General features: G+C 35.0%; 3 protein-coding genes and 2 pseudogenes across 4 annotated transcripts; all 5 read right to left on the bottom strand.

Moving 5' to 3' along the window:
* Positions 1-7,295: 7,295 nt before the first annotated feature.
* Positions 7,296-31,315, bottom strand: LOC143574741 (serine/threonine-protein kinase TOR-like). The gene is made up of 57 exons (XM_077059283.1): positions 31,205-31,315; positions 29,560-29,898; positions 29,406-29,480; positions 29,032-29,204; positions 28,188-28,286; positions 27,821-27,980; positions 27,566-27,709; positions 27,288-27,457; positions 27,000-27,204; positions 26,740-26,925; positions 26,465-26,617; positions 25,466-25,587; positions 25,269-25,368; positions 25,102-25,200; positions 24,214-24,344; positions 23,858-23,960; positions 23,600-23,782; positions 23,427-23,519; positions 23,295-23,330; positions 22,115-22,213; positions 21,929-22,027; positions 21,663-21,825; positions 21,460-21,584; positions 21,306-21,358; positions 20,909-21,032; positions 20,636-20,812; positions 20,282-20,434; positions 20,060-20,212; positions 19,601-19,672; positions 19,370-19,504; positions 19,193-19,254; positions 18,972-19,069; positions 18,487-18,596; positions 18,234-18,407; positions 18,090-18,155; positions 17,865-17,933; positions 17,657-17,767; positions 17,393-17,533; positions 17,161-17,289; positions 16,921-17,077; positions 16,609-16,823; positions 16,293-16,499; positions 16,109-16,222; positions 15,822-16,025; positions 15,602-15,682; positions 15,448-15,522; positions 15,199-15,265; positions 9,722-9,882; positions 9,194-9,367; positions 8,975-9,103; positions 8,782-8,865; positions 8,628-8,689; positions 8,464-8,536; positions 8,268-8,402; positions 8,003-8,170; positions 7,673-7,929; positions 7,296-7,510 (listed from the first exon to the last, which is right to left on the bottom strand). Exons 1-57 carry the CDS (start codon positions 31,313-31,315, stop codon positions 7,492-7,494), a joined length of 7,377 nt encoding a protein of 2,458 aa, XP_076915398.1. The 3' UTR covers positions 7,296-7,491.
* A 6,714-nt stretch (positions 31,316-38,029) lies between these two features.
* On the bottom strand, positions 38,030-40,059 carry LOC143574760 (uncharacterized; annotated as a pseudogene). The gene is made up of 4 exons (XR_013142653.1): positions 39,920-40,059; positions 39,701-39,810; positions 38,943-39,084; positions 38,030-38,200 (listed from the first exon to the last, which is right to left on the bottom strand). The product of XR_013142653.1 is annotated as an uncharacterized LOC143574760 (transcript).
* Positions 40,060-42,490: 2,431 nt separating this feature from the next.
* On the bottom strand, positions 42,491-44,311 carry LOC143574759 (protein EMBRYO DEFECTIVE 514-like). Its single transcript, XM_077059301.1, has 2 exons — positions 43,934-44,311; positions 42,491-42,945 (listed from the first exon to the last, which is right to left on the bottom strand). Exons 1-2 carry the CDS (start codon positions 44,267-44,269, stop codon positions 42,628-42,630), a joined length of 654 nt encoding a protein of 217 aa, XP_076915416.1. The 5' UTR covers positions 44,270-44,311; the 3' UTR covers positions 42,491-42,627.
* Positions 44,312-56,244: 11,933 nt separating this feature from the next.
* LOC143574748 (uncharacterized) lies at positions 56,245-57,465 on the bottom strand. The gene has a single exon (XM_077059289.1). The coding sequence runs from the start codon at positions 57,325-57,327 to the stop codon at positions 56,245-56,247; it is 1,083 nt and encodes a 360-aa protein (XP_076915404.1). The 5' UTR covers positions 57,328-57,465.
* A 5,720-nt stretch (positions 57,466-63,185) lies between these two features.
* The window catches only part of LOC143574758 (calmodulin-like protein 3 pseudogene), a 996-nt pseudogene continuing 299 nt past the window's right edge, over positions 63,186-63,882 (bottom strand).

The raw sequence follows: 63,882 nt of genomic DNA, 5'->3' as shown, positions 1-63,882 counted from the left end.
TCTATTATAATTTTAAATATAAAATAATATATATTATTAAGTCATTTTTATTTAATTTTTCATAAGATTATATATACTAATTAATAATTATTAAATATATATTTTAAAATATTATATAAATGACAGGCTCGTTTAGGCTCGGAAGCCGGCTCAAGCTCAATAAGTGAAGCTTGGGCTCGGGCTCGTTTATTAAACGAGCTTACTTTTAAGGACAAGCTCGGGCTCGGGCTCGTTTATTAAACGAGCTTACTTTTAGGCTCAAGCTCGGGCTCGATCGAGCTTTTTAACGAGCCGATCTCGAGTAGCTCGGCTCATTTGCACCCCTAACCACCACCATAGAGAACAGCCTTAGGAACAACCGTTGTAGTTAGAGTCGGGCATAGTCAAAGTTGGGTCTAAAAGGATTCAGCACGTAGGTGGTGATATTCATTTCCTTTGTTTCTCTTTAGTTGTTCGCTTGGTTGTCTAATTTAGTTAATTGATTTCAGACATTTCGGATTCTTTAGTCAGTAGTGTTATTCCAATTAATTGCTAGGCTAAACATTAATATAAATTCGGTATTAGGAGTTGCGTAATGTGTCAACGGATCGATGGTGCATATGATATGTGTGTAGAGGCAACTTGGATGAGGAAATTCATTGTTGATCTCGAGGTTATACCGAGCATCGAGAGATCGATCATGCTATTCTATGACAACATTGGTACTATTTGGTAAAAGAACTAAGGTCACTCGACAACATCAAGCATGTCCTCATGAAGTGCAAGTACAGGCCAGAGATAATGGAACGAGGAAATTTCTCCATTAGCAAAGGCCATATAGATTTTAATTTAGCATGCCCGTTTACCAAGCTCATGCCTTAATTGAAACATGAGCAGCAATGTGGCATGCTAGATCAACGCGGCTTAGCATAGATACAAACAATACTTGATATGTAATAATGTTTATATATAGTTAACATGTAACGGGATATTAAGACTAAAGGTTTTTATCTTTTACATTATTTGTTGTTGCATTTAATACTATCATGTTTAGATCTGATAATACTGTGAACAAGTTAGTTAATTTTGTACAGATGAAATAAATAAAGACTTGTAGCTAACTTAACATGTATTTCTAAGAGAAGATTTACCAGATGTAACCCACTTTAAAAAAGTACCTACATATTACCCAGCTCAAGCAGTGGGATAAAATTTCCTTTGGTACACACAATTAATGTTGTCGTTCATTCATGGGAATCTACATTCTACCCAACATGGAGTAGTTTTGTTAAATATTCGTCGTTGGGCTTTACAGGTACTCTTGACTAAAGCATAAAATAACACCTTCCATGAACTTTATAAGAGTAACCCTTGTTACAGCTTCACTCATTCTCAAATATTCATCATGTGCATCTAATGATGTCCATACGCTAACACCTACGTAGCTCCAATATAGTCCTACAATGGCGAAAGTCCTTGTCTATATGTGGTTTCACTTTCACAACCATGATACATATGAATAATGATTTCGCATATGAAATTCAAGGCAAAAAGTAGCTTGATCATACGTATGTTTTCAGCGAAGTAGTTTTCCATCAAAAGTGCCTCATTTGCCTCATGTTCCTGATTATAATGCCTCCCTCTTGTTGCGTGATAATCTCTTATGATCATACATAGCCTGTTATGAGTAATTTAATAGTGATGTCGTCAAGTTGTTGATTTTATAGAAAAACTTGTGCTTCCCGTTCATCACACTCACTCAAATTCCATCAATCAAAACCCACTGATACGTTTTCACTAATTGCATTTTTCAAAGAGATTGGAATTGAAGAATTCTAGTTGAGTGCGAAAGTAGGTCAACGTTATACTCCATTTTTATACAAGAAAATAATGTTTTTTTTTTGTTTGTTTTTTTTTTTTTTGCATTTTATAATATCAAGTAAAGATGATATTATATTATTGTTTCTATACATAATCCAAGCATCCAATGAAAAGTTGACAAATGAAAAATAAACACAATGAAAAAAGTACAAGATAATGTTAGATTGTTTTATCTAAATAATATTCAACCAAAATGAAAATAATGTTAAAACTTAAACCTATTAGGCAACCTTACATATAAACGAAACACATAACTTGATAATCAATTATCATATAAGTGCATTAAAACAAATTGAAAATACAATAAACCTGAACTAGATTCAATTTTCATAAAACTTTGACATTAAAAAGCTTTTCATGTGTTCTTCGTACGACAGTTGTTCCTACTATAACGATATGTTAAGATGCATTTAACTCTCTTTCTTCTTTTGTTCTCAATCCTTTTTGTTGCTCTAACTCGAGTTTTCTTTTCATGACTTCAACTTCAATGTCTCTAATAAGTCTAATGCATGATTTATTTTTTCCGGCGATTGAATTAGAAGCCTTACCATTTTCTTTTGTTTTAGTCGTGCCTCTACCTACTGGACGTTGAATTGTTGAACCACTGCTATTTGTCGTTTTTTGTTTCAAATAATCACATTCTTTGGTATTCTTTGATTCTTTCTTTCGTACACTTTCTACTTCATCCACTTCACGTTCCGGATGAGAATGTGCCGTGTCAGGATATATTTGTAAATATCACTTCGCGTGTTTACACGTCACTTCATTAAAAATAGGAGTCATTAAACTTGTTTTCAACTTGCCGCTCATAAATTTTATAAGCTTCACACCCAAAATGTGTTTAGCTTGTTCCACTTCTTAAGCGACGCTATGCTTCCCATTACGTAGCAAGTTATAAATGAAATTAATTGTTATGAGACAAAAAAGAAAACGAAGATATTATTTGGTGATGAAGTTTCAATAATGCAACGGATCCTAGGGTTGCGGAACTTAGCTTATCTCCTATGGACATATATCCAATAATTCAGAAACAAGTTTTAGAATGCGTGTATAATACAAGTTTACCAGTGAAGAATTTTCTTACGAAAGACTAATTGGATTAATTAGTGGGCATTCATAGTGCCTCGCTTCGCACACGCACCCCATAACTTATATGGTTAAGCCCTCATTTGCTTGTTTTCGGCCTTTAGCCTTCATTGAATAAGCAACCAACTTTAGATTTAGATATCCTAACCCGTATAATTCCTCAAAACGTCTCACAAATCATCATTGCATTTATGTTTTACACTCTAGAACCTAACTCTAACCTAATTTTTACACCTATTTCTACCTAGCTAATATGGATATATTGAAGTACTATGTTAGATCCCGTGTTACACACGGACGGAAAATATATAAAACTTCATGTGTGTGTGTGCGCGCGCGCGCACGCGCGCGTGTTATATACATTTTAACAAATTGTAAACGTCAGATAATCTAGCATTATTATTATTATTATAGGGTATCACATTGTTAATTTAATTAAAAGAACCTAACATACAAAGACAAATAGAGAAAAATAACAATTTAAAACACAATTTTAAGTTATGCCACTTATTTATAACTTATAATATGAAACAAAAAGACATATTAGTTAAAACTTTATAATCTACTAAAGTCATATGTTATAAATTATGAAGCGTAAACATGTAAATGTTGTAACATAAGTTGTGTGTTATAAAAATGATTTTTTATTAAAATTATAAAATATTTAAGTACGCAACATAAAAAATGCTAAAAATATGAATATAACGATAAGATATAATTATAATTTTTATTAAACCACACGTTAATATAATCCAAACCTCGTAACTTAAACCATCATTTCAATCCAAACATCCAGTCCAAACGTTCATAAATAATTTCTCAAAATCCAAAAAAAATAAAATAACAAAGTATCAAAATTTTAAAAAATAACAATGAAAACAATTAATTATCTTTGTTACTTAATAAATGATGATTATAACAATTTATTTTAAAACTTTTCTTCAACTTAGGAGTTAATGTTTAAAACTAATGTTCAAATCAACATGCGAAAATTTTATATAAATGGAAAATTGATGAGTTGGAAGCCTATATGGACATGCTAGTTGAATGTTATATGGAAACCATGTATTGCTTTAATAGTATAGTAAGATAAGATAAGATGTCAATATTAGACAGAATTACAGAAATTGTCATTTATCTTTGGGAAAATCTCATAGAATGGTAACCAACTTTCAAAAGTATTCCAATTAGGTTACTGATGCATATTTTCCCTATATTGGGTCACTAAATCTTCAAATCAAGTCTCACCGATTTTTGTGTACGTCAAGAAAGAAATGGATGATAAGATGTGGGTGTCGGAATTTGCAATCATGTAGTTAAATTTAAAAATTTTGAAAAAACGTTAATTATATTAAAATTTAAAAATAAAAAATAAAATTCACGTCGCCACTCAACGTCAACTTTAAAAAAAAGATAAAAAGATTTCCTGTGTGAAACAGAAAAGAAATTGGCTAAAAAAACATGTTAAAACTTTTAATTTAATCAAACATGAAAGTTGAGTGACCTAATTGGAACACTTTTTAAAGTTAAGTGACCTAATTGGAACACTTTTGAAAGTTTGTTACTATTCTATGAAGTTGCCCCTTTATCTTTCACCCAAATTTCACTCTTGGTCTCTTATCTTTAAAATTGATCTTTTTTGTCCTTTACGTTTCAAAATCCAACAGCGTTTGCCCTTTTCGCCTAACCCAGTTAGTTTTTCTCGTTAAGTCAGGTCATGTGATTTGCACATTAGAGCAAATTGGTCATTTTACCTATTAAATTAAAAAAAAAGTGTTTTAATAAATAAAGAAAAACAATAAAAAAACAATATATATATATATATATATATTTAAATTCTTTCTATGTTTCTTCCTCCTCCGGCCACCACCAAGCTCTCCGGCAGCCAACACCGCCGCCGTCTTCTCCGACAAAGAAAAGCACCTCCACCTCCACTCCCCCTTCTTTCTCCCAGCTAACATCACAACACACCCAAATTCAAACGTTTTGTGCCAAGTTTCTAAATGGGTTTTTCTAATTTAACGATCCAATTCCAAAACTCCAACACAAAAAGCCAAATTAGATGTATACAAATGGCAGATCTTCGTTTTTTAGAGATTGAGATGGTTGAGATTTGTGTTTCCGGCCAGATGAGAGAGAATAGAAACGGGGATGAAGGATGGCAGCGGCGATGTTGTGGGCTTGACCGGCGGTGATAACGATTTTGACTTCGATCTGAACCTTCCGGTCGATTTGTGGTTATTTTGGACCTGCATATGAACCTTACGTCAATCCAACACCAAAAGTCCCAAATTTAGGTGGCAGGTGGCGGTGATGAAGCATCCAGATCTAGGACCGTATTGTGTTTGATTTTGAGATTCTATCCACCATTCCTCCATATCATTATTCTTCCAAGAATCTTTGCCAGATTCTTTTCAACCCTTGTTTAGGAGAATAGGGTTTGTTACAAATCTGTTTTTGTTTGAAATAGTTCATACATGGCCGGACACGTTGGAACCACCGGAGAGTTAACATCGTTATGATACTTTGATCTTTCAATCTGTTGTTGACAAAAGTAGCAGAACTAAGAGAGAAAAAAAAAATGAAAAAGACAAGTTGGGAAATTTTCCGGTGACTGAAGAACAATGTTTTAAAAACCGGTACGTACCGGCCGGTTATACCGTGAAAAGGATAAGGTATATTGGGCCCAAACCTTTTTTATCCTTAAATTAATCGTCATTAAAAAAATTAGCTTATATATTTCGTTATTTCTTATAGGGCATATGGACCTTTTTATTTCGGCTCGGCCGAGGCATTTAAATTCTCAAAGCCGGCCCTGAGTTCATACTAGCAGGTGATGAACAAGACAGATTCCAGCCAGCTCATTTCAAAGCAATCATCTTCTGTCAAACCCAATTCTGGGAAACTTTCTTGCTTTTTAATTTAGTTTTTCTTTGTCGGAGAAGACGGCGACGGTGGGGACTGCCGTAGAGTTTGGTGGTGGCTAGAGGAGGAAGTATAAGAAGGGGGAGAGAGAAAGAATTTAAATATATATATATATATATATATATATTGTTTTTCTTTATTTATTAAAACACTTTTTTAATTTAATAGATAAAATGACCAATTTGCCCTCATGTGCGACCTGACTTAACGAGTAAAACTAACTGGGTTAGAAGAAAAGGACAAACGCTGTTGAATTTTGAAACGTAAATGACAAAAAAGATCAATTTTAAAGATAAGGGACCACAAGTGAAATTTGTGTAAAAGATAAAGAACAATTTCTTTAATTATGTCTCAATATTATACAATACTTATAGAGGAAAAGTTGATTTGATTAATTGTTAAATTATTCATCAATTTTATGTTTAATTTTTATTTTGGTGTTTGGATGGATAGGAGGGAAACACACGTGTGTGGATTTAACAGGGATTTCTCCTTTGGTGAGCTTAGGGAGTAGTGGTTTCGCGGCCGGTCAAGCCGCATTAAAAGCTGCTTCAGGTAAGGTGGCAAAACATGAAAAGACGTGTCTTGACAACCAACATGTATTTATTCCTTTTGCTTTTGATACTTTTGGTTTCCTCGCGCCTGAAGCTGTGGAGCTACTTACCCGTGTTCAGCTGGTCATGCATAGTAATGTTATGACTCAAAGATCAGCAAATATAGTTTTTAAAAGATTTAGTTTTGCGATTCAAAAAGTAGTAGCGGCGCAGCTTGTTGCCCGCTTGCCTTCTGTTTCGATGTAATCCAATAAACAATCATATATTATAGAAGCAATAATTTTTATTCTATCAAATCAATTGTGCAAAGATCGTTATTCAACATTAGTTTTTTGGTTTTAAGAATTTTCTGGATTTTTTTTTTGGCATTTTATGTATTTTTCCTTCCTAAATTTTAAAATTACATATTTTCCCAAATCATGTTTAAACAGCATTGTACATTTTGCATTAAAAACTTGTATTTTAAAAAAATATGTAATTTCAAAAGTTTAAGAAAGAAAAATATGTAAAAAATCACTTTTTTTGTTGTTCTAGGGAGAAAAACAAATCTCTCTCCAAAAAGATTATTTTAGGAATTTTCCTAGGTTACGGTTCTTTTGGATGACTTAAACGACAGAGAAAAACACAACTTTTTAAGAAATCAAATTTCATTCTTATATTTGCCAATGGAAATTTAGCTTTGAGATTTCTGGTATGATTTCCCCTGAGAAAAAGAAGAATAATGTTTTTATTTAAGGTGTGAATAGAACATGAGATGAGAGAGATTGAAAAGGACATAGAAAACTTAAAACTAAAATTGAACAATCTTTTTTAATAAAGTTGTAAAATATACCTAATTTCCATAACTAACATTATGCTATAATGTTACATGTAAAATAGGACCGGACCGGACCAGTTGCAGTACAAAGTATAAAACTAGCAAACCTAAAAAACAGATGAACTAGACACAAGCTGACATTCAGATAAACTTTATATACAGACAATCAACACCCCATATTACATAAATTACAGGAGAGAAACCCTAAATATATACACAGGTATATAGATATGTACATGAGTTTTGATTTTACCAGAACGGGCACCACCTGCATGCACAAACCAAAATATCAGTCCCAAAGTGTACTTTAACCTGCTAAATCACTTTACTCAAAATTAGATTATTATTATTATTATTATTATTATTATTAAAATAATATAAATTTTGTGATTTTAATATAAGATGCACTGCTTTAATATTGAAGACGTACCCAACATAGCTCCGGCACAAATTTTCATGAGAAGTGGCCTGCAAAATTAACTTTTGCACTTGTAGCTTAACGGATAAACCGTGATCCACTTCACGAGTATCTCCAGAAATTAAGTTGGTGGTTTCGGTTGGGACGGTGGTTGGTAATGTAGAAGATGTTGAAAAATCCCGACCAGTAAGTTTATTATTCATTCGTGCCATAACTACCACCGCCAGTTCGTTCAAAACCTCGTTAGCATCACCAAGTTGATGGACAGCCTACACAAAACAATTATTATTTTTTATTCTTATTCTTATAATTAAAAGCATTATGATGCACAAGTATTCAGACCTGTAAAAGCTCGCGTTCACGAGCACCCCTTTGTGGTTGAGCATGATTTGTAGTAGCTTCTTCACCGGCAACAACAGGCTGGACATTAGTGGTTGCAAGGGTTGACATTTGTGTCACTTCATTGAAGTTGAACAGACGCCAATTTATAAGCGGATCATGAACAAACGCCTGAAACCAAATGAAACAGCATTTGTTTATATTTAAGTTGTTATAAATTATATATATATATATATAAAATACATAAAAGCCGAGAGCTAATACTCACCTCCATCATAGCCATTACACTATCTTTATTTGTTCTAAGAACTTGCATCACATTCTCACAAGTTGAACGGAAATTCCCTTCAATCCCGCTAACTTCCATAGCCTTTACAAGCATTCTAGTTAAACGGAAAGGAACCTGCAAAAAGAAACAGAATAAAGTGACAAACAGTTTTAAATAGTATATTATAGAATTACACCTTTTCAGGGAACTTCTCACGCGTCATTGACGCTTCAAAGCAATCTCCAAAATCAATATGCAAGATCTTCCCACTATGTATCAACACTCAAGACACTCAACAATATGACAATATTTACATATTATATTATAAATAGAGACACCAAATGCATGATAATCAGGTACCTGAAGCGGTGCAGCATAAGATTGCTGGGGTGTCTATCACCTAAACCAAGAAGGTAACCAACCTGTAACATGGGTCATTAGATTCTATAAACACTTAACTGAATATTACACACATTAAAAGAAAAAAATGTAGGATGCTGAGGAGATATCATACCATACTCATGACAGCCAAACTTCTTGTATAATTAGTCCTTCTGTCCAGCCAGACTTCTGAAGTTCGGCTTTTTAACCAAAGTACCTACATAACAAAAACAATTAAAAAACAATTAATCTATTATGCATATAAATTTTTCTGGCAGCCAAAACAAAGGTTACATACAATATGTTTCAAGTACAAAAACACATACCCTAGCCAAATCGTTTCCTTCAGTACTATCAAGGGCATACTCAAATACCTCTACTTTAGCTATAAGTGGCAAGTGATCGTAATCTGGAGCAAAACTAAGCATATGTTTATGCTCTTGATTCAGGGTGATCTACACAAGAATCAGGAATCAATAGGAAGATATAAATATTAATACACACACATAATATATATTATCAGAGAAGAGGGAAGAAATAAAAACCTTGCGGGCATCCCTGTACTCTCGAATGAGTTGGTGCAAGGTGTCACAATTCGGGACCCACCCTATCAACCCACTGTTTGAAGATAATGGAATAACCTCGTATCGTTGAATAGAAAGATCTTTTTCTGAAGTCTTTCTGGAATTCTCGAGCAGAGTATTGACTAAACCAAACAGCTGGCAAAAATAATAAAAATAACAAAAGCCATAAGCAAATGTAATTAGTAAATTAGTAAATACTAAGGAACGGATCTCCATATCAAGATTGCTAATTACTAGCTATTATTAAGGTTTGTTGGACTTAATAGTTTGGGTTAATGTCAGCAAGTAAAGATGGAAATACGTGTTTGTGATTCCTGGGCCTAATTTCTAACAGAGTTTAGTTGTGTTTAGTCCACACGCACAAGTTAAGTTAATCTAGGGTTTCTAGTTTTTGCTTTCCTATATATTGAGGGAGCCCTCTCCATTTTAATCACAGTACAACACTCAGATATCGTTCCAGTCTCTTTTACAGTGATAAACAAAGAGAACCTGCATGACTCGTTCATCCTGGCGCAAGTCTTCATGCCCTTTAAGCAAAAAAGCATAATCTTCCCCGTCGCTGCCATGAATGGTCAACTTTCTGGGTCGTTGTTTGGATGTAATGACAACAAGCTGTGGTGCAAATGATGCAATTGTCACCACTGGTGAATCTGAAAAAAGTGACGCATGCAAGTATATCAGTACAGGTGGTAACTGTTAGGTTCGGAGTCACACACAAACACGAATACAATAGTAAAATCGAAAGAATAAACGAAAGAGACACAAGGATTTAAGTGGTTCGGTCACGGTGTATGACCTACGTCCACTGTCGATAACTAGGGTTTTCTTATTATTGAGTGATACCAACTTACAAGTACAGGAGAGAATATATAGACTAGACAATTAGGGTTTAACCCTTTAACTAAACTGGGCCTGATTAGAGCTTTTGGGCTTGGCCAAAACTCAAACAGCTTAATCTCCTAATTCTGTCTATTCGTCTAAACCGGACCCGACCCATGATGGATCGGAGACCACAACATAACAATCTCCCACTTGGGCTTCGAGACATCTTCTCTAAACCACCACTTGGATGCGTCAAACATTTCAACCTGCTCCCATTTGGAGACGTAAAATGTCTTCACCTGCATTGCCTTGTACATGTAAAATAAAACCCATCTGGTTTTGCACCTCCTAGTTACCCTTCGCCTTCTCAACATTATTCCTGAAGGCCTGCTGAAGCTCTGCATAGCTTCAGCTTATCCAGCATCACCGGCTTGGTGAACATATCTGCTGGATTCTTAGCACCTGAGATATTTTTCAAACTGTAAACACCATCACTGATCAAATCTCTGACAAAGTGATATCTCCTCCCGATGTGCTTAGTCTTCGAATGATAGACTGGATTCTTCGCAAGCTTCACTGCACTCTCATTGTCACAATATAAGAAGAACTCTGCCTGTTTCTTTCCCAACTCTTCAAGAAAAGTTCTTAACCATACTAATTCTTTACTTGCTTCGGCTGCTGCCATATATTCTGCCTCAGTGGTTGATAAAGCAACACTTTTCTGAAGTCTGGACATCCAACATACTGCTGTTCCCCCAACTGTGAAAACATAACCAGTAGTGCTTTTAAACGTCTTCTTACATCCACCCAGATCAACATCTGAATAACCCCTGAGAATTGTATCCTTCCCCTTAAAACATAACCCCAAACTGGAAGTACCCTTTAAGTATCTGAGTAACCATTTCACCGCTTCCCAATGTTCCTTTCCCGGATCCGACATAAAACGACTAACTACCCCGACAGCATGAGCAATGTCTGGCCGTGTACAAACCATGGCGTACATGAGACTGCCAACAGCAGATGCATACGGAACTTTAGCCATCTCTGTTCTTTCTTCCTCTGTTATGGGAGACTGGTCTTTGGTAAGTTTGAAATGACTTCCCAAAGTTGTGTTTCTCGGTTTAGTCTTCTCATCATTCATCCTGAATCTTTCTAACACTTTCCCTATGTATTTCTCTTGGGATAGTGTTATGGAGCCATCTTTCTTTCTGGATATACTCATCCCCAAAATCTGTTTGGCTGGACCAAGATCTTTCATCTCAAATTCATCAGACAACTGTTTCTTCAACTTGCGAATCTCCTTCATATCAGATCCTGCAATTAACATATCATCTACATAAAGAAGTAGAATGATATATGAGCCTTTAAACTTCTTTAAGTAGCAGCAATGGTCGGCCTCGCATTTCTTGTACCCAGTTCTCACCATAAAATCATCAAACTTTAGGTACCATTGCCTAGGTGCCTGCTTCAGACCATACAAGCTTTTCTTCAATTTGCAGACCCATTTTTCTTTCCCGGCAACCTGAAATCCCTCAGGTTGTGCCATATAGATCTCGTCAAGATCACCATGTAAAAATGCTGTCTTAACATCTAATTGCTCTAGATGTAAATTTTCTGCAGCAACAATACTTAAGATCAATCTGATGGTGGTCATTTTCACAACTGAAGAGAATATTTCATTATAATCAATTCTCTTCTTTTGCTGGAAACCCTTGACCACTAAACGAGCTTTGTATCGTTTAGACCCATCATGTTCTTCCTTGACTCTATAGACCCATTTATTCTGTAGAACTCTTTTATCTGGTGGAAACTTGGTTAAAACCCATGTCTGGTTTTTACTCAAAGAGTTCATCTCCTCCTTCATAGCATGCTCCCACTGGAGCGAATCTTTCAACTTAAGTGCTTCATAATAACTCTCTGGCTCACCATTTTCAGTTAAAAGGAGATAATTAACTGAAGGTTTGTAACGTACCGGCTGTTTAGAAACTCTGGTGGACCTCCTAACCCAGTGCTGAGGCGGGTCAGGTTCTTGTGGAGACTGTTCATCCTCAGACTCTGAACTCCCACTGTCAGAGACTCCCTCTGACTCTTCATTTCCACCAATATCATCATCTTCAAATTCAGGAACTGTAGTTTCTTCAGTTTCTGTCTCGGGTTCGGTAGCTGACTCAACTGTCTTTTTCTGAGCATCAATTTCATATTCAACCTGCTCTTTCTGAACCCTTGATTTTAAAGTGTTTCTATCTTTGTATAACTCAGCCTCATTAAAAGTTGCATGCTTGCTTCTGACTACTTTTCTGCTTTCTAAATCCCAAAGCCTGTAGCCCATTTCGTTTGACCCATATCCAATGAAAACATATTTTTTAGCTTTAACATCAAGCTTGTCATTTTTCACTAGATCATAAGCGCTACACCCAAAGACTTTCAAATCCTTATTATCTGCAGCTTTACCTTTCCACTCTTCTTCTAGTGTCTTGAAACCCAACGGTACTGACAATCCCCGGTTAATTAAATAAGCTGCAGTGTTAACTGCATCTGCCCAGAACGTCTATGGAAGCCCGGCATTAAGTCTCATACTTCTTGCCCTTTCATTTAACGTCCTGTTCATTCGTTCTGCCACTCCAGATGTTGAGGAGTGCCAGGGACTGTAAAGATCATCCGAATACCGTACTCTTCACAATAATCACGGAATTCTTTGCTAACGTATTCACCATCGTTATCCGACTTCAAGCATTTCACCTTCAAATCAGTTTCCAATTCAACAGCAGTTTTCCATTTCTTAAAAGTATCAAAAACATCAGATTTATTTTTAAGAAAGTAAACCCATACCTTGCGTGTCGAATCATCAATGAAGGTGACATAATAGTGAGATCCTCCCAAAGAAGAGACTGAAGTTGGTCCATAGACATCAGAGTGAATAAGCTCCAATTTCTGAGCTTTCGGTTGTTTTCCGGTCTTCACAAAAGATACTTTCTTCTTTTTACCGAAAACACATGGTTCACAAAATTCAGATTCAACCTTCTTCAGTTCTGGAATTTTTCCTCTAGCAACGAGCATTTTCATCCCTTTTTCACTCATGTGGCCGAGTCGTTGGTGCCACAAACTAGACTGACTCGGTCCACTGGTCACTGCATTTACCCCATCAGCTGGAATTTCAACCATGTATAAAGTGCCCTTCTTTTTACCTCTGGCGATCACAAGATTCCCTTTCACAACTTTCCATTTACCCCCACCAAACATAACATCATATCCTTGGTTATCTAACTGCCCAACAGAAATTAGCTTTCTTCTAAGGCTAGGAACGACCCGAACATCCTTTAGAGTCCATGAGGTGCCCAATGAAGTTTTTAGTTCAATATCCCCCATCCCCGTGATATCAACAGCATGATTATTAGCCAAACGAACTTTACCAAAATTACCTGTTCGGAGATTCTTCATCTTCTTCGTGCTATAAGTGGCATGAAAAGATGCACCAGAATCCATAATCCATGAATCTGTTGATTCTTCAACACAGCAGATAAGAGTCTCTTCTGAACCTTCTGAATCATCTGAATCGGTGGCCAGATTAACTTCCTTCTTAGATTCTTTCTTTTCTTTTGAAATTGAGGGGTTAGGGCATTGGTTTCTTAAATGCCCCATTTCTTTGCAATTCCAACACTCAATGTCTTTTCTGGGCTTTGACTGACTTCTTCTTCTAGACTTTGACCTACCCCTGCCATTACCTCTCTCTTCTCCTACCTCTCCCTTCGGTGCTCAATGTAGAACTAGATGTCTCACCAGAATTCCTTCTTCTTATGTCCTCCCCTAAAATCAAATCCCGGACTCCTTCAAAAGTAAGCTTTGTATTCCCAGAAGAACTACTAACTGCAGTAACAGTCCCTGACCAACTTTCGGGTAACGAGGATAACAAGAGTAACGCTTGAACTTCATCATCAAACTTGATATCAACAGAAGACAAACGAGAAATAATAGTGTTGAAGTCATTAACATGAGAGGTAACAGATGCCCCTTCCTTCATTCTGGTGTTAACTAGCTGTCTAATCAGAAATACCTTGTTTGATGCAGAAGGCTTTTCATACATATTTGACAAGGCTTTCATAAGACCATACGTGGTAGTTTCATTTACAATATTGAATGCCACATTCTTAGCTAGTGAGAGTCTAATAACAGCTATGGCTTTTCTGTCAAGTACCTTCCACTCATCATCTTTCATACTTTCCGGTTTCCTCTCTTCTAGTGCTTCCATTAAGTCTTTCTGACATAGCAAATCCTCAATTTGCATTTTCCACCATCCAAAATCCTGACCATCAAACTTCTCAATCTTGATCTTTCCGTCCTCAGCCATTATCCAAACTGAGTTTTGATTACAGCAAACAACCAAACTACCCAAGGAATAAAAGGACTAGAAACTGATCAGAAAAAACGAACCAGCAGCTGCGGAACCCTAATCAGCGGCGGCGGAACTGTAGCGGCGGCGGTACTGTAGCAGCGGCAGCGGTACTGTAGCAGCGGCGGTGGAACTGTAGCAGCGGAGCAGCGGCGGCGGAACTGTGTGTATAATCGAGAACCAGGCTCTGATACCAATTGTTAGGTTCGGAGTCACACACAAACACGAATACAATAGTAAAACCGAAAGAATAAACGAAAGAGACACAAGGATTTAAGTGGTTTGGTCACGGTGTATGACCTACGTCCACTGTCGATAACTAGGGTTTTCTTATTATTGAGTGATACCAACTTACAAGTACAGGAGAGAATATGAAGACTAGACAATTAGGGTTTAACCCTTTAACTAAACTGGGCCTGATTAGAGCTTTTGGGCTTGGCCAAAACTCAAACAGCTTAATCTCCTAATTCTGTCTATTCGTCTAAACCGGACCCGACCCATGATGGATCGGAGACCACAACATAACAGTAACATGAACCCAGTTACTTACAAACCGGTCTATTTGGGTTGTGATCTAACTCAAAACAACTGAAACTAAAAAAAATCTGAGCCAAAGTGTCGGATAGAATGAAGAGAAAGAAAGTAGCACAAAGTTTATTTTTGAATACAACCACCTAAATTGTTTTTGTTCTAAGATATGGTTGTGGTTCTGTAGTTTAAGTACGATTTATAACATACTGATATGAGATAACCATACCTGCACGGTAGGTCCCAGGAACAGCAATCTCTAAGTCACGGCATTCCACTAATTTTGGAGACACCGACTGTTTTACACAATAAAAAGACAGGAGAAAACTTGAGTTGGAAGCAAATATGAATGAAACCATACTGCAAACAAGAGCCACAAGGCCCACAATCCAAAGAAAATCATCCACAAACGTGTGATGTATGCGATCTTTTGTATTGGCCTTAAAACTTACGTAAATGCTTGAAAAAGGTTAATCACCTGAAGATCGAGTGTGGTAAGAGACTGAAGCTGCTTATCTATCCGTCTAAAGACATGATAATAGAGATCCCAAGCCTAATATATAACCAAAAATGCAAAGATTATGTCAGGGAAATCAATACATCACATAAATTAATATACACATACATCATACCCGAGTAAGCTCAGCATCTTTTCCAGTTTTCTTATATTCCATACAGCATTTATACGCATCTACTAATTCATGATGGTATGTCTGAAATATCGTGAAAGAACATATATCAGTATCAAACAATACAAAAAACTGTATTAAATATTCTATAGAACATATATCAGTATCAAGAAATACAAAACTATATTAAAAATTCTATACATTATCCAAATTGGAGACATACCTGGATAAAAGCTTTCTCTTTTATGGTTGTGTCGTTCCTCAAAGCACCTTCTTCAAGCATTTCATGCAATGGTTCTAAACACTTTAGCATTCCCTCAATATTATGTTCACCAAAATATAAGCGACTAGCTTCTTCTAGTGCTTCATGCCACCTTTCATGCCAAAGAATTGCAACCCTAATCAACTCCTCTGATACAAGTTGTGCCTTCATACAAAGAAATCTAGCAGTCAGCTTAAATCCATAAGTCCAAAATCAAAATACATTTAACAGTCAATGCTATAATTCACCTGATCCACCAACACACCGCTGTGCTGTCGAACTTTGTCAACCACTTCTTGAGCTGCAGCTCTACGCAAATTGCTTATTGACTTACAAGCCACAAGAAGAGGGTACATAAGAGCCTGAAACACAACTGAAAAAGGTAAGTTTATCTGGTGCTGGTACGTGCTTAAAATAAAGAGAGAAAAAGACCTGGGGATGACTTTGTCCTATGCGAACCAGAAGAGATTGTATTAATTCTCTCACTGCATGAATATTTGAGTGTATTCTGGCAATAATTTGAGGTAAAACGACCAACCACGTGTTGATATTGACATGAGAAAATCCTCTCTGCAATGCCGTTTGAACCTCGGTGATAGATCCATAGTTAAACCACAAAGTCAGAAGACGAAGGATATCCTGTAAAACAGAAAAGTAGCCCGAAAGCATTATTACACATACGAAAATCATGAATAGCGAATTAAGGATGTTAAGATTCTTGCTGCAAGAAACCAAGGTAGTGACTTGCCTGCAAGCTATCATCTACGCCCTTAGCATGCGCTGCACAAGCAATAGAATGAAAATATCCAGTAACTGCTGCTACTACAAACTGTGCAGCTAAATTAGGACGGCCTCCGAGTGTGTAATGAGACATGACAGCCGTGTTAAAAAGAGCCCAAATGTGCCACGCTTTTGCTCGTTTTGTTGCACATTGAGTCGCATGCCTGAATGAGCTAAGAATATCTACACGATAGGATAAATAAGTATAAGAGTGGATTTCAGAAAGAATGATAAAGTACAGCATCTAATGTTAAAATCCTCAAAACTTGTGGCAGCCTACCTTGTATAGACTCATCATCAAGACCAGGGATAAGAGCCCATTGCCACAATCCAAGTTTCAAATATACACGTGCCATAAGTGATACGTTTGGAACACCCACCAAACCAGTTGGTGATGCTTGATGACCAGAAGTAGTTGAAAGCTCTATGGCAAGATTCTAAAAGAGAGAGTAACGAAAATAAAGCAAGCCACTAATTAATTATAAATGTTACGTAAAAACAAATGAATGATCAAGCCTACCTTCAACCAAGCAAAAGCTTCCTTGCGCTTCTGGTCCTCCCCAAGTGACCATTGGTATTTTAAGTATGCATAAATTACTTGTGGTGGCCCATGATATCGTACAGTTTCAGGAGTTTTTTCAGGGTCAAACTATGCAAAAATGGTAATAAGTGATTAAAGATGTATGGGAGGAAAGGGAGGGATGCTAAACATGGCATTTCTATTAGCTTAGATAAACAAAAAGAATGCAAACCTGCAAAAGGTTAATTAAAGTGGATTTGGCTTGACGAATCCTACCACTTTTCCGGCAAAGTGAAGCAAATTTCAGCCAGGTTTCACTGTCTTCGGTAGGAGGTAATACAAGTGACCTGACTGTCAAAAGAGCTTGCCAAACCTAAAAAATAAAAAAAAAACTTAATAACCTTCATCAGCTATGCAAAGCATCTAATTCACATATCGGTGGTATAATCAGACAAACATATTAAGTAATGCATGTTCCAATACTTTCACTGCATACCTCAACGTTTCGTTTTGTGCCTTTAATCCGCTCGTTCCACATGTTACGAATGAGTGTTCTTCTCCCCTCAGCAACAGAGCTGCCAATTGGGAGAGTACAGTAATCAATGACCTGCCACAAACAAAAATAAAAAGAATACCATAATTCAGAACAGAAATTCAGCTACAGCAGCAACAGAACAGAAATTTAGAAAGCGTTCAAAAAATACCTCCTCTAACTCTGATAACTGTTGAACACGAACCATATTACTGTACGCTCGTTCATAGCTTTCAATGACCTATACATGATAAAATTATCAGAACATGAATCCGAAAATCATAGTGCTTTTTTATGTTATTAAAAACCGTATGCCTTTGTGAAGAACATTCACTTATAAATGTAACAGACTCATACCAAACAGATATATAAGATACAACACAGAAGATAAACTAACCAATGCAGCAAGCTCAGTTGCCAAGCATTTCCTTGCTCTTTCAACATATTCACGTGCTTCATCATACTGTGAAAAATAAGGAAAGAAGGTGACACATATCCAGGCAAACAGTTATAACCGAACAAATCCATACTAAAAACTTACCTTTCCCCTACGTACTAGTAGAACAGCCCTGTAGAATGTGCCATTGCTGCCACCATCGCCTGTAGCAGCAGTATTCCCCAACACTCTGAGTTTAGTTTCATCACCATCATCTAGTTTAGATACATATTCCGCCATCTGATCCCACTCGCCCATGTTCCAGGCAGCATTAGCAGCCTGAGGCGTAGAGAAGAATAATAAGACTGATGCATATGCAACCAAATATGATTGAGTGTTATATATGTCATCAACAGACCATTGGTGCCATTTCTAATCGAGCAGCAGGCTCAGCAGGCGTCCAATATTCCCTACACAGGTTGTTAAGTTCTTCCCATCGAGCCAATGCAGCAAGACTCCTCATTCGTCCTAATCAAGGTAATAGAATAGTGTTAATATAACAGGAAAAAAACATTGTAAAATAGGCATAACTCCGTATAATAAAAGACAGGTAAGCATATACACACTGAGGCCTTGGACTCGTACTCTAAAAGCCTTGTTAGCACAGATCATAACTAAGTAGTAGTTGAGAAATGAACATTAATTAACCTTCTAATATGATGACTTATAAAGCTTTATATTGAAAAAAGAAACACAATGTTTTGCATTACTAAAACGTAAATTGAGATGCCAGGAAAAGAGTAATGGTGACTATATGTTCCTTACTGTAAAGTTAAAAAAATACTTCACAGGTACATAGCGGATAAAATACTGACAATAACATCTGATAACTTAAAGCAATACCTAGTGTAGCATCCAACATGACATGTTGACTTGTTGCCTGAGCAGATTTTGCAGTGTATGCTTTAAGGGCATCGTCCCACCGCTGCAACTTTTCATACCTAGTATTTGCAAGCAACATAACTATTTAGTAATAGCATTCATGAGGAACTTTTGCAAGACACAAATACTAGTGAAATGAGAAATAAGAAAGTGAAGGTGATTTCAGAATCCAGATAAAATACCATGATTCTTTCAGTTGCACATCCAAACGCTGTTGAGCGTAGGTCAGTATTCCAACTGCAGCCTATATATATATATATATTCATATGTCAAAACTCCAGAACATAAGTACCAAAGTCTCATATGAAGGACCAGAGAAGTGTAACAACACTACAACAGAGAATGTTATATCCATGCACCTCATGCTGATGTAACTGGTTATTTATATGAATAAGTGCTTCGACTACAGCAACCGGATTTGCATCCATCTTCTTGGAAAGTGCACCTTCAAATTCCATCTCTTTGTAATGCAAAGCCTTAGCGAATGCTCGACACTGCATCAGAATAAGCATATAAACTAAACGCCATGAAAAATGAAATGTCGGCATATATATCAGAAGTTTATATACAGAATCTGTAAGCCATCGCACCTTTTCAGCAAGAGCACCAAGGAGACGAATGTCAATAGGTAGGGGTTTCTCATCATGTTCCATGAACTCTGCCTGTGATACAAGTTTTGCAAACGCATATTAAAATATCAAGATATGCACAAAAACCATACAAGCATCGCCTTAAAAAGGATATGTTTTTCTTGGTTATAATTCTTCACATAAATTAACAAGTTACATATATATCAACTTGTTAGCATACAGTGACAAAAGATGCATTAGATGGTTAAATCTAAGTGAAACCGTGATTCTTATGGATTAATAAGGAATACAATATGACTCCATATATAGAGTTAGATATTACATATAGATACCTTCAAATATGATAAATATAAAAATACTTGTTCTAACAATCTAGATCCAGCAACTTCATATTATATTAAAACAGTATTAAGAAGTTTCCATATTGAAAACCAACCAGCACAAAAGGAAAGGTCATACCAAGTTTAGTAATGTTGCAAGAATTTCAGGGGGTATATTAGGAGAAGAAAATGCCATCTCCAAACTGCGAACAAGGGCTTTTTGACTAGACTCGTGGAGTTGTGACCAGCAGCTAACAAATCCTGCTGCAAACAGCTCTCGTCCAACAAAGGGCTGCAGTTTTCTTTAGTTAAAATTAGAAACTCAATGACAGCTATTTACACAAATTTGATCTAGAAATACCTGTAGCTGTGCAAGCCTAGCACACGTTCGTAGAGCTGGAGAAGGAGATTCCTTCAACAGTTCAATGCTGAAATGCCTCATCCATTCCGCCCAATCTTCTTTTGTGCTACGCTGAGAAGCTTCTCCAGCAGCACGCAATCGAGCATCGTTAACCTGTGGAACCAAATTATTAGCAAGCAGATATTGAAGAATAATGACAACCAATTGCATGTTAATAACTTCAGTTACTTTGAAAAATCATGAGTCACCTCACACATGGTACCAAATAATAACAACTCACCTTCTACATGATATTGAAAAAATGATTACTCGCATCAGGCATAAAGAATCGAAGAGAAAATATTTACTAAATACCTGATGAACCTTGAGTTGTTTGCTCACATCTTCAAAAGGGTCATTCTCCATATCACTCAAAGGATCACTAATAACCTCAGCATGTGGCTGCCGGATTGACTTTTGTGCTGTAGCAATACCCATGATTAAAGGTCCCCGCCTTTGCAACCTCCCCTCAACTTCTTCAAAATCCTTGTGCTGAAAGTAGAAGTACAAAATGTATATTCATTTCTACCAATCAGCACATGATTATATCTAGTAAATTACAAAAAAACAAAAAATCAAAAGAGAGACCCGCAAACGATGCTTCAGAAGAAGTTTGCGAATTGATGGGATGAAGATAGTAAAGTCCTCGCCAAGAGCGTGTGCCAAACAACAAAGTGCATCCACAGCATCCTTCCTAAGCTCATCATTTTTCCTGCATTCATGAAGATAACATACTCAAAATAAAAATAATAACAATTGACCAGAGACAGTGAATCCCATAAAGGTTAACTGTATATTTGACTTTGTATATGAGATAAGGCTACATATGAGCTCTGCACATAAACTATAGCACATAGATACCTACGAGATATAATAATACGCATAGTATATAAGTAGCCTAATATTGAAGTACTGTATTGAGTAAAACTTCTTGCAAACAAAAAATGAAAAAAAAAATCAGATACCAAATGAGAGAGCAACATACCCATCCAATACAAGCTTAAGATGATGCACAAGTGTCGATATGTGACCTGTAACCTAATAATAATAACAATAATAATAGAAATCATGACATTTAGTCGATAATAGTACAAAAATATCATAATAACCCTCTCGAGGCCAAAAGGTCATCCACTAACCTGAACACGGGGAATTAATCTTGTCAAAGTTTTTATAGCAGCACGCCTTATGTCAACAGAAGCATCCACTTTAAATAATCGTATCAGCGCAGGAAGAAGTATATGCATATGTTCATCCAATGTTCCTGTAAAGAAAATTTACATTATAGGTTTTGGACATTTTAGACCTTTATTTATTCTATTCATTCCACAATCACACTAACCACCAAATACTTCCAATGTGCGAAGAATATCCCGAACATATGTGTAATCATTACACCTTTCAGCTTCACTCAGAACTTGAATACAACCCGGTAGAATGATAGGAAGATATCTCCTGAATTCATCATTGAGGGCAAGACAAAGTTGTTCAACTAGGTGCAGGATCTAATGAGGAAGACAAAAGAATAAATACAAACAATTATATATTTTGCATCAACACAATGCATTATACAACAATATTAATATCAAACAAATAAGCAAACTTTACCGGTGGTCCATGAACAGGGCGGTTAGGTGCTGGCAGACTGAATGATGACCATAACTCTGATATTAAAGAGAGCAATTCTGGGAGATATTTGCGAATGTGCTGCACGAGCGACCAAAAACTGTGAATGATTTCCTGACACCCAAAAGCATTAACTTTCTATTTATACGGAACGAAACATTATTCTACCTGCCGTACGATTGAAACAAGAGTTCCAAGCTTCCAAGTAATGAACTCCTTAAGACTATCGTCACATGTACGGATTGTGTAAAAGAAGTCAGGCAAAACCTAAAGAATAAAATTAGATGTCTCAGAAAAGTTTCACAAACAATTTATAAATCACAAATATATAGAAATGTTATCTATATCAGTGAAACCAAACAACAATTACTTGCTACGTCTATAAACAACTGTATGAGTTGGCGTATTGACAAAAGACTATATCCAATTCTATGCAATGCCTTTAAACCTTTGATATCAGCATAAACAAGAACACATCCACTTGTTTATGCATGAAAGGATTGGCCCTAAAATGTCTAAATAGTTTACCAATAAAATCAAGCTGTCTTCCTCTTTAACTCCTTTCTAGAGTCTGGAGGAGTAAATTGAGGGCAATACAAACTATATTGTTTGCACTTCTAAAAGACTGTATTTTTTTGCTTGTAATAATCATCACCACAAGCTAATAGATCGCCACATTCTAGCATTCTCACTTAACAAATCCCCATATTCAATCCCATTCTAAGAATATAGTGAAAACCTTAGAGACCTAACAAAATAAGAGAAGTTACACACCAAACCATGTTTCAACAACATATGTTAAGAAAACTCAAAAGCACATATAAAGTGCGCACTCATATTGAAGCCTTAATAGTAAGTGCACTTATATCGAAACCTTAACATTGTTACCTTAATTTATAATTTTGAGTAAAGTGCTATTTTTCGTCCCTACAGTTTGGTTGGTTACGCGACTTTAGTACAAAAACAAGTTTTTTGCAGCTGGACCCTCGAGGTTTCCGAATCTTGCCATTTTCATTCATTTCACTAACCCCGTTAATTTTTTAACATTAAGTAACGGGTATTTCAGTCTTTTAACCTATTTGGATGAAACTGGCAATTGTGATCAAACCTCAAGGACGATTTTATAATATGAAATACCATCTCAATAAATTTTATTAATACTAATTAATAAAATATCTAATCTACTCATGTTTTTACCAAAAAATAAAATTGCTTATTTAGCTCTTTTTTAACAAGTTCTATTAGAAAATTGAACTTGTGTTCATATGAAGCTATGCTGCTTTTGCCACACAAGCAGGACAATCAATGATTAGAGCAATGCTTCAGAACTACACGCTAATGAACTAACCTTTGGCAAGTATGGCACGCAACCAAGACCCATCGACTGATCTTGCACAAATAAGTGAAAAGATATTAGAATCAACACAGTAGAAGAATGATAATTTTACAACTAACGCATAGTATTTAAAAGGAAACAAACCTTGAAAATGAACATGAGTGACCCAACAACTTTTTGATGATAACTAGAAAGCGAAGGGTCCCTAAGTATCCGAATCAGGGAATTAATAGCAACCTGCAAATAATAAATGAGAAAGGAAAAACAGAAGTGACTGTGACCCTTTAATTCATTTAATTTTTCTGTTTAAATCTTACAGTGGAGAAATAATCTTCCAATGTCGCAAATGATGGCCAAAGATCCATCGGCAGCTCATCGCTAGACTGAATGTGGGGGCCCGTGTCACTGGCTGCGCGAGTGCCATCACCAAGAGGTCCTGGTAAGCTTTGCTGATTGCGTTTATGAGCATGTGGATCTAAAGCACCCATTATGCCTAGAACCTATTCATCATTTCCAAAAAGTTTTAGCATAAACCACTTTACCCGAAGGGTCAGAGAATGCACTTAATGACATACTTTAAGAACTTCCCGACGTGTAGACCATGCCAGCTCACCATTCAACAATTTTAAGAGTAAGCCGAGCAATAATGGGTATTCATTATATGGAGTAATGACATACCTATGAACAAAAACCAACCGATTATTGTAAGATTATCATTAATAAAACAATAAAAGCAAATTGCATGGTCATCTTTCAAATCTAATGTTCTGAGTAGTTTTGAATCCTGGTGATAAACTACTAAAAAGTACATGTGAATAGCGCAAAAAGTCATCCCAAATGAGACAGTGTGACGATGACCATTGCATGCAGTACAACTGTACAAGCTGTACTGTCACTTTTAACTTTGCTTGATTTGAAGCAGTGAACATACCCTGTGCTCTGTACAACCTGGCCAAGAGTTGCAACAGCAACCTCACGTTTAGTAGCAGCAGCTCCATCCAGCAAAGCTTCAACAATTCTAGGCATAAGTTCAGGAATATATTCTCGCATTGCAAAACCACCCTGAAGATACAAATGAGAGTGCACATAATGCACAGAGTAAGGATAGATTCTGCTAAAAGAGGCTACTATATCATGTTAAGACACCTAAAGCTAAAGAATGAAAAGTACAAAAGCATAGCTTCTTACAAGAATTCATTAATAATCATATGCATTTGAGCATCATAAACATCATCAAAAGCAAAAGAACTAGCATACCACAAAGAGCAGCATGGTTCCAATGCACCAAGTAAATAGAAGAAACATAGATCCAAATAGAAGAATGTTTGTGAGAATCATAAATGTAGTAAAAAAACATACACAAGAAATGGAAAGTAATATGCAAACATTTACGGTAAACATGTGATCCTAATGCAACAGGGAACCATACACACAACATGTCTAGAAAAGCATGGGACCATGGGTTGCATTTTTTCTCCCAGAAACGCAAACGCAATCGCTCTCATGACAAGAAGCAGAATATCAAACGAAAAAAAATGAATCGTCATGGTATTCCTAGAACACATATGTCAATGGTGTTAACAGATAAATCTTTAATTAAATCTTTTCTGCTTAATAGCCTATTAGCCTAAATTAGTGAAGGAAAGAGGAATGTGGTTAAGAACCCTTCATTAGTGAAAGTTGAAATTGCCACTTACACGAATTTACAAAAAGTAGGCCAGCTTGTGATAATAAACAAATATTATATTGTCCACGTCTAATGCTAAGCACCAAAAGTACTAACAGTGAAAACAAGAAAGAATCAACATAAGTTACTTGCCACTCTAGCAAGATCCCCCACAGTAACAAGAACCCCACTAATGATGTCATTGTTTGTGTTCACTCCTGCTGTTCCTTCGCATAGTTTAGCCAAAAGCGCCTGCAAGAAACTAATTGAGCTACACAAGAAACTGATAAGAAAACAAATAATGTACAAGCTTGTTAAACCTTATGTATTGGAGCAATATATGGGAGTATAAGTCGTTCACAACTGCGGATTAGACAACCCAACAACTTTGCACTCTCTTCTCGGCATTTGCTATCAGCACTGTCAGATGAGAAGCAATAATAATCGATATAAGAACTTGTCAGGTGACACCTAATATCATATATTTAGAAAATAGAAGTGAAGTGATTGACTTAACCTTTGCCCAAGAAAAGTTAATAACTGAATAAGGTGGCGGCGAAGTGCTGGAAAAACATATGCAGGATTCTTTTCAGATAATCTACCAGCTACTGAGATTGCAAACTCCCGAGCTTGAAGATCCTGGCAGATATACATATAAATCAATAACTTTAGTTGGTTTGTCGACATTAGGCAGTGACACTATCATTCTGAATTAGCTCGATGAATTATTTGTCAAGCTTTTAGCATAATTAATGCTTTGTTGAAATTACTAGAAACCAGATATAGGAAATAGCAAGCATGTTCAAGAAAAAAGAGCATTGTAACAGTTGCAAGGCAACATTCAAGAAAAATCTAGGCATGTTATTGCAACTGAAGTCCACTTCCGTTATCAATTGTTCAACACCTCCATACATGAAACTCCACAAGAAAAGAGAAGTATATGCCTGAATCTCATATGAATACACTTCCAATCCAACCTGGACTCTTCAGAAGCATTAGAGAGAGAAAGTTTTACAAGAATTTCAGACCTTACTGACTTCTATCAGATTCAAGAGTGAAATTAAATACTGAAATATTTTGTGTAAGAGCTATCAAATCATATAATCCAAAGCACACACTTATGTGTTGGTCTCACCAAGTATGCAAAGAACTAAGCCATATGATTAAACAAAACTTCGTCATTTTGTTATAAGATAACCTCTATCATGATTAGCATTAACTAAAAGAGAATACCTTTCCTGCAGTTAAATCACACCATATACAAGAAAGATGGGATCGAAATAAGCAACAAGCATTATGTTAAACATATGTTGTTTATGATCAATGGGTGTAGAACCTAAAGTTTTTCTTTCTCCGCTACTCAATGATGCTTTATAGCAGCCATGAACACAAACATAATTTTTTACAGCAAAGTGCCAAAGCTGGCATCAAAATAACACACACACATATATTGTTCGTAACTTTGCCTTGAAGTAGTTTTATGTCAAGCAAGCATATATGATAGCTTGAAGTGTACCTCATCATTAAGAGCAGCAAAAATAGCAGTCAAGCTATCAGCTTGGGCTAGGAAATCATCAAACCCTTCATTCTCATGCAGAGAAGAGAAAATCGAGTTCCGCACAGAAACATCAGCATCTGCTACAGCTGCAATAAGGAGCTTCTCCACAATCTGCAGTGACAACATTACTTAATAATCTGGTGTACATTATATGAAAACACCAAAGTCATCATCAGATATACTGATATCATGTCAACTAGCATGCCCCAATAGTCTTTCACATATAAACAAACCTCTTCTATAAGGCGTCTACGTTTGCCCCCAGCTCGACTGGATCTACTAGGACTGAACTGTGTGACGGAGAAAGAATTTACAACTAATTTGCAGCAGCAAAGAGCCGCATCCTTGCGTGTGGCTCCATCCTCATCTTCCAAAAAAGCTACAACTGATTCTCTAGAAAACTCAAGTAGATCATGGCCCTAAATGCACAAAAGCGAATCAATAAATAACATAATGCATCGCACACACTGCTTACTAAACAGCTAAACACTACCATAAAATTGAAGCGTGCAAGGGTTTGTAATGCAAGTTGCTCAAGCGCAGAACCACTAAGTTCTGACACTTGTTGTGTGCTGTTAGCCACGTTTACTCGACTGGGAGATGCAGATATCCTTGTTTGGGCATTGTGGGGTATTGAAAGAACTGCCGAAATGCTTTCAAGCAGCCGGTCTTGAATAGTAGGCCGTAATGAAGGAATGCTGAGACACCCATCATAGTTATTAATTAGAACAGAGAACGCCTCATAAAATGGAAAAGCAGGGTTTCCAGGAAGCTAGTATACCTGATGGTTATTTGTTCAAGTGATTCTACTAGTACTGAAGAAAGACCAGCTGAAAACATGGCATCCAAAAGGGACAGCACATGAGTTTCCATGGCAGGACCCATTGCTTTTGCAATGTTCCCAACACAAGCCACAGCCTCAAGTGAGGGTCTTCCTCTACGAGGGGCAGTCTGAAAATTCAACAAGTACACTTAAGTTACTGTGGTTTCAAAACAAAATGAATACTTTAAAGTGGTAAAGTTTACAAGAAGCAATCAGAATTAACTCAAATAACATACTGCTTCACGTAAGTGAGATGTTATTGTCGGCAAGTAGTGGACTAGTTCACCATCCAAAGCACCAGCCATCTCCCCAAGAGCTATAAATCCACTGGCACGTTCAGTTGGTATCTTGATAACCGCAAGGATATGATTCATGCATATCTGTTTAGAAGTAAACCCCTCTTTTGTGGTTTAGAACTTATCACCTTTACACACAAAAAAACTTAACACAAAATCTTTGTAGCAGTGATTTGAGAGAAGAAACGGGCTAACCGTAAGATAGTTTGTCACAAAACGATCACGTAGAAAATGTGCAATCCGAGGAAGCAAAGAAGTTATACTGAGACGAACGAGAGGATTTCTATGCTCCAGATACCTAAGAACAATTTCTGCAACCTCTCTGTACCTTGACATCATGAATTCACCTGTATTTCTGTTTCATGAAAAAGTCAAAATTTGTTAAACAAACAAGGGGTCATGGAGCAATGGGTATGATACAATATTACAAGCATGCTTCTTCCTCAACACTCACAAGCAGCTGAAATCAATTAGTATATACCACTACATGCATGGTTATGCAACAACTCAAATGAAAATAATGTATGACAGCACAACTTTTAATATCAGCATGTCCACTAACCTCAAGAGTTCCCCAACTGCAAGTAGAGAGCCATGTATGCTGTGGACGGGTGCATTTTTCCCTAACCCATCTTGTGTGGCCTCAAACATACGGTAGTACCTGTCAAAACGAATATACAGATCATAATGTTCCTATATGAAGAAACTTAATGACTAATGCTTGATATACTACACAAAATTCATCATTTACAGTACTAAACAAAAAATTGAGGATTGGAGAACCTTAATACAATAATCCCTGTATGTCAAGATCAAAGCATAAAAACAATAGGACAGACCTTGGCTTTTAAAAGCGTGAGGCGCTCCGAGGCGCTTAGCTCCCTCGAAAGCCAAGGCGCGAAGAAAGAGCCTCACATACGCAGGGCGTTTGGTATTAAAAAATACTAATAGTTAATAATGCATGACATTTTATACTTGTTAATCCTTAACAGTAAAAATAAGATGATGCAAAGAGATACACATAATTTACAAACTAAAAGGCATAAACTATCCTATTTGTGACATTTTCTCTCTATGTAATATCAAATAACCTATATGTACAAAACAAACTTAATGTAAAGCAAACCAAGCTCTAAGTACAATCAAATAAGCTAAAACAACAAAAATCAGAAAGAAAGAAAAAACAGAGAAACTATCTTGCCTACTGCAACACACAACCCCACAGTGCACACCTAGTCAATTTTAGTATTTTAATCTATTTATTTCAATTTCCCATCATAGGCCATGCCTTTAATTCTTTAAACCCTTGGGTTTGTCACTTTCATTTGAAGCAATAGAATTAATAGTTGTAGGTGGGAGAGAGTGTGGTTTTCTAGAATATCTAACATCTTTGAATATGCACTAACCACTGCACACGCCAACGTGTCTCTCGTTTTTCAATAACACGAAGGCAAGCACGCAATGCCTCAACAGCTCGTTCCCTAACTGCTAGTGTTGGATCCCTCAACGCCACCCAGATGGCGTCCACAAATTCAGACACGTGGACATTGAAAACTGTGGAAGCATTCTCGGCCAATTCCTAAAGTCAAAGAAGAAGCAATGAAGTAACAAAAAAAGATTCAAAGAAGTAGCATATGCAAAATTAAAACCAGCATAGCCTTTGTTTCCGTACTGACACAGTATTGCTTGGAAAATTGTTAGAATATAATACTTCTAAGGACATCTAAGAAAAAACAATGTCAAAACCTCAAAAGGCAGCACCAAACACAGAAATCACTACCTTTAAAATTAGGACAGCAGCAAAGCGACGATACTCAACCCTCTCGCTACCAAGCCATTGTAGTGCATTTCTCATCTGTAATGGTACAAATACTAAATCTTAGTAGGAGAGCAAAAAATAACACACAGTGTATGACGAATTAAAGAATACACACCTGGCATTCCACCTCATCTGCTGTCATGGCCCCACCAGCTCTGGCTAGATGGCCAAGAACTTTACTAGCGAGGATCAAAATTTCTGGGTCACGTTTGGTATCAAAGACAATACGCATGTAATTAGAAAACTTGGAAACCTTGGTGCCACTGGCTCCAAGTTTCAAGTCTATGAGTTCATCAGTAGCCCTTAGAGCACCTAAGTTGTCAGCAACATCATTGCTCTCTAGAAGACTAGTAATTCTATCATACAACTGATCCATGAAACGAGAAAAGGCTTCTCCGTTAAGAGCACGAGCCTCTTCTTCAACATGTTTTCTTAATGCCAAAGCAGAACCATCCTGCCATTCAACAAAAGTATTCAAATATTGGATGGATTAACCACTACATACAAACAACTTCCACTCCTATTTCTACAAGGAGCAAAAAGTAAATATCATACTGCACAAGAAGTTTGAATACATAACCAAATAAAAAAATGCAATCGGTAGTATCTATATTATAAACACACACCCAAATACATATATATCTGTCTAAATTTTTAGCAATGAACGTTAACCATTACTATCGCATCCTTCTTGACACAGTTGACGAGTCACCGCAAGTCCATGAAAATCCCTCAAATTATACATAAAATAAACCAGAAACACTAGAGAACCTAACTTGAGCCTGCAAGCCATATACTAATAAACCCTAATAACTCTAAATGAACCATATCTATATTATAAGCACACACCCAAACACACATCGGTCTAAACTTTTAACAATGAACCTAAGCCATGACTATCACATACTTCTTGACATAACTGATGAGTCACCACAAGTCCATGAGCTATCTAAACACTAAAGCTCTGAAATTTTACCTTGTAGAAGAAGCTCACTAGCACATGTAAAGTCCTGTTAAGGAGCCTTACTTAATAAAGTACACATCGCACTCACCATATTGTAGGGGTGTGCACGGTTTGGTTCGGTTAATGGTAATAACCAAAACCATAACCGAACACTTCGGTAAAAAATAACCGCTCTGTTTTGGTTAATCAGTTATTAGCGGTTAAAATTTGTTAAGAACTTCACTAAAACCAAAACCATGAATATTATAAATAAAATAATTAGTTAAGCACGCCAGTTCCAAAATATGCATAAATGATAAATCATGAACTCGGTTTTTAAATTTTTAACTGTTAAAGCCACTGTACAAGAGATTAAATGCAATTTAGAGTCACTGTCATTCGAAATGAATTAATATGGAATGAAATATCCAAGATAAAAAATACAATGGTGAAAGAAAGTTGATAAGTATCATTTTTAATTATTGGAAGATAGTATCATTAGAAGAAGCTGATTGTTACGGAAAAAACTGTTGGTTCGATTATTTTAAGTTATTAAAAGATGGTCAACTGAAAAGAAGTAAAAAAATTAACCGTCTGTTGATGCCCAACCCTGGTGCGGTACATTGAATGCCGAAAAACGATATGCACAACAACAATCATGAGCATGAAAAGCTAAACTAGTTCCAGCAAGCATATGAAGCTACAAGAGCAAAGAAACCCTAGAAATAAGCAAAGTGCTCAAAGTGTATTAAAAATTAAGTAAGCAATTACTTATAAAACCAAAAGAATTAGCAAATAGGTTAATAGAGGAAGGGACCTTTGGAGTGCCTCTGGTAGAAAGGTCGTTGAGAAGTCTGTTGAGTGGTTCGAAGTTGCCGGCGGGTGTGGCGGGAGCGGCGAAGCGGTAGAGTTGGGGAGGAGCTGCCATGTGTGCAGTAAACCCTAACCCCAACCTTGCGATAGGCAAACAGTTGCCCACCTTGATTGATTAGATTCAATTAATTAGACTGGAAGAGTGTTGATGATGAAGAAGAAGAAGAAGGTCAGCAGCCACGACTTCATAGGGTTTGCTTTACCCAAAGATGAGTTACAGAGACCACAAACAGTGTGTTCAGACTCCGGAGTCTCGGTAGGATGATGGATGTCATGTCGCGGTTATTATTATTATTATTATTATTATTAATGGCTTGATACATAAGGCCAAATCACGATGACTTGGACCCATCGTGTATGTTTTAATCGAAAGTTTTGTATTCGGTGATTGATAATAAAGTTTACGGGTTTTCTTGTGTGTATTTGTGTATTATTTTGTTTTTTTTCTTGATGCAAGCCCTAATTTGTTCATTGTGAAATTACACTAGGATGGTGTGTTTAAGTACTTCCCTGGTAGAAGGTATGTTAGTGGTAGGTTTGTGTTTGTAGATTGCTTGGGCATAGATGCGTGGGTGGTGACGGTAGAAGGCAAACGGTGGGTGGTGGTGGTGGTGGTAGAATCTCGGCTCTCAAGACGAGATTTCAAAATCTCTTTTTCCAATAATTTGAAAATATGGACGGGAAATATAGGAAACATAAAAAAAACAGTATCTCAAGACGGTTTTTTGAAAAAAAAATTGAAAAAATATGAACTTTTGCTTAAAGATTACAAAAAAATTTGGACTTTACCTTCATTATTTCTTCAAATCTCGTCTCATACCTAACTTTCCTTCGAAATTTGGCATGCTCCCTCTTTATTTTTATCTTTTCCCAATGCGTCTTGCCAGTCAACATTCTAAATAATTTTGAGGAAAAAAAGACTATTTTGAGAACTCTCTTTCTAAAATGCGCTATTTTATGAATTTTCCCTTGTTTTATTGCTGTCCTTTTCTTTATTTGTTAATTGCAAATTCTCTTAATTGGATTTGATTGTTAGTCAAACTGTCTTGAAGGCCAATGTAAATAAATATACAACAAAAATTTGGATTTGTAGATCAAGTTAAGGAACAATTTAGAAGGCATGCAATTGAAATTGAAACTAGAAGGGAGCTATCATTTTTCAACAATGGCAAACAAAATGATCAAGGTTATAGGTGAAGGAAGTGTTCCTGGATACACAAAAATAGAAGGTAATGGGCCAATTAATAAATCTTCTAAAAGGGCCAAACGTGGATCAAACAAAGAGTAATACAAAGGCTACAGCTGTTAAGGCCAACCCAAAACAAATTGAAATATGCTTTAGGGCCCAACCCAATACAGAATATAATGGGCCAATAAAAGAACTTTCAAGATAACAAAATGTGGGCAAGCAGTGTGTACTAGGCATGTTCAAAACGGTTTGGGACACCGGTTCCTATATTCAAAACCCCTTTTAAACCGGTTCCAGGCTCGAACCGGTTAGGGAACCGAACCGGTTCTCCCACCCTCGGACCCCTAACCTATCTAACCGGTTCCTAACCCGGTTCCTGTACCGTAACCGGTTCCAACCGGTTACAGTGTAAAAAAATTTTTTTTTTTTCGTTTTTCGTTTGCGATTTGGATTCTAAACTACGATTCGTATTTGTATAACATGAAAAATAAAAAAAAAACAATTAACATAAAAATAAACAATTAACTGATGAGGAATACTCATCAGTGGGAACATTAAACTTATAAATATAAAGTTGTGACATATTATTTCTAGAAAAGCCTTCTTGTTCGTCGTAATTATTGAGCGGCGACTTCTTCCTCGGAATTACTTGTAGAAATGCCTTCTTGTTCGTCGTGCACTCGAACATCAAGTGGTGTTTCATCTTCGAGAGTGGTTACGTGTTGAATACGATCGATTGAGTCCAAGTGATCCTTTAAGCAAATGCACATCTCCACCGACTCCGAATTTAGTCTTGTTCTTCTCACCGATATTACCCTGCCACTAAGAGAAAAAGCGGATTCCGAAGCTACCGTAGAAGCTTGGACGGTTAGTAAATCACGGGCCATGGTGGCAAGAATCGGAAACTCGGTTTTCTTTACCTTCCACCAAGCCAAAACATCAAAAGTGCCATATTCCTCTTCGGATAAACCGGTAGAGTAATCATTTGCACTATACCTTCCTAGTTCGCTTAAAGGGGTGTTACCCCTTTGTTTTTTAGCCGTTACGTTGCGAACGGTGTTCATAAGGCTAATCATGGGATCTCGTACTCTAGTAGCACTTGAACTTGATGAAGACCCCCCCGGCATAGGCATGCGTATGTTTGATCCATATTTAATTAAATAAAAGTCATACATAAATTTAAAATTCAAGTTAAAATCATTTTTTGCCTCTGTTGAAAAGTTTGGGTCAACTTCATGCATATCTAAGGCTGAAAAAATTTCGTCTATCACACATTCAACCCCCGTAACATTTAACATTGGGTTTAAAGCGGCGGCGCAAGTAAAAACAGGTGGCAATTCAAGAAAGTATTTTTTTAATTTAAACTTCATTGGTAATATGATGTTTGAAAACATTGGACTTTTATTTTCAAATTCTTTAAGATTGTTAACGATTAAAAATAACTCCGAAAGAACCAAGGGACTTGTCGGATAATACGTTCCCGATAGTTTCGTAGTTGATGTTTTAAAAACTTCAAGAAAAGTCGATAAGTCATTGATAATTTCCCATTTCTCATTTGAAAAGGGGATTGCCAAATCATTCTCGGCAAGACTAGAATGGAACATTTGTAAAGTTTCTCTTTGTTTCAAAGCACTTTGAAACATTATGCAAGTGGAATTCCATCGATGAGGTACATCCCAATTAGCTCCCAAAGCTTTTCTTCCCGTATCTTTACAAAATTTTCTATATTCCATTTGTCTTTTTTTTACTTTTCTTAAAAACTTCATGTATCATTAGTCTAAAATCGTTTATAACCGATGTAACCTCATCCGAAGCAAGTCCGTCTTGCACGATTAAATTAATGATATGTGCAACACACCTTGAGTGAAAAAATACACCATTGCAAATCGGCGTATATTTTAATTTTAATTTATCAACCGCCGATGTATTATTCGACGCGTTATCAAATGCCATTGAAAATATTTTATTTTCTAGTTTATAAGTTTTTATAACATAATCTAAAATTTCAAACAAATTATATCCCGTATGTGGATACTCAAAGAGTTCGAAAGCAATGGTGCGTTTCATCATTTCCCGCGATGACGGGTCTACCCAATGAGCGGTGACACAAAGATAAGATTCGGGTAGACCATGTGGAGCCGACCAAACATCACTAGTTAAGTTTATTCCCGTATTTATATTTTCAAAATATGCAATTAGTACCTCTTTGGCCTTCTTCCACAATTTTAAACAATAACGTTTAAGAGTATGACGACTTACGTGAGTGTACTGTGGTTGAAGCGTATCTCGAATCATGGCGGTTAAGCGAGGGTTGTCGAAGTGGCTAAACGGCAAAGCTTCTTGAATCACAAACTTCGCCATACGATATTGAACTCGATCAATTTGGTATGTAAATATTCCGCCTTCACTATCCATTTGCGTTTGTTGCGAATCGACGTTCTTTTTCAACGCCTTGCAATACGGTTTTTCGATGTGTTTCTTCAAATTTGAATTCGAAAGTGGGTTTAAATAAATCCCACAAAACTTGCACCGAGTCTTCAATGAATGGTCACTCAATTCAACCAAATCCCAATTGCACCAAATCTCTTGATTACGATTATGAGGTACAATACGAACGAAACTTGGTTCGGCGTTGGAACCTTGACCAACCGATGATTGTGAGGCAGCCATAACAACAAATATGAATATAGAAGAAGAGAAAACAAGAGATTAGAGAACTCAAAACGTTGTAATAGCGTTTTTTTGTATTTTTTGCGTTCGGGTTTGCGTTTTGAGTGTTGTGATGAACCCATGACACCAAATACCTATTTATACTAGTAGTGGGGTGCTTTGGGGAGCCAAAAAACGGCTATTTTTGACCCCAACGGTCAAAAAACGGCCAAAAAAACGATTTCCAACGGCTATATTCGATCCAACGGCTAGAACCGGTTAGGAACCGGTTCCGGATGGTTCGGTTCCAGAACCGGTTCCGGTTCCTACCCGCCCCCACTCAGAAACGCAAGAACCGGTCACGGATCATCGGGTTGAATCAGATAGGGTCCAGTTCCTACAAAAAACGGGTAGGAACCGGTTCGGGTCCGGTTCGGGTCCACCGGTTCGGTTCCAGGAACCGGTTTCGTTGAACATCACTAGTGTGTACCTTAGGGTCCAACCAAGGAGAATATGTCAATGAGTCCTAAGCGTAAAAAAAAGCTAACAATTCTAAAAAGAACCTTACTAGTTAACTCAAACCAACATAACAAACATAAACGAATCCACCACAACTTTTATTACTCTTGTACCATGACAAAACGCATAACAAGAATGAATTATAATATTACTAGGTTTTATCTCTCGTATTACAGGTATTGTTTTACATTTTTCGTTTTTTAATATATATTTTTTGGATTTTAATTTTCTTTATTGTAAGAAAGTTAATAATATATTTAGTGTTTGATGATGAAAGGGTTTCACAAATAAATGATATGTTATAACCCGTTTAAAAGCAATATGGTTTTGGTGATCCATGACCCGCTTATTTTTTTTAACTATAAAATTGTTTCTTAATTATAATATATATATATATAATAAATTGGATATTAATTTTTAGTATATCCCTATTTTATTGGATTTTCATATCAATATTTGATAAGTTTAATTTTTAATTTAATGAGATGTTATAACCCGTTTAAGAGATATATGGGTTTGGTAAGACCTATGCCCGTGAATTTGGGTCAAATGCATGAGAAGCTTTCATTTACAAACAAAGCAATCTGGTGGCTTGAAAGAATTTATGAAGCAACCAAGGAGCTTTTAAAGGTTTCCTTTATATATATTACTATATTTTATCCCCCGTATTACGAGGGTTGTTTTACATTATTCGTTTTTAATATATATGTATATATATATATATTTTTGGATTTTAATTTTATTTATTGTAAGAAAGTTAATAATTAATATACTTGAGACTTGATAATAAAATGGTTTCACAAATAAATGATATGTTATAATCCGGTTTAAAAGCTATCTGGGTTTGGTTATACACTTATACCCAATACCCGTTTATTTTATTTATTATAAAATTGTTTATTAATTATAAATAATATCTTTTTTAAAATAAAATAGGATATTAATTTTTAGTATATCCCTATTTTATAGGATTTTCATATCAAATATTTTACGAGATTAATTTTTAATATAATGAGATGTTATAACCCGTTTAAGAGCTATCTAGGTTTGGTGAAACCTTTACCCGTGAATTCGGGTCAAATACGTGAGAAACCTTCATTTACAAATAAAGCAATCTGATGACTTGAGAGAATGGTTGTTTTACATTTTTTGTTTTTTAATATTTATTTTTTGGATTTTAATTTTCTTTATTGTAAGAAAATAATAATACTTAGGGGTTTGATGATGAAAGGGTTTCATAAATAAATGATATGTTATAACCCGTTTAAAAGCTATCTGGATTTGGTGACCCATGACCCGCTTATGTTTTTTACTATAAAATTGTTTATTAATTATAAATAATATCTTTTTCTTTTTAAATTGGATATTAAATTTTAGTATATCCCTATTTTATAGGATTTTCATATCAAATAATTGGTAAGATTAATTTTTAATTTAATTAGATGTTATAACACGTTTAAGAGCCATCTAGTTTTGGTAAGACCCATATCCAGGAATTTGGGTTAAATCAATGAGAGGCCTCCATTTAAAAATCAAACAATCCAGTAGCTTCCATAAAAAGGGGGAGCGACCTCATCGCGACACGTAACATTTTAGGGTTTCATTTATATATATTATAGATATATAGATATAGATTATAGATAGATTTAACGATCAAATTTTATTAAATACAAACGTGATGGTTCACAAATACGGATTTTGCCAAATTTATTGATCAAATAATAATTGAATTTCAACACGGGTCGAGCAATCAAATTTGGATTTTGGCAGATGTCATAGTTTCTGTCCAACCCGGCTTCCAATGAAAAAGGATCGATTCGGTTCCAAACCGTTTCCGGTTTCTTTACCGTTTTGGTTTTTACCGGTTTCAATTGAGGGTTCCCAACCCCTTATGTAAGGACATAAAATGTGTATATGAAATTGAAATCCTTATAAATGTTGAATTGAATGATTCGGTTGAAGTAAATGTGATCAAAATCAAAATCGATTTTCTCATCGTATTAAAGTATCATTCGATCTGTTCTTGCCCGATTCGATTTTGACTGTCACACCTTGAAATCATCTGCATATATCATTTGGATCGGAAAAATTCACGTTAAACCAGATAGAACTGATCCCCGGTTGAGTAGATTAAGAAACTAAAAACCAATTAACTAATGATACAAGGTAGTTGATTCAAGTGGCAAAACATGCGGGTCGGACTATGTAACAGGTCAAAACTCAAAACTAGGAGTTTTAAAAACCAGGTTAGGTCAAAACAGGATTGGAGCTAACATGAAACATCTGTTTTTACAGTGGCAATTGAACTAATTCTAAGTTTCTAAGTTTAGTAACAGTGACCCGTATTGACCAGTTTAACACGCTACTTTTGGGAGCTTATAACGAAAGAAAAATGCAACCAAAACAACTTCATGACAACATAAAGACACATTCTGAAGGTGCTTCATATGTTCAAAACACAACATACTTTAAACATATCACATCATACACCATTTAATTTTATTTGGTAGTCGCAACAATAATATTAAGCTGCTTAAGATCTAATTCTTCCGTCCTTCGGCCAAGATGATGTGATAACCATGTCTGCATTATTAACAAACATTCAAAATGACAAAACGGTCTAGTCAAACCAACTAGGTAAACTTTTATGCACAGGTCTAAACGGGGTCGCGTCGGATCCTCTTGATTTCTTGATTACAAAATGATAAATGGCCCATGTATTATATGATTACAAAAATTATACTAATATTATATATGTTGACATATAGGGGTGTAAACGAGCCAAGCCACTCGTGAGCTACTTGAGATCACTTGCTAATGGCTCGGGCCGAGCTAAAACAAGCCCGCGCCTATATATAAGTTTGTTTAATAAACCAGCCCGAGCTTCAGTTATCAAGCTCGAGCTAGCTCACGAGCCTATTATTTATATAAGAATAATTGTTACACATAAAATATAAAAATAAGTAAATAATATATATTATGTTATATATAAAAAATATATATAAATATAATTATTATACATATATATAGAAGTTAATTATTATAAATAAACAAGCCGGACTTGAGCTCTATGTAAGTTAAACAAGGTGAGCTCGAGCATGGTCGAACTCGGGCTCGGCTTGTTTACACAATTTAGGAGATTGTATGCCTTAAAGTTAATGTTTTGGGCGACTCTGGGATCGTTTGACCATATTTTTTAGCCAACATTTCTTTCTCTTTAAACGCTTGATCTCTCAAACATTTTATGTTGAAATCAGAAAAAGATAACTAAAGTAGCTAAAAAAGAAAAGAAAAACGAAATAAGCGGAGTTTTATGTAAGCTCACGTCGACTTAAAAGGTGGACTGGTAGCTCCAACAATTGTGTTAAAAGCAACCTCTTGAAATGGGCCAGCCATCTTCCCCCTTGGGAACCATCCCAGGTCTCCGCCTTTCTTTCCTGAGGGCATTCTGAATATTCTGCTGCTATCTGCAAATCCGTCACAAAATTCAATTTAAAACTTAGGATTTTTCATCTTTTCAATCTTCTTTACATGAAAACCAAATATGGTAGACTCTATACCTCAAATACTGCCATGCATAACATTAAAGGTTATAAACCAATATACTTTCTTATTTTTCACAAGGAAGTCTATCAATCTATTTTTGGTATATTTGAGTATCTCAACTTGTAGAAAAAAACATGAAGTCAGTAAACTAATTTTATATATTGAAGTCCCTATACTTGTCGAAAATGCATGTAACTGAGAATTTCTTTTTCAGTTAGGTTTTAAATTGGGCAAGATTTGATAATGCTGCGTTAAACATTTCCACACAAAAAAAAAGGTTATACCATCTTATTTTGACCAATTTCAACATTAACAAGTCATCGTTTTAATAAAATATCAAAGTACGTAGGTACTTTAATATATAAAAACTAGTTTAGTGATTTTTTCTTGTGTACTTCTTACAAGTTGAGGGACTTTAGTATACCAAAATTAGGTTGAAGAACTTATTCATGAAAATGAGAAAGTGTATTGGTTTTTTAATATATTAACCCTAACATTATTTAAGAAGTCATGACAAATGAAAAAAAAAGTAACTACCTTTGCAAACTCAGCCGGAGGCACCTTATCCCCATTGCTAAGCCACCCGTCTTGCAGCTTCTTGTACGCTTCGTTGATTTTACCTTGCTTCTCACACAAGATATGTCTTGCTGTGAATCAAATTCATAACAAAATGACACACATCATATTTTTATATCCAAAACAACGAACGTTATTAAAAATTAATAATAATAAAAGACTGCAAAATGAAAAGAAAACCTTTCACATATGTGCAGGTTCCGAGGCCATCAGCAGCCTTTCCACTTTTTCCCTTGCCTTTTGCGCCGGCATCTTCACTCCCGCCCGCCTGTTTTCCTTTGCCTTTTCCACCCTTTGCATCCTTTCCCATTATCTTTCAAGCTTGTCGGATAAAAAAAAAATTGTAACAATTAGAATCAGAAGTTCACACGGGTTGAGGAATCAAGCCCATGCCTGAAAGTAAGGGGGTGTTTGGGTGAGCTTTTAAAATTGCTTATTTGCTTTTTGAAAAGCTCCAATTTGAATCTTTTTGAGAAGCTTTGCAAAACACATTTTGCTTTTCAACAAGCAAATAAGCAAGTTTTAAAAGCTCACCCAAACACCCCTTAAGCTTGTTTAATGAGTTGGCTTGTATAATTATATAATTTAGGGATAGAAAGGTAAACAATCTGTGTTGATTTTGAAATTAAAATAGAAACACATAAGCTCTGAAATCCCCAAATAAAGAATTAGGGTTTTTGTTTGGTGATAATTAAACCCTAATTATTCCAACAAACACCTTCCTATAATAACATAATCAATGAGTAAGCCTAATGATCTAACTACGATGAATTGAATAACTCAAGATCTTCATGATAACATAAATCAGACGATGTAAACTTTAATCACAAATCAAGTGGTATTTTTACCTTTGAGAAATGTTACGCAGGCGCCGATGATTCTCTGAGTCAGGTCGTCGTCTTCACTTATCGCATAAATCTTGATATTTTAGCCTTTAAATTATATTCAATAAAAAATTGTTTTTTGCTATTATTTATGGCATGAATTCATGTTATTTAAAAATGTTAGCGACGGAGTTTGTTGTCGGTTTATCTTTTATGGCACCCTTAAATGAACGAATTAAGATATTATAGAAAAAATACACCCTTGTAAAACTTTGAAAAGGATTTTATAAATTATCAAGGTCTGACCATTCAAATATAAACATGATTATGTATAAACTTTGTATCGTTGGGCTAGAAGCACTTTAATAAATGTTTTAAAATGATTGATCCTTACATATATTTGTTTGAACATTCACTAATTGAACCATGAATTTAAGTTTTTGAACCAAACTACTGACCGAACAACATCTATACCGGCATGAGTAGTCATTTTCATTTTTTACAACTGTCACCTACTGCATACCTAACACTTATGAGCGGCAACTCATTAAATAATATTTATCATGTCAAAAGTAGAAGAAGAATTAACCGGGTCTAAATTTTTTGTTGTCACGGAACCCAACGATTGCCCATCGTGCTCATGTTGCCACCTTCAAAGGTATGATGATTGCATGTTGTTTGTTCGTTGTTAAGATCATGACCAGACTGCTTTATACATCTAAAACTCTCAACAAGCAACCATACGATTTAGTTAATAAGTTATAATCGTGCGCCTTTACAAGAACGTTAATGGCAAATTTGATTATGTTAGAATCGTGCAGCTGATTGAAACTAAAATGAAACCATTAGATTATAATAACCCCGTCTATAGATAACACCTGTATACAAAGCATTGTTGTATCAACAATATATTTAGTGTTTTTGTGCGGGCGATGATTTCCGAAATACAAAATTAGTAAGCTATCAATACCAGAAAATGTTCTTAACTAACCCAAGGTTCTCACCATGTTATGCTTACTTCTAGTTGTGAACAAGCATGTAACTTAGACCATCTCCATCGGTGGTTTTTCTTTGGTTTTCATTGGATGAAGTGTTAACAAATGCCGAAATGGTATTTCATCATCCTTTTTTAGTGTGAAGAAATGAGCTAATGAAAGACTTGCTAGGAATTCATCATCCATTTATAGAGAGCACTTTGTAACAACTAGTTTTGTAACGGCTAATTTTCAAACAGTGATGTGGCTGGTTTAAACTAAAAACGGTTGGAGATGGTCTTAGTAGTAGGATTAGAGCATGTGTTAGCCAACAAAAATAAATGTCTTAAAAAGTGACTGATTATAAATTTACAATTATTTGAGTTTAAATTTAATAATGTTTTGACTTAACTAAATTACTTATCAAACAATTTAAAAGTTATAAACCTATTAATTTCCTTCCATATTAACTGTTTACAAATTTATACTTATAGATAAAAATTAATGGTTTGGAGTCACAAAGTTTGTTTGTTTTTTTTGTTTTTTCTTAATTATTTTAATAGTTTTTATGCACATATGATGAGCTACAAACCAAACATGCTAGGTGCCAGGTGGTATGTCCTGCTTCGTTTCGGCGTGCTTCACAGGTTCGACTCATGCAGCCTGCTGCATTCCTCACCAAACACGCGTCCAAGTTGTTTTAGACATATTACAGGTTGATTTTGTCGATTTTTTCCTGCCAGCATCTTTACGTACCAACCAAATTCATGTCATCTTGCTACCGCAACGCCCGTGTTTTTGTTTCGCTTTATTAATTTCAAGTATACTAACTTCACGAACTTATTTTTTGGATCTAGTTTTGGTCCCGTAACGAGCAATTTACCTTACATGAGATACACCATACAGTGTGTAATGTGTATACACCAGATAACATGCAACAGGTATCATGAGACTTGGTTAAAATCACTTTGGGTTTATCCAAAATATTCAAGAATGTAAAACCAATAATGCATACATATTACATTATAACTCGTTCATACCTTAAGTTCAACATCCAAACAAAAACACAATAAAAAGACAAAAATCTTCGTCAGTTCCTCGGTTTGCCCCCTCGACCGCGCCCACGCCAATTTCCACGACCACCACCCTTGCCGCCACCTCTACCGCCACCCATCGCCTTGTTGACATCATATTTCACTGTCATGTTTTCAGGCAAAGGAAGAATGTGATCAACACACTTCCTGAAACTGAAATCATCAGCAGAGCCATCCTCTCTCACAAGAAAAAAGCATCTGCTTTTATACTGCGGATGATACCGCACTTGGAAAGTTTTGATGCCTGCCCCTATCTTTTTAGCTGCTTCTAAATGACCCTTTTTTAGTAAGTCCAGTAACATTGCATGCTCATACTGCAGTAAATATTAAAGCAAATAATAAGTACATCATTTACAAGAGCAAACTGTCACATAATTAGAGCATTATTTGTGTACCAACTTATACCAAAAAAACATGCCAAAAAAAAAGTCACATGATTTAAGCTGCTACACATTATTAGAGCATGCTCATTCATTTCACTTTAATTGAACACAAACGGCTCCTGTTTATGTTCGTTCATTAAGAAAATGAACATTTTTGTGTCCGTTTATGTTCATTCGTTAATATTCTAAAGGAACAAACACAAAAGAACAAATATAGATGAACATAAACAAACACCAATTGAAGTATAATACATGCTTAATTATCTTTAAAAAATTATAAAACTACATAGTTAAATGAATTAAAAGAAATAAACAAATGGACATAAACTGGCGAACATATACGAAAGTAAGAAGAATGACATAAACAACGTTAACGACCGTAAATGAACAAACAAAAAATGTGTTCATGCTCGTTCATGTAATAAAATGAACAAAAAAATTGTGCATGTTTGTTCGTTCGTCTATTAAATAAACAATAAAAAAAGAACACCTATTGAAGCCTGGGGGAAGGTTCATGTACATTTTAATCTTAACATGAGAACATAGGAAATAATACCAATTTATTAAAAAATGAGAACGTAATAAACAATACCAACTACAATACCAATCTACATAAACCATGATTTATAATAACAAAGAAAAAAACCTAAAAATTACAACAAAGAATAAAAACCAAGAACAAAATAATAACAGCAAGTATAGCAAATAATTATAAAAATCTAATAATAACAACAAAATATAAATCAGCAAATACTTATAACATCTCATAATCAAAAATTAGCAAATACGAACAAAAAATAACGGCAAACACCTGTAGAAATAAACCTAACAATAACAGCAAATTGGTTCCAACTGTTTTCATGTTAAGAATAAAATGTATTTAATCCTGTTTCTTGAAGCCTAAGAGAGTTTAAAATACCTTATTAATATTGAGATTAGGAGGCCAGTAGTGAAGAAACTTAAAAAAGTAATCATACATCTCCACAGACGTCTCAAACTTCTTATAACCAACAGTAACCGGTCCGGTTTCCGCTTCTTCTCTCTTCTCGAGTCTCTGTTCTTCAACGGACTTCTCGTTGTCTTCATCGACCTTCGGCTTTTTGGCTTCGGTTAGGGTTTCTGGTTCGTCTCTTTCTCGTTTGGTGCCGTTGGCAGCTGATTCGGTATTGGAGTGCTGGGTTTCCAGATCCATTTCTTGTGATGGATCAGCTGCTGGTGTCTGTTCGACGGCGGCGGCTGGTTGTTCTTCGGCCATTGATTGATCGACGGCGATAAGGGGATGGACAAAACCCTAACTGTAAACAAAGTTTTATTTTATAGGTGGAATTATAAATAGAAACCTTTAAATAATAAAACAATACTGTTTATTATTTTTTAACAATGTTTGTTTTTCCAAAGTCTAGTTGTGACGAGATTTCAGTCATAATTTTTGGACGTCTTAAAATCAATTCGAACACCCTTGATAGATGGAAAGCCGAAAACCCCTCAACAATCGGGTAAAACTGCTCCTCATACACAAGCGTCTAGGCTTGAACCAGCGATCTCTCATAGGAGAATCAACCAGGCTATCACTTAACAACTATTTTAGAATACAAATGTTTATAATATGTACTAGTTTGAGACCCGTCTACTATGCGGATAGTTCTTTGAAAATACAATATTTAATAAATAATCAATATACAAGAAGCAATAAACCTATTAAACACTATTAATACATAGTCGTTGTACTATAGTTTTAAAACAACTTTAAAGTAAAATATTATTATAAATATCAAATATCTAAGAAAAATAGAAAATAAATATTAAGTTAACCAATTTTAAAGCATAAATTTTAAGAATGATAAATATTATATTACTATTATAAATTTGTTAAAAATTATGAGGTTTAATGTGAGAGTGACAAGTGTCAAAACTTGTAGCTTTTTATCAAAGAGTATAGATATAGATATTCTCTCTATACTACATTAGAATTGGAAGGAAAAAAATTAGTTAGCTTTTTGTAATTTTTCTTCCCATGCTAATCTTTCCCCGTGGTTTTATCCTTTCATTTTTTTTTCTAATTTATATTATTTTTTAAAACAAAGTATCGTATATCCCTATTTTTTTTAATATTATAATATTGAACCGATGAATCCAACTCTTCAACAAATACAACCACCACTTTCTTTTTTTTTTAAATATTATTTTTACATACAAGTCTCTCAATGTATATTGCAATTACAAGACACCATTTATTCTTTTAAACGATTTGATTAACCGTACCCTTTTTGATGAATCGTTACCTTTTTTTTCCTTTTATTTGGAGTCTATTAAAAATTAAAAAATTAATATTCAATTTAGTGCATTTTAACCGTCTTGGATACCGTCGAAGTAAGCAAATCAAATAACCGTCATAAAACCGTTGCATCTCCTCCGAACATACGCTACATCCATATATATATTTGGCGTCTCCTCATAACAGCGTCCTTGAGATTTGCAGAACAATCGGTCGGTAAATCGAACTATCGCCTGTAAAGACGAAGCATCATGCTCAATGACCAAATATTGATTTGTAGAACCGCCCAGTGGCCATTTTGAAGATTTGTACATCAGAGCCCTGATATCACGAAACCCCATCATCATTAACCGGCGTAACCGCCGATCAATGTTTCAAACCTTGCAACAACAGCCGTTCGTGTGATCCACATTATGAATCGGTTGGACAAGTCAAGATTAATCAATCAGTTTAGTCAACTTTAGTTTCCATCGTCGCTGCCGTTGCCGACATTCAGTGGAAGAACATCAATCTGGAGGACAACAATTAGAACCGGCACCAACGTCACGTGCCACGTCTGCAGTCCCCTCACGGTTGGCGGTTTCCGTATCGCTTCTTCAACAGGGAAAGGACCGATTGATTCCTATATATATATATATATATAATATGAATGTATTTTCAGTTATAAATATAAATTCATACATTTGTTTTCACCATCTTGAGCACATTTCTACACTTGAACCTTCAAATATGGATATCAAGAATCGGTGACTTCCTTCGCTCCCCTCAAAATTGGTACCGCTAAACACAATCCTAAAATCAGAGTTAATTAAAACTTTCGCAGAATAACTTAAAACTTCAAACATCACATTACAAAACATTCATTTTTGTCTTAACATACAAATTGTCTTTCCATAAACATCGATTAAAACAATCATGACACTTCTTCGTTGATGCCAGTCTCTTCCGTTCATGCCATGTGTCCCCCTCCTCAAGCCAGCTACCTCAATCTATTTGCCTGCGTGCATACTAAAAGTCAGCTACGCATGTGTAAAAGTCGGCTCGGTGCGTAAAAATTCTGTAATTTTTTTACGTGTATGTAACTTACATATATTACGCATGTGTAAAAAAAATTCGAAAAAAAAAATCGTTACACTGAGTTCTTTCGAGTTCTTAAAACTCAAAGGGGTTCTCATTTGAAATCTCCTCTATATATATATATATCTATCAAAAATTTCCAATATTGAAATAACTTAATGAAATTTGAGTGACTTTAAGGGGAAAAGAACCTTGAATGACTTTAATAAAACATATGATAAACTTGATTACTATTATATAAAGTTCTTTTACATATTTTACGTGTACAAAACTAAAATAAGAAGTATGGAATATTTTGTCTAGTGATTTGTCTATGATACATTCATGTTAGAAAACAAATGTTTAAGTTCGTACACGTTAGCTCCATGTTTCATTTGTTATAATGCTTCTGTTTACTTTTGAGTTTTCTTTACACATTTTGATATCCGTTTCATTATCATAAAATCTTAACTAACATAGGTACTTTAATCATTCTTGATTCTACCATGTTTCTTTATCTTCATTGACAATGATCAACAACGTTCTCTTAAATTTCATATTCGGTAACTTCATATTCAACCAAACAAACATTCAAAATCAAAAAGCATAGTTTATAACTATTAAATTTAACACATTAATTTAATAAAAATCATATAGCTAATTTTTAGAGAGTTTATTCACAATTCAATAAAACAAAAATAATAGCAAAGTTCATATTATACCTTTTACTTGCCGAATACATTTAGGGTCTAATAAACTCTAATTTAGTTAGATTGTGTTGGTGGTAGAGGAGCTAAAGTGCTCGAGTCATCGAGGCTTTTTGGTTGAAGGTGAAGTCATGTCGGTTGTAGAAGAGCTATAGGGGATTGGTTTATCAAAAGTAATGAAATGGTTGTTTGAGACATGAATTACTTGTAGCTGGGCTGGTGAAACGTTGAGATCTTGAGAAGTTTATACGATTAAGGAAAGCCTCAAGCCCTTAAAATGTGTATTGTGGTCGGTTAGGTACACCGGTCCATCATACTCCAACATGCCAGTGTTGGCCCTTGTCTTCAGTAACTACCATAGTGTGTTTTTTTTAAGGTTTGGGGAATACATTTGAAAACAAAATCTGTCATATTTGGTACATACTACTTACTATACTAGAGATGACAATAAGTTGGGTTTATGGCGTGTATGTTAGTACTCATTTTCCTATAATCAATTGTAAAATTTTGTCTCATACTAGGCTAATACATGTATCAGGTATCCCTTCTATTTAGTTAAAAGTTACCCATTGGAATTTTCAAATACATATTTTACTATTTTAACTTTTATATAATTTTATTATTCAATGAAGTTAGAATTATAAAAGGTAAAAGTTAGTAAATTGGCAGATTTTTGTATTATCCAAAGAAATAGAAAAAGAGAATAGAACAGTAGCCAACTTTCAAAAGTGTTTCAATTAGGTCACTCAATTTTAAAAAGTGTTCCAATTAAGTCACTCAACTTTCGTGTTTGATTAAATTTAAGGTTTTAACATGTTTTTTAGCATTTTTCTTTTTTGTTTCACATATGAAATGTTTTTATCTTTTTTTTGAAGTTGACGCTGAGTGAGACGTGAATTTTATTTTTTATTTTAAAATTTTAATATAATTAATGTTTTTTAATTTTTTAAAATTTAACTACATATATTGTAAATTACGACCCCCACATCTTATCCTCCATTTATTTCTTGACGCACAAAAAAATCGGTGAGACTTGATTTGAAGATTTAGTAACCCGACTTTGGAAAAAATATGCATCAATGACCTAATTGAAACACTTTTGAAAGTTGGTTACTATGTATGAGATTTTCCCTTTTGGAACTAACCCTATGCATGAATAACCATCTCAAATGTTTCAGGTTTTGGATTTACATATTGGTAGATATTCAACCACCATCCAAATACATACAAACAATTATTGGCTAGATGTGCAACATCTATATTAAGGACCAAACCGCAATAGGACTTACAATCATAAATAGTCAACTTAGTAAATGAAATATAGCTATTAAAAAACACTATAATCATTAACGTACCGCATGAAAAGCACCTAGAAAATGTTTGAAAACAAACATCAATCATTATATGTGCATATTTATTAAATTTATTTTAACCTGAGAGAATTACGTGATACATGATTATATATCTTTTCAATAAAATATTTATATTAACTGTGGATTTTAATTGCATAATGATATAGCACAACATATAGTAATTAGTGAGTGGTCGTCCCAATTTCTCCACCCAATATTCATACACCATTTTAAATTTGTATTTTTTCTCTACAAAAGTAACACTAAACCGCTTTAAAAAGTAATTAAACAGATAGGATTAGCATTAAACAATACCATTAACTTCATGATTATCTGATCCTTTCATGCATTGGGTGTGTTGCAAACATCTTTGACTTTGAGGATTATATGCAAACAAAAATAGCAACTTTGTCATGTGAATGAGTGAGCGACCCTTATTTCCATACCAACATGTATTATTTTTTGATAAATCAATCGTCATTTATCCCTTCTAACATCATATTATTACTTTAAATAACTAATTACAATGAGTAACGAATATTTTTCATCTTAAGTAAGGATAAAACCTTTTCATTTTCATTCCATATAATGACCGATCCAGATCAATGCCTCTAGCAACTTTTAAGTAATTCCAACTTAAAATTTCTTTCAAAAGTAAGTGACGCGATTAACGCCCAGTTAGGTTTTTCATGAACATAAACATACGTAAAATGACCTAAAAGTTCATGCTTTTAGTCTCACCCTTCTACATCTACTCATGAATCGTTTGTGATTCATAAACAACTCAAGGTTTAAAGTATACCTTTCAAGATTTTAAAGTGACTTTACAGTCAATAAAAATGAATTACAATTTGCAAAATTTCTATAAACCACAATGACATCATGGATGATGCAAAGTTACAAGATCTTGTCCAATTCCTATTAAAGAAGTGTGTTGAAGATATCCAATGTTGCACTATGTCTGCTAGCACAAAAGTTGCCCCCATATGATCTGGATACCAGAGTCCAACAAAAAAGACAAAAAAAACACCACCTTATTTTGTGATTATTATAAAATTTCAATGAATAAAAGTAGTAAGCAAATTACTATTATAAATAATGAAAAGTGAATCCCTGGTGGCCAAAATTCCACTTGTACCCATTTTACTACTTGGGGGATCAAGATATTATAAAATTCCAAGCTTTTAAGATGTCATCTCTCTTTCTACACTCTTTTGTAAGGCATTTAATCATGATGTGTTTCAAGTTTCAATATGGAATATGGGATTTGTTTATCTTATTCAAGTTTTAATATGATGATGACCGAGAGTTTATATATTCAAATGAAGGATTCTTGATGGTCCTTGATTTAGAACGGATTGATGAAATTGGCGTGTTTAGATGATGATGATGATCTAATTAGATTGACTAACATTAGGCTTGCCAGGACTGAAGTAGAAACCGGTACATGTTAGTGTCCACCAAAACCGTAACTCTTCTTCCATCTAAGGTAGGAATATCATCAACCCATCGAGTAAAAGTAATGGATGATCTATTGTTTACTTCATGTTTTATGGAATAATTTTTTCCCGAAGAGAATGTGTTTAGCCCAACAGAGAATGTGTTATACATGTTCAATCTGCACACAAGAGTTCGGTTGCTACCAAGAAGATTTACAGTTCCAGTGCAACCTGGAAATTATGGGGAGACGTTCATCACCAGAACAGGGATCACAACCATACCTTGACAGGTATCATAAACCACGAGTTTGCGGTTTACAATATTTGGACAAAGAGGTTCACCAGAATTGATCATCAATGGGCTGAATTTGTCACTCCAGGGATGGCAAGACGAGGCACAATGGTGGTTCCAGGCAGACAAGACTCTTTGGATTTCACCATAGCCTTGTTTCATGAAGCAATAGTGTACCGATTGTTTACCTACAACTCTCGCAACCAACATCAGCAACATGAGGTCTCAAATCTTGTGTAAAAGTTTAATGAAGGCGAGTTCAACCATCCATCACAAATCCATATTGAGAACCAACATGTTGTGCTTGTGTCCATACGCAACACACTGCCGGTGCACACATTGGTACTCCGTCAAGATTTAATGGCCAACTTGCATGATGAATTGGAGCCCCTGGTGAATGTACGTCTATTTTTATCAGCAACAATGGGTACACTACGAGCATATAGAAGATGAAGACAGATTTTTGACTCAAAGAAAGAACAGCATAAGACTTACCGGCTGAGTTTCCACACATCAGAAATCACAGGTCGAGGGTGATTGAGAGATCATTTGTAACCTTCTCGTATTTGATGGTTAATGATCATGCTGTTCCTAATGATCCTATTGAGTGCATGATTTTCTGATTTGACATTAACACACGAGAATGGGTGGTTTCAACTTTCAAGAGGTCATCTTCCAGCCGGACCAGGACTTTACCTTGATGTGTTCACCACAAGGTTTGGAATCTCACAGCAATGCTTCTCTATATGCTTTCGTAACTACGATCATCGATGGTCTACCTATTTTGGTGTTTAGGTATACAATCAGCAGAGTATGGTTTGATGAATCAGGAGTTTTTTTTAATGATATGATGATTATGTGTGTGTTGGTATGGCAATTTATAGTGTTTTATGTGACCAAAGTTAGTAACCAAAAATTATACTATATATTATTTTTAAATTTTATACTTTTTATTTCTAATTTGACATTATTATATATGTATGATTTGAAAAAACAATTTTTAGAATGGTATTGTTTTTTATCATGTTTGCATTTTAGGTCCTTTAGTCTTGGATAAGAAATTTTCTTAATTCGTTTTTATTATTATTATTATTATTATTATTATTATTATTATTTTTTAATTTTCTTGTTGTTGGGCTTCTCACTTGTTGTTAGAAGAAGTTCCCTTTTTTTGGGTTATATTTGGCATTTCAACACAGTTAATAAATTCACCATTCTTCTTTTTTTAATATCGGTTAGAACTAACCTCAAATACCCGATTAAACTTTCGTAAGACGGGATGTGGACTCCTTAAACCGCGGGAGTAGATTTTTCTTTGTTTAAATATCAATAATGGTTGGCTATTTTGATAGCTAATGGTGGGTTATACAAGAATAAATGTTTATCTAACATAAGTATCCTTATAAAATTTGTTAACATCTAATAATCAACCTTATAAAAGTATCATTTTTTTTTTTGTTTTTTTGGAACAGTAAATTTTACAAAAAATACGTTACGAATGGGGAAGAGACAAAGGCAAGTATTTACGAAGATTATTGCTTTGTTAAGAAACGTTTACGTTTTTTTTCTTTGGCTAAAAAATACATAAACTATGTCGCGTCCTCTTTTGTAAATGTATATCACGATAATATGTGTATGTGTTACAAATGACTAATTAAATTTTTTTTTAAGTTATTGTTTTACAAGTTTATGTGTTTTCTATGCGTGCATGTTTAAATATGTCACCTTAAAAAACGATTACTTGTTTATCTTAAAATTTTAAACATATTGTAATCTAAATCCATTAAGTGAATTTTAAGAAGGTCTCGAACCTCAAAAGCATATGTTAGAGGAATCGTACACCAATTACTAACAAATTTCCATATGCCCGATGTGACATAACAAGAAAGGAAGATGCGTTTGATTGATTCTTTTTCGCCTTCGCATAACGGGCACCACTTGACTTCATCAATGGCATGCTCATATAATTAAATCATACGCGATATTTAGATTTAACTAGTGATTTGCCCGGTGTGTTGCACCGGGGCAGTTAGATTCCAGGACAGTAGTTTGTCGCATACTATCATCTAAAACATTTGTTCTGTTATATCCCAAACACCTGTTCTGATTTTTCTTTGTGACCCGTAATGGAGTTTGAGCTACAGTTTTACTTTAACGTACCGAAAGGGGAAATTAACGCTTATAAGATGCGGGCTAAAGACCTGTCAACCATCAGTGATTTTGAATGAAAGTGTAGTATATTTTTAGCTTAAATACTATATACAGTTTAATTTTGACATGTTCTATAAGCTTTATGTTAAATGACCGTCATACCCTTCGACACCCTAAGACGTTTGACTTTTGAAAGTCAAAATAAAAGGCATTAGTTGGCTATAAACGGGCCATGGTCAATTAGTTGCAAGCGGGCATTATTGTCTTTGGTATAAAGGTAATATGCAAAGGTCGGAGCTTATCTTATGGGTGAGAGAAAAAAATTATGCGCAGGCGCAGTTCTAGTATTTGAAACTCAAACAAAATAAAAACCTTTTTGATTTTTATTTATTTTCTTAAACTTTTAAAAATGAGGTATTGGACAAATATAGTTTCAGCGTACAACGTTAGTGTACTCATGATAAATACAACCACCATACGCGGTAAAATCTCACACATAGCAAAATTATTGATAGTGTGTGAGGGTAGTTAAGTGCAGTGACGGATCCATTATTTTTTCCACCAGGGATCCATTTTTTGTGTTCAGGTTTTTCATAACCTACATTAGAAATTTTGGGTTTATCATCGTTCTAGTGGGGACACAGTGTTCATGTAACTTTTTGTTCTTAGCTTTCCGCAACCGCCAACATCCAATAATTGTGATGCCATAGATGATCTCCTTTTTCTTAACTCCCACTAATATTACCTAACTATAAACGATGTATAACTCATATTTGGTAAAGAAAAAAATAGCATGCAAGATATTACCTAACTGTTGATCTTATGAGGCTTGAACTCTTAACTTACAAGTTAAAACACAACAGTGTTACCATCACAGCAACTTAATTATTGATATTATGGGTTCACTCAATTGTTCTTGTGGGTACCATTAAAAATTTAACATACCGTCTATTTTAAAAAAGACTGGGGTCATGGGTACGCCCCTGGTCAGGTGCAGACGAATCATATATCTCTATTCTGGATAGAGGGTTGAATTTAAGGAGACCCCTTAGCTTAAAAAAGAGCATACATAAACCCGAAAAATACTTCGATGCATAGAAACATAAAACATATAGAACTAGCAAATGACATATTAGTATGCGACAAACAATTGACATGTGATACTCAGGAGAAATAAAAAACATGTTTACTTTTACAAAAACGTAAGGAGCGTGATTAGTACTGGTCTCCGTATGTTTTGTTGCTGTGTTTTTATGTTTCGGTCTAGATTATGAATGAAATATGACGGGCTCAAAGGGTATGTTTGGTTTGGGGGATGGAATGAAAGAAGAAATTGAATGTACAAGAGAACAAAATGGATCCTTACCATTCCTTTGTCAAGTTTGGTTAACATATGGGAATGAAATAAATTATTAATTATGTTGTTTGGTATAAAGAATACATAGGAATGAAATAGAAATAATCGATAAAAACTCCTATTTAAAAATTAATTTTTTTACCAAAATAAAAAAGTTGCAATGGCGACAATATTGCGGTGGCGGTTGTGGTGGCACTGGTGGTCAGGTGGTGGTAGTCAGGCAACGATAGTAGTGGCGGCGGCAGTGGTAGCGTTGGGTTCAGACAGTTGTGGTCATGGTGGCGGTGGTAGTGATGGTGACCATGGTAATGATGGTCGGTAGAGTGAAAAAGGAATGTAATGAAAAAGAAATAATGGGGTGGGAGGAAATGATTTTAATGGAATCAGATTCCTTGTGTAATCGTTGATTCCATTCCATCAAACAACCGAACATTAGTTTTTTCATTCTCTCATAGTGAGTCATTTCATTCCCCTGCCATTTCTGCATACCAAACACTACTTAATTCTCTTATAACACCGATCCTTTCTCTTTTTCGTTTTTTTTCCTAAAAATCCCAATGGTTGCATATCAGTATTGCGTGAATCGATAAAACATATAAATATGTTTGATGCCGAATCCACGGCTTTAATCAAATGGCTAAAAAACAATTGATTAATTCATAGACTTCGTCCAATCATATGGTTAGAGACGAACTGAAAGGTTCAAGAACAAACGTTCTTTACAGTATTCTTAATCTCCAAAAACTTAACTAAACAATATACCTAGCAACCTTTATAAATAACAATAAACATAACATTTGGGTCGGGCCGGATGCTCCTGCATCAGTGTTGCATATTCATACTTACGTTGCTCGTTGTGGTCCTTGTGGATGCCATATACTGATATGCAAGGCGTTATGATGAGTTGGTCGACCCTTAAAGCCAGCAACACCATGCCGTGGCGTTAAGGTGTAGTTAACTAGTTAACACATTAACGAGCGTTAAACATAAAAAGATGAGGTTCGCCCCATTTCAACCAATCACATTTTAGATATACAAATCAACCCATGGATAGAATCTCTAGAATATATTCTGGTTTATAAGATTCATATTTTTTTTCATATGGTTAGATGCCATTTTAGATATTTGACTAATGAGTGCAATTAAACCAATAACAGATACTTTTTTAGAACAGAAAACAACATCAACTGTTTAAAACACGTTTTCGATCGATGAACACGCTTGTTCTGTTGGCATGGTTTGACAGAAAATTGATTTACTTACACGTGATCATGGTTCTTATGGTGTCTTGTTGCTAGGCGATTCTCGTGCACAATAAAGGTGGTTTCTAACCATTAATATGACCTTGTATATTACAAATACTAGACGAAAAATATTTGAGACACATAGTACTAGCGTTATCGGTTATGCAATGCGTATGTTACTGACTATACTTTTATAAGTATTGTTACATGCATTTAATACACACATGGCCTAGTTTCTTGTGTGTTTCGGTCAAGTAGAAATTACAATACTTATACATTGTTTAAAACTTATGCCTAGGCTTCAACACTGAGCATGTTAATTTTGGGACTTTATAGCGTATTCATCGCTAGGTCGACATTTCGATAAGCATAATCCTTTTGTCACTATGTCAAATGACTTTTCATACTTCGTGGCAACACTCAACGTCAAATACGTTAAATTCTAACGAGTTGAAACTTTCGAACACAATGTGTCATACAACATCAGCAGCTGCCAAAATATGAAGACCATTAATGGATAAAATAAAAAAAAAAAATAAATAAATAAATGAAAACAAAAATCTAAACAGCCACACAAAAGACAATAAGTACTGCAGTTTCCATTCTCCACAATATCACAAACTTTGCATCCAAATTAGCAACATAAATATTCAGGAATTCTCACCACGGGGCGGTTAGGCCTAATATTTAATTGTGTGAATGGGCCAGGTAAAAACGAAAAAATTAATAATAGTAATCGTGTAAATAATATTGATTATAAAAGTTTAGCGAGTTATAGCGAGTCTTCGGTCTCTCTTCAACTGCAGCAGCAGCCAGCAGCCAATTCAGAAAAGAAAGAAAAAAAAAATTCAAAAGACACTACTAGATATACATCACAAACTGCAATCCTTAAAATCAGATGCACTAAAAATTTATAACAGAACATCAAAATCCATCCTTATGAACCAAAATTCCGACTTTTCATGGAGCATACCCACGGATATGTTTGGCTAAATGTGTTTGGTTCGGGCCAACGCAGGTTGACTCTATAAGATTTATAGATATTCTTAAAAAGTCTTTATTTTTAATTGATAACTTAAAAATGATCGGTATAGTTTAAACGCACTTGTTTTATAAACATTTGTATGTCTTTTATTGCAAATTTGTAGTTTAGAATTTTAACATGCGAATAATCGGGTTTATGCATCTGGCACGAGTTTGGTTTTGACATGACAATGCGCATAGTATTGCCAAAGATGATACTTGGACATGAATCACTAACACAATGCTTTCTATTCATCAAGAAATCTAAAAGATTCACTAGATAGTAACTTTAAATATTCAATATTAATATAAATGTCTATCCATGATACTTATCTTAACCGGGTGGGCGTAAACAACCACCCGGAAGAAGAAATCTAAACCTGTCTGCATTTTCTATCAAATAAGTTGGAAGATGAACTGCAGAAGCCGTACGCGGTATCGATCCCATCTTCCCAATCAAATTCTTGAAAGTATATTCTTCTGGTAACATATCATAAAGATCATCTCCATTACAAATCTTTTCTTGAATTCTCGAATGGTCCAAATGCTCTTTGTTCTTCACTCGGTCCGCGTGGCTGTACGCAGTCATTTTAACCACAAACTCACTCAAATACTTAAAACAGAAGCTGCAATGCCACCCTGTATCAGACAGAACAAGATCCGTTTGGCGCGAGTGCATATAACGAGTATGCTGACCATACACATGACTCGTGGCCTTCCACGTCGGGTCAGTTTGGAACTCGAACGAATACAGATACTTCTTCATATCAAGATGCAAAACAGGTGGCAGCCCATCACACCATTGAAGCAACTTAATAGTATTCCCACTCGGAATCTCGTCAGTATCCGCTACAATAAGTAAATCACCATCAGAAATACCTGAGCCACTTATCAGCCCGTTCATTGAAACCCGATGATGTCCCTCAACAGAAAACGGGCTTACACATTTCCCCTCTTTAGCCAACTCGCCCGGAAGAAACCCATAAACAATCTTGTCCTCAAAACTTGAAAACCGCTCACGATTCGAAGCAAAAGTGAGGTCTTTCGGCAGGCCCGTAAACGTTGCATTCGACTCAAGAATAATAAATTTAGTGACATAAGGGTCAAGTTCACCCCACCTAACTTCTAACAAGTCAAGTTCATTACTGAATATGACTGCATCAAACACTCTGCGCGGTTCGTTCCTTATTTTCCATCCGTGCAGGCGGCATAACGTCTCCATCGAAGTGTTTTCTGCGTAATAATGCGGTAAATACGTTAAGGGGCGTGGTGGTGTGTCCCAAATGGGCCTCAAGAAGTATGTGATCTTCTCATAGTGGTTAAAGATTGTTGTGAAAAGGATTGGTACAAATAATAAGATGATCAGACACTTGTATCCGGGAAGATGTCGTCTAGAGACGACGATTCTCGGGCCCATAATGTATAATAATCAGGGTTTCACAGCAACCAGCATGAGCTGCATAACACATAACTAATCAAAATTAGTAAATGAACATGAAATTATCACACTTTTTTTACTGATCATATAAGAAACATGATGAAACTGACTCAAATTTGTTTTGGAACACAATCAAAGCTAGGAATGAGTTTTTTTTTTTACTGAACAAGTAACGTACCAATACTCTACCGGTACTGACTGAATACAATTGCTACCGGTACTTAATTTTCAAGTTTTTGGTAGGCTTGTAAACGAACCAAACGTTCTTGAACTGCTCGACAGAAAGTTTGTTTATTTAATAAATGCAAGAACATGAACACATTTTTTTTGTCCATTTAATTAAATGAACGAACAAGAGCACATGTTTTGTTCGTTCATTCATGTTCATCAACGTCTGTTTATGTTGATTTATGTTTGTTTTTGTGCGTGCGTGTTTGTGAACTGTTCGTTTGCGTTTTAAACGAATGAACATGAACGGACACAAGCATGCCCGTTTTCTTAATGAACAAACATGAACACAAAAATTTATTCAATTATATGTTTGTGTTCACGTTCATTAAAGTTAAATAAGCAAACACAAGCATATCCTTGTTCGTGTTCGTGCTCATTTGCATGCCTAGTTTTTGGTACGGACGACCAGTACATAACCAAAATCCATATATGGTATCGCTCATTTATTATACTTTTCGGTACAGTACCAATCCTATCCCTAACCAGACCAAACCCTAAATAATAACTCAAAAACCCTAAAATCAAAGCAATGATAAAATTCAACATGGTGAAATTCATAATATAATTAAACGTAATGTAACGCATAGAGATGATAAAAATGATGAAGTGTAACACCATACCTTTCAATTAGAGGAAGCTTTATTATATTAATAAAAAAACCTAAAATGCGATTTTAGGTCGTTTTGGTTATATATATATGTTATAGAATCAACATTGAAGTCTTAATGTATTATTAATTATTAATCTTAAATAAATGATTATATTTTGAAACTGAAAGCTGTCAGAGAATCGGTTGAGTTTAAGGTATGGTTATGTACAATTGGTACAAAATATTAAGGAAGTGAGTAACAAATGGAAAACTGCCACGTGGAATGGATTTTGGGGTGTGTTGGATGGTTGAAATATTAACTGTTGATTTAGTAGGGGTCTTGGTTGTTATGGTGAGGTGCGAAGTAGAGTGTTATCAAGAGTGACACGTGGCAAGTGGTAATTTGGTTGTACTTTAAAACCGGATTTGAAGCAAATTTTATATTATATTTTGGTTATTTCAAGAAAATTTGTTGTATATGGATTGGTTTAAACAGGGGTGTAAACGAACTGAACGAAAACGAATAAGGTTTTGTTCATGTTCGTTCGTTAAGGAAATAATGTGTTTACGAACGTCCATAAACACTTACCGAACGAGATTTTATGTTCGTGTTCGTTCATTAAGGAAATGAATGTGTTCACAAACGGTTCACGAACACAAACGAACACAAATAAAAATCAATAGTGCCTAGAAATTGAGACCGGCGTATTCATCAATGTGAATAATAAAAGTCTGTAAACAAATCAAACAAACACCAACAAGGATATGTTCTTATTCGCTCATTTAACTTTAAACGAATACGAACACTTAACCGAACAAATATTTATATTCATTTTCGTTTATTTAAAAAAATGAACATTTGTGTTAATTTATGTTCATTTGTTTATAATCTAAACGAACATAACTGAACAAAGATAAACGAATATAAATGAACATAGATGACAAATGTAAATGAACACAAACAAGCATAAACGAACGTAAATGAAAACACTTAAATGAACTCAAATTAAAAAATGTAAAAACCTTTAATTAGATTACTCATCTAGATAATAAGTAATTATTTTCTATTAATACATAAACAAACATAAATAAACAGATACAAACGAACATAAACAAACGTTCATGAACATAAATGAACGAACGGAACATGTGTTCATGTTCGTTCGTTTAATTAAACGAACACAAATATTTTGTTCGTGTTCGTTCGTTTATTAAATAAACGAACTTCCCGCCAAACAATTCACGAATAGTTCACGAACGTTCAGTTCGTTTACAAGCCTAGGTTTAAAAGCACTTTTTCTTATAATTTTATCGGGTTTGGTTTAGAAATGAGACAACCGGTTGTATACTAGGTTGTATCAGACGTTCTAACGAGTTAACCAATTAATTATATAACTTTATAAAAATATAACTTCAACTTACAAATAATTCAAAAGTACATAATTTGAATTCTATGAAAAAAAGTATAATCCAAAAGTTAGTCTGTAATAATCCAAAAAAAACCCAAAAGTCGCTCGATGGCAATATTGAGAGCAATTCGATTTGATGGTAAATTGGTCGAAAGTAGATGGTAAATTGATCGAAGGCTGCTAGGTTAAAACTTGAAATCAGGAGTTAAAAAAGTACATGGATGGACCGTTAAAAGTCTTTGGTTTAAAGTCTAAACCCAAAGTTTTACCTTGGGCTTAAACCGATACCAACGGTACAACCGGTATTATACCAGCAGTTTGAACTATACGTATACATGACACGTGACAAAATTACCAGGCTAGTTAGCGGCAACCGGCATAAACTAGTTTTTAAAGCATTAGTTGGACTTATATGTGTAATGAGACGTGGCAAGTGACAATTTGGCTATATTTCAAAATCTGATTTGAAGCAAATTTTATGTTTGATTTTGATCCATTCAAGAAAACTTGTATATCTTAGTAATTAATAGAATGTTAGCTGTCTAAAAATATTAAGAAAATATATGTAGCCGAACTTGGAGTAATCTGTTACGACGTATGTAACTATGTTTGTAGTTTGGCATATTGTTTATTTTGTTGTTTGAATTATGTATTGTTTTGTATTGCTTGGAAAAGGGTCTAGTTTGTTTTTTTGGATTAATCAACAAAAAACTTGTTCTTGTCATAGTTTAACAACGCACACAATATTTGTCTAGACCAGATCAAACGATGTCGGAGTTTAACTTTGGTTGTGCCATCATCGCTACCGTTTAATACATGAGCATTGATCGATTTTGAGTGCGTCTTGATGTTTTGCGATAAAAACGTTATTGGGTCAGGTTGGGTTGTGTATTTCTGGTCACAATTTCAAGTTACACTTAGCGCTTGTAACTTGTTACTTTGTTGTGTCTTCATAGGCTTTGCACGACAGATGCAACGTTATTGCATTAGTGTCAGTCGTAACTTAATGCTTTCGGGTCAAGGGCGTGCCATATCAACAAGCGTCACTTAGGACCGACACCAAGCGTCACCCATGAGTACTTAGCTACAAGCCACCAATTTAGTTGCATTAGACGTGCAAAGCCTGTGATAACATATCAACAAAGTTACAAGGCACTAACGTTTTGATCAAAAACGTCAAGACATGATAGAAAACCGACTACGTTTGGGTGTTGAATAGTCGTGATGAAGGCTCACATAAAGTTCTGTGGCAATTGTACGCCGTTCGAACTGGTCTTGACAAATTATGATCACTTCAAACAAACTATAATACACTCTTTACCTCATTAGCTTTATTAGTATAGCAATTATATGATTGTAATATGTTATTAACATTCACCAAAAATATGGGAACTTGATAAAAATCAACAATCGAAATAAAAATTCATGAAACTATTCGACTGATGACCGTGTGAAACGCTTTTCGGGCCAAGACCTGGCCAGTTTCATTGTTGGTTTAACTAACATGTATCATGTACTCCCTAGTTGTCTCAAAGAGCTCGTGGTATACCACCAACCTTGGAGGTACCATAACAAGAAACAACCAAGCATGCATCAAGCTTTATTTGAGACTTGGGTTCGGCTCATTTTGAGCTTTTTATCAATCAATCACTGAACATAATATCCAGCGAACTATTTCTACATGGGCTGTTAATGAACCAAATATCCAGCGAACCGTTTGAGGGAAAGTTTGTTTTTGTTCGCCCGTTTAATGAATGAACAAACAAGAACAAAGAATTCATGTTGGTAAGCTTAACGAACGAACACGAATAGAGGATGCATTCACTCAGTTGTGTTCATGAACGTTTGGTAATGTGTTCGTTTAGGTTCATTCGTTAATGTTCATTTAAGTTCGTCCTGCTACGTTCATTTACTTATGTCTAGTTATGTTCGATTACACATATGTTCTTTTATTAGAAATTTACTTGGCAAATGATATTATCAAAACAGAGGGGCCAAAAATTAAATATATGAAAATAAAGTAGGGGGGGGGTGTTTAAAAGTATGTATGTGAAATTTTTGTGACATAATGCTAATAAACCAAAATTTGTAATTAAAGTTGGGTCAAAAAGTAATCATGAAAGTGTTGTGGTAAAATTATAAGAAACCAAACTTCACAACTAAAAAACATCCTTTATGTTTTCAACTTTTATTTTTAATGTTTGAAAAAAAATACTTTGTTCATTCTTTATCTTTCAATTTTGTTTCAGTTTTCATCCCTTATGATTGACTCTCATAGTTTTTTAGAAAGTCATGACATATGAAACACATGTGAGGGCAAATTGTAAACCAGGACATTAATAACTTTTTAATTAATTTTATCTTTTAGACCTAACATTATAATCCTAGAATGATTTTTACAAATTTATATTGAACACGTTATGCTCCTAATTTAGATAAAAAGAAAAGTCGTATTGTATATACCGAATAAAAGTAACATAATATCTTTCGAGTTAGACATGTTAGAGAGATTCAAAAGGTTATTGGCATGATCTACTTAATTTTAAGTTGATTTTTATTGAAATCATCATTACCTTTTATTGAAATTAAACTTAAAATAAACCATCATTAGAGAGTATATGCTAAATTTAAAACATGTAATCAAGATCTATGTTTCATTTACTTCACTTAACTTAAAAAAAGTTTTAATATTTCTTAAAGTAATTCACAAATAAGATTAATAATGTAACTTTATAGTTCAAAAGAACCATGAGTGATTTTAGTAAACATTAAAAAAGAGTTTTTTTTTATATATAGATCAACTAATCGCTCTTATATAATTTCATATAAATTATTAATAATGAACTTCTATATAGTTTTTGTGAATGTGGTTAAATCCAGAAAATAAGTTAAACTATGTGGTACTAATTATGTTATGTTTATGTCTTAACGTGTTGACTTCCACTAAAGCAAAAGCCCACTAATTCAAATCCAATATCATGACTGTCAACTCCAGTTAGTTCACTCCAGCCCATTATTATGTCTTCCACTAAAGCAAGGCTCACTAATTTAAGTCCACTAGGACCACTACAAAGATATTTCAGGCTGGGCTTGTTACGCTTCATTCGGTTGTGGCTTTTAACGACCTGATCTAGAGTGGCACACAAGCAGCTTGACTTATTTACGCTTCTATTTGTCTCCTACAAATTTAGATACCAACATTCTTTTATTCTTTTAAGCATTCCTAAGACGGGATGCCAACTTTCTATACTAATTTAGACGCACCAGACCTGACTCACCTAATAACACCATCAAGAAGAAAACTGATCGCTGCGAAAAAACCCAATTAAGCCAGGTTTTAAACCTGAGACTGTAAATTTAAGTATTAAGCATCACTCCTATGTCACCGAACTAGAATGCTTATTGCACCAACATTCTCTCGAGTCTTAATTGAAATAAGATAATTCAGATTGATATAAAGTCAACAAATTAGTACGGAACTTAAAAGTCAAACATGTACACATTAGTAGCAAAAATAATATTTTCTGTCAAATGGGAATGCCACCATCATTTAAGCTCAATGTATGGCACAAGTGTAACAAGTCCAAAGATGTACTTTTTGAGATGTCTAACTTCAAACTTATGATTACTAGATTTAACTTTTTGTACAATACAATAATCAACCCATAAAACAACATAAAAACCCATTAAACTTGTTCAACTACATTTAAAAAAAGAAAGAAAAAAAAGGTTAACACTATTACAATTATACTTAAATCATCAAAGACAAGGATGAACCAAACCAAATACTACACTATACATTTCCCAGCTTCAAATACCTAACTCTTATGTTATCGCAGTATATAAGATCTAAGAAACCGGAATAAGATTAACACCATTCTTCATCATATTCTTGAACTCTTGAAAATTGATCATCCCATCACCATCAATATCCACTTTGCTTATCATCTTCTTACAATCCTCCAACTTTTTACCTTCCTTAAACCCTAATGAATCCAAAACCAACCCCAACTCTTCAACACTTATAAGCCCATTCTTATCTCCATCAAACACATCAAAAGCATCTTTCAAATCACTATCTTCATGCACAACATTCCCATCAACCTTACTCCCATCTTCGCCTTCTCGACTCATCATCGACTCGAAAAGCTCACAAAACTCATCGAAATCGATCAACCCATCGCCGTTAACATCAACCCTTTGAACCATCTCCAACACATCCACTTCACTAGTTGATATCCCAATATTCTTGAGTGAGTCACATAACTCTTGTTTTGTGATGAACCCGTCTTTATTCTTGTCAAA

Source organism: Bidens hawaiensis, unplaced genomic scaffold, assembly GCF_021521415.1.
Source record: "Bidens hawaiensis isolate Kalapana, Puna unplaced genomic scaffold, B.hawaiensis_p1.1 tig00027096_1, whole genome shotgun sequence".
NCBI lineage: Eukaryota > Viridiplantae > Streptophyta > Magnoliopsida > Asterales > Asteraceae > Bidens > Bidens hawaiensis.
The sequence above is the reverse complement of the archived record's forward strand: the minus strand, read 5'-3'. Positions and strand labels throughout refer to the sequence as shown.

What these genes read in the sequence shown, in the direction of transcription:
- LOC143574748 (XM_077059289.1), bottom strand. Translation starts at nt 57,327, where the DNA reads ATGGGCCCGAGAATCGTCGTCTCTAGACGACATCTTCCCGGATACAAG.
- LOC143574741 (XM_077059283.1), bottom strand. Translation starts at nt 31,315, where the DNA reads ATGGCAGCTCCTCCCCAACTCTACCGCTTCGCCGCTCCCGCCACACCC. An exon ending in TGGAAGATTATTTCTCCACT is followed by an intron (nt 23,520 to 23,599) that starts GTAAGATTTAAA and finishes TATTATTTGCAG; the next exon opens with GTTGCTATTAATTCCCTGAT. An exon ending in GATTAGAAATGGCACCAATG is followed by an intron (nt 18,408 to 18,486) that starts GTCTGTTGATGA and finishes TCTACGCCTCAG; the next exon opens with GCTGCTAATGCTGCCTGGAA.
- LOC143574759 (XM_077059301.1), bottom strand. Translation starts at nt 44,269, where the DNA reads ATGGCCGAAGAACAACCAGCCGCCGCCGTCGAACAGACACCAGCAGCT. An exon ending in CTAATCTCAATATTAATAAG is followed by an intron (nt 42,946 to 43,933) that starts GTATTTTAAACT and finishes TATTTACTGCAG; the next exon opens with TATGAGCATGCAATGTTACT.